Source organism: Euprymna scolopes, chromosome 38, assembly GCF_053919585.1.
Source record: "Euprymna scolopes isolate OS-2025 chromosome 38, ASM5391958v1, whole genome shotgun sequence".
Lineage (NCBI taxonomy): Eukaryota > Metazoa > Mollusca > Cephalopoda > Sepiida > Sepiolidae > Euprymna > Euprymna scolopes.
In genome coordinates, this window is record NC_136519.1 from 63,998,437 (window position 1) to 64,070,525 (window position 72,089).

A 72,089-nucleotide genomic window follows, 5' to 3' on the forward strand; every position below is an offset into this window, starting at 1 on the left:
AGTATTAATAAAATTAATATAAAGCAACGTCAGTATTAATAAAATTAATACAAAGCTACGTCAGTATTAATAAAATTAATATAAAGCTACGTTAGTATTAATAAAATCAGGATAAAGCTACGTTAGTATTAATAAAAATAATATAAAGCTACGTCAGTATTAATTAAATTAATATAAAGCTACGTCAGTATTAATAAAATTAATATAAAGCTCTGTAAGTATAAATAAAATTAATATAAAGCTCTGTCAGTATAAATAAAATTAATATAAAGCTACGTCAGTATTTATAAAATTAATATAAAGCTACGTTAGTCTTAATTAAAATAACATAAAGCTACGTTAGTATTAATAAAAATAATATAAAGCTACGTCAGTATTAATAAAAATAATATAAAGCTACGTCAGAATTAATAAAATTAATATAAGGCTATGTCAGTATTAATAAAAATAATATAAAGCTACGTAAGTATTAATTAAATTAATATAAAGCTACGTCAGTATTAATAAAAATAATATAAAGCTACGTCAGAATTAATAAAATTAATATAAAGCTACGTCAGTATTAATAAAATTAATATAAAGCTACGTCAGTATTAATAAAATTAATATAGAGCTACGTTAGCATTAATAAAAATAATATAAAGCTACGTCAGTATTAATAAAATTAATATAAAGCTACGTCAGTATTAATATACATAATATAAAGCTACGTTAGTATTAATAAAATTAATATAAAGCTACGTTAGTATTAATAATAATAATATAAAGCTACGTCAGTATAAATTAAAATAATATAAAACTACGTCAGTATTAATAAAAATAATATAACACTACGTCTGTATTAATAAAAATAATATAAATCTACGTCAGTATTAATAAAATTAATATAAAGCTACGTCAGTATTAATAAAATTAATATAAAGCTACGTCAGTATTAATTAAATTAATATAAAGCTACGTCAGTATTAATTAAATTAATATAAAGCTACGTCAGTATTAATAAAAATAATATAAATCTACGTCAGTATTAATAAAATTAATATAAAGCTACCTCAGTATTAATTAAAATAACATAAAGCTACGTTAGTATTTATAAAAATAATATAAAGCTACGTCAGTATTAATAAAAACATTATAAAGCTACGTCAGTATTAATTAAATTAATATAAAGCTACGTCAGCATTAATAAAATTAATATAAAGCTACGTTAGTATGATTAAATATAATATAAAGCTACGTCAGTATTAATAAAATTAATATAAAGCTACGTCAGTATTAATAAAATTAATATAAAGCTTCGTCAGTATTACTAAAAATAATATAAAGCTACGTCAGCATTAATAAAAATAATATAAAGCTACGTCAGTATTAATAAAATTAATATAAAGCTACGTCAGTATAAATATAAATAATATAAAGCTACGTCAGTATTAATAAAATTAATATAAAGCTACGTCAGCATTAATAAAAATAATATAAAGCTACGTCAGTATTAATAAAAATAATATAAAACTACGTAAGTATTAATTAAATTAATATAAAGCTACGTCAGTATTAATAAAAATAATAAAAAGCTACGTCTGTATTAATTAAATTAATATAAAGCTACGTCAGTATTCATTAAATTAATATAAAGCTACGTCAGTATTAATAAAAATAATATAAAGCTACGTCTGTATTAATAAAAATAATATAAAGCTACGTCAGTATTAATAAAAATAATATAAAGCTACGTCAGTATTAATAAAATTAATATAAAGCTACGTCAGTATTAATAAAATTAATATAAAGCTACGTCAGTATTAATAAAGTTAATACAAAGCTACGTTAGTATTAATAAAAATAATATAAAGCTACCTCAGTAAAGATAAAATTAATATAAAGCTACGTTAGTATTAATAAAAATAATATAAAGCTACGTTAGTATTAATAAAAATAATATAAAGCTACGTCAGTAATAATAAAAGTAATATAAAGCTACGTCAGTATTAATCAAATTAATATAAAGCTGAGTCAGTATTAATAAAATTAATATAAAGCTTCGTTATTATTAATAAAATTAATAAAAAGCTACGTTAGTATTAATAAAAACATATAAAGCTACGTCAGTATTAATAAAATCAATATAAAGCTACGTCAGTATTAATTAAATTAGTATAAAGCTACGTCAGTATTAATTAAATCTATATAAAGCTACGTTAGTATTAATGAAATTAATAAAAAGTTACGTTAGTATTAATAAAAATAATATAAAGCTACATCAGTATTAATAAACTTAATATATAGCTACGTCAGTATTAATAAAATTAATATAAAGCTACGTCAGTATTAATAAAATTAATATAAAGCTACGTTAGTATTAATAAAATCAGGAAAAATCTACGTTAGTATTAATAAAAATAATATAAAGCTACGTCAGTATTAATTAAATTAATATAAAGCTCTGTCAGTATTAATAAAATTAATATAAAGCTCTGTCAGTATTAATAAAATTAATATAGAGCTACGTCAGTATTAATAAAATTAATATAAAACTACGTCAGTATTAATTAAAATAACATAACGTTACGTTACTATTAATAAAAATAATATAAAGCTACGTCAGTATTAATAAAAATAATATAAAGCTACGTCAGTATTAATTTAATTAATATAAAGCTACGTCAGTATTCATAAAAATAATATAAAGCTACGTTAATATTAATAAAATAATGTAAAACTACGTCAGCATTAATAAAAATAATATAAAGTAACGTCAGTATTAATAAAAATAATATAAAGCTACGTCAGTATTAATAAAATTAATATAAAGTAACGTCAGTATTAATAAAAATAATATAAAGCTACGTCAGTATTAATAAAATGAATATAAAGCTACGTCAGGTTTAATAAAATTAATAAAAAGTTACGTCAGTATTAATAAAAATAATATAAAACTACGTCAGTATTAATAAAATTAATATAAAGCTACGTCAGTATTAATAAAAATAATATCAAGCTACGTCAGTATTAATAAAATTAATATAAAGCAACGTCAGTATTAATAAAAATAATATAAAGCTACGTCTGTATTAACAAAATTAATATAAAGCTACTTCAGTATAAATAAAATTAATATAAAGCTACGTCAGTATTAATAAAATTAATATAAAGCTACGTCAGTATTAATTAAATTAATATAAAGCTACGTCAGTATTAATATAAATAATATAAAGCTACGTCAGTATTAATAAAATTAATATAGAGCTACGTTAGTATTAATAAAAATAATATAAAGCTACGTCAGTATTAATAAAATTAATATAAAGCTACGTCAGTATTAATATAAATAATATAAAGCTACGTCAGTATTAATAACATTAATATAAAGCTACGTCAGTATTTATAAAAATAATATAAAGCTACGTCAGTATTAATAAAAATAATATAAAGCTACGTCAGTATTAATTAAATTAATATAAAGCTACGTCAGCATTAATAAAATTAATATAAAGCTACGTTAGTATTAATAAATATAATATAAAGCTACGTCAGTATTAATTAAATTAATATAAAGCTACGTCAGTATTAATAAAATTAATATAAAGCTCTGTCAGTATTAATAAAATTAATATAGAACTACGTCAGTATTAATAATATTAATATAAAGCTACGTCAGTATTAATTAAAATAACATAACGTTACGTTACTATTAATAAAAATAATATAAAGCTACGTCAGTATTAATAAAAATAATATAAAGCTACGTCAGAATTAATAAAATTAATATAAGGCTATGTCAGTATTAATAAAAATAATATAAAGCTACGTCAGTAATTATAAAATTAATATAAAGCTACGTCAGTATTCATAAAAATAATATAAAGCTACGTTAGTATTAATAAAAATAATGTAAAGTTACGTTAGTATTAATAAAAATAATATAAAGCTACGTCAGCATTAATAAAAATAATATAAAGCTACGTCAGTATTAATAAAACTAATATAAAGCTACGTCAGCATTAATAAAATTAATATAAAGCTACGTTAGTATTAATAAATATAATATAAAGCTACGTCAGTATTAATAAAATTAATATAAAGTTACGTCAGTATTAATAAAATTAATATAAAGCTTCGTCAGTATTAATAAAAATAATATAAAGCTACGTCAGCATTAATAAAAATAATATAAAGCTACGTCAGTATTAATAAAATTAATATAAAGCTACGTCAGTATTAATAAAATTAATATAAAGCTACGTCAGTATTAATAAAATGAATATAAAGTTACGTTAGTATTAATAAAATCAGGATAAAGCTACGTTAGTATTAATAAAAATAATATAAAGCTACGTCAGTATTAATAAAATTAATATAAAGCTACGTCAGTATTAATAAAATTAATATAAAGCTCTGTCAGTATTAATAAAATTAATATAAGGCTACGTCAGTATTAATAAAATTAATATAAAGCTACGTCAGTTTTAATTAAAATAACATAACGTTACGTTACTATTAATAAAAATAATATAAAGCTACGTCAGTATTAATAAAAATAATATAAAGCTACGTCAGAATTAATAAAATTAATATAAGACTATGTCAGTATTAATAAAAATAATATAAAGCTACGTCAGTATTAATTAAATTAATATAAAGCTACGTCAGCATTAATAAAAATAATATAAAGTAACGTCAGTATTACTAAAAATAATATAAAGCTACGTTAGTATTAATAAAAATAATATAAAGCTACGTCAGTATTAATAAAACTAATATAAAGCTACGTCAGTATTAATAAAATTAATATAAAGTAACGTCAGTATTAATAAAAATAATATAAAGCTACGTCAGTATTAATAAAATTAATATAAAACTACGTCAGGTTTAATAAAATTAATAAAAAGCTACGTCAGTATTTATAAAAATAATATAAAACTATGTCACTATTAATAAAATTAATATAAAGCTACGTCTGTATTAATAAAAATAATATCAAGCTACGTCAGTATTAATAAAATTATATAAAGCAACGTCAGTATTAATAAAAATAATATAAAGCTACGTCTGTATTAACAAAATTAATATAAAGCTACGTCAGTATAAATAAAATTAATATAAAGCTACGTCAGTATTAATAAAATTAATATAAAGCTACGTCAGTATTAATTAAATTAATATAAAGCTACGTCAGTATTAATATAAATAATATAAAGCTACGTCAGCATTAATAAAATTAATATAGAGCTACGTAGTATTAATAAAAATAATATAAAGCTACGTCAGTATTAATAAAATTAATATAAAGCTAAGTCAGTATTAATATAAATAATATAAAGCTACGTCAGTATTAATAAAAATAATATAAAGCTACGTCAGCATTAATAAAAATAATATAAAGCTACGTCAGTATTAATAACATTAATATAAAGCTACGTCAGTATTTATAAAAATAATATAAAGCTACGTCAGTATTAATAAAAATAATATAAAGCTACGTCAGTATTAATAAAATGAATATAAAGCTACGTCAGCATTAATAAAATTAATATAAAGCTACGTTAGTATTAATAAATATAATATAAAGCTACGTCAGTATTAATAAAATTAATATAAAGTTACGTCAGTATTAATAAAATTAATATAAAGCTTCGTCAGTATTAATAAAGATAATATAAAGCTACGTCAGCATTAATAAAAATAATATAAAGCTACGTCAGTATTAATAAAATTAATATAAAGCTACGTCAGTATTAATAAAAATAATATAAACTACGTCAGTATTAATAAAATTAATATAAAGCTACGTCAGCATTAATAAAATTAATATAAAGCTACGTCAGTATTAATAAAATTAATATAAAGCTACGTCAGTATTTATAAATTAATATAAAGCTACGTTAGTATTAATAAAAATAATATAAAGCTACGTCAGTATTAATTAAATTAATATAAAGCTACGTCAGTATTAATAAAATTAATATAAAGCTACGTCTGTATTAATAAAATTAATATAAAGCTACGTCAGTATTCATTAAATTAACATAAAGCTACGTCAGTATTAATAAAAATAATATAAAGCTACGTCTGTATTAATAAAATTAATATAAAGCTACGTCAGTATTAATAAAAATAATATAAAGCTACGTCAGTATTAATAAAATAAATATAAAGCTACGTCAGTATTAATAAAATAAATATAAAGCTACGTCAGTATTAATAAAAATAATATAAAGCTACGTCAGTATTAATAAAGTTAATATAAAGCTACGTTAGTATTAATAAAAATAATATAAAGCTACGTCAGTAATGATAAAATTAATATAAAGCTACGTTAGTATTAATAAAAATAATATAAAGCTACGTTAGTATTAATAAAAATAATATAAAGCTACGTCAGTATTAATAAAAATAATATAAAGCTACGTCAGTATTAATAAAATTAATATAAAGCTACGTCTGTATTAATAAAATTAATATAAAGCTACGTCAGTATTCATTAAATTAACATAAAGCTACGTCAGTATTAATAAAAATAATATAAAGCTACGTCTGTATTAATAAAATTAATATAAAGCTACGTCAGTATTAATAAAAATAATATAAAGCTACGTCAGTATTAATAAAATAAATATAAAGCTACGTCAGTATTAATAAAATAAATATAAAGCTACGTCAGTATTAATAAAAATAATATAAAGCTACGTCAGTATTAATAAAGTTAATATAAAGCTACGTTAGTATTAATAAAAATAATATAAAGCTACGTCAGTAATGATAAAATTAATATAAAGCTACGTTAGTATTAATAAAAATAATATAAAGCTACGTTAGTATTAATAAAAATAATATAAAGCTACGTCAGTATTAATAAAAATAATATAAAGCTACGTCAGTATTAATAAAATTAATATAAAGCTACGTCAGTATCGTTAAAAATAATATAAAGCTACGTCAGTATTAATTAAAATAATATAAAGCTACGTCAGTATTAATTAAATTAATATAAAGCTACGTCAGTATAAATAAAATTAATATAAAGCTACGTACGTATTGATTAAATTAATATAAAGCTTCGTCAGTATTAATAATTAATATAAAGCTACGTTAGTATTAATAAAATGTATATAGCACTACGTTAGGCCACGCCAAAAATGGCGGACAAATCAAGTTGTTGTTGTTTTTTAACACGAAATTACATTTATTAAAATCCGTTATTTCTGAGTAATTTTTTTTCCAGAAAGATAAAACCCTGAATTTTATCATATAGAAAACAGAATAATGTAAAACTTTTTCTACTATTTTTAATTAAATTTTAAATGTTAAATTTTCCCCAAAAGTTAACAATTGACATTTTTTGTCTTGCACAAAAAACGTACATAAATATTTAAGAAAAAAATGTATTTGAATTAATTCATTTAGTTATTTGTTGTCTAACTAAGATTTAGGATGATTTTCTAAGAGAATATGCAAAAATATTGTAATATAAGTACCTCGATTTCAAATAATTCCATATATTCATATACGCAACCAGTTACTTCGCGTCGATCTAGAGTCTAGATCCACACTGTTTACGTTTGCACTTGATAAAAAGCAAACTATGGAAGACAAAACAGGCCAAAAAAACATTTTTCAGTGATGAAAATTTCAATGTATTATTAAGGCCAGTACCAGATGGGTGACCATTTGTATGAGTTTGGTTTTTAATGTGTATGTGTGTGGGGGCCATGCTCCCCAGAATGGGGGGGCAATTTAAAGCAGAATAAAAAAAAAATTATTTCCACCGTAGTCGAAAGGCGGCAAACGTTTTCAAACGGGATCGAAAAAATGATGCTATTTTTAACACAAAGGGCACAATTTTTATCGAATGCTTTTTGTATCGATTCTTCAAAGCATGCCTTGTTTAATAATGGTCATGCATTATTCGACTCGCTAAAAAAAATTGTTAATTTATTTATCAAAGATTTTAAAATGGCTTTTTTCGTATAAATATTAATTTTTTTTTTGTTTTGCTTAACTTAAATCAATTATTTTACTTAACATATTCACCGAATTTCACACTTAAAAACTCAAAAGCGGGATAATTAAACACAATCGAAGTTCTGATATTCAGACGTCAAAATAAGGTATGCAAACAATTTTTTTTGAATCTATAATTCTGTCCCTTACTACAACACAATATGTTGTGTTCGGTTTCAGATGATTATTTTAAGCATATTTGTACCCCCTCAAAACAAGGGGGGTTGTAAGCAAAAAGGAATATATATAAATATCGTTTATGAAAAATAAGCACATTGTTATAAAGTTCATTCTTCTCTTAATAATCGCTGAAAATTTCGTATTGATCGGATAATTTACCTGATTTTTGGTAGATTTTTAAAAAGACGGACCGTCAAAAAGTACTGACCTGCCCCCCCCCCAGTTTTGGCGGTGCCTACACCACGTCAGTATCGTGGAATTATGTGCATGGTGTTAAGAAAAATACAATCTATAGTAAAACAATAATTTCTGGAATAAAGCAAGAAACATCAGAAAAATAACGCATTTCTAATCAAAGTTTTCTTAGTTTCTGATACTTCGTATAATTTTGCTGCGAAAAATCTATGACAGAACATATTCTTACTATAACACATTTTCTGGTATCCAACACTGTCTTTCTTAAGAAAAACTTCATGCGATAATTAACGGACATGTCCAGAATCATATTATGGCTATAATGAAACGGGATAGCAATAATTTACTCGAGAAATTTAATCTTTTCAAAAACAAAATAAAAACATTTTTTATCATAAAAAATGGAAAAAAAAACAATATTTTTAATTATTAAACATGTAAAATTAAAATATTCTTATCAAAAGCAGGTAAAGTGAAAATATTCTTTATTATAAAAAATGTCAAATAAAAATATTCTTTATTATAAAACATGTAAAATAATCATATTTTATTTAAAAAAATGTAAAATAAAAATAATCTTTATCATAAAACATGTAAAAGAAAATATTCTTATCATAAAACATGTAAAATAAAAATATTGTTATCATAAAACATGTAAAATAAAAATATTCTTTATCATAAAACATGTAAAAGAAAATATTCTTATCATAAAACATGTAAAATAAAAATATTCTTATCATAAAACATGTAAAATAAAAATATTCTTATCATAAAACATGTAAAATAAAAATATTCTTATCATAAAACATGTAAAATAAAAATATTCTTATCATAAAACATGTAAAATAAAAATATTCTTTATTATTAAACATGTAAAACAAAAAAATCTTTATAATAAAACATGTAAAGTAAAAATATTTTTTTTAAAGAAAATGTAAAACAAAAATATTCTTTATTATTAAACATGTAATAAAAATATTCTGTATACTGAAACATCTAAAATAAAAATATATTTATCATAAAATATGTAAAATAAAAAATACTTTATGTAAAAAATATTTTTATTATCAAACATGTAAAATTAAAATATTTTTATCATAAAACGCGTAAAATATAAATATTCTGTATTATTAAAAATGTAAATAAAATTATTCTTTATTATAAAACGTGTAAAATAAAAACATTTTCTATAATAAAATATGTAAAATAAAAATAGTCTTTATTATTACACGCGTAAGATAAAGTAGTCTTTATTATTAAACATGTAAAATAAAAGATATTCTTTATTATAAAACATGTAAAATAAAAAATATTCTTTATTATAAAACATGTAAAATAAAAGATATTCTTTATTATTAAACATGTAAAATAAAAGATATTCTTTATTATTAAACATGTAAAATAAAAGATATTCTTTATTATTAAACATGTAAAATAAAAGATATTCTTTATTATCAAACATGTAAAATAAAATATTCTTTATTATAAAACATGTAAAATAAAAGTATTGTGAAGTTAAAATATTCTTTATTATTAAACATGTAAAATAAAAGATATTCTTTATTATTAAACATGTAAAATAAAAGATATTCTTTATTATTAAACATGTAAAATAAAATATTCTTTATTATAAAACATGTAAAATAAAAGTATTCTTTATTATTAAACATGTGAAATTAAAATATTTTTTATTATTAAACATGTAACCTAAATATATTATTTATTATCAAACGCGTAAAATAAAAATATTATTTATTATTAAACATGTAAAATAAAATATTTTTATTATAAAATGTGTAAAATAAAAATATTCTTTATAAACAAACGTGTAAAATAAAAATATTCTTTATTATTACACGTGTAAAATAAAACTATTCTTTATTATTAAACGTTTAAAATAAAAAAAAACATTTTTATTATTAAACATGTAAAATAAAAATATTATTTATTATAAAAATATGTAAAATAAAATATTCTTTATTATTAAACGTGTAAAATAAATATAATATTTATTATTACACATGAAAAGAAAAATATTCTTAATTATTAAACATGTAAATAAAAATATTCTTTATCATAAACATGCAAAATAAAAATATTTTTATAAATAAACATGCAAAATAAAAATATTCTTTATCATAAAACATGTCACATAAAAATATTCTTTATTATCAAAGATGTAAAATAAAAATATTTTGATTACTAACCATTTGAAATAAAAATATATTTATTATAAAACATGCAAAATAAAAATATTCTTTATTATAAACATGTGAAATAAAATATTCTTTTAATTAAACATGTAAAAATATTCTTTATCATAACACATGTAAAATAAAAATACTCTTTATTATTAAACGTGTAAAATTAAAATATTCTTTATTATTAACGTGCAAAATAAAAATATTCTTTATTATTAAACATGTAAAATAAAAATATTCTTTATCATTAAAAAATATTCTTTATAATAAAACATATACATTAAATATATTTTTTTTATAAAACATAAAAAATAAAAATATTCTTTATTAGATAACGTGTAAAATATAAATAATCTTTATTATTTAACATACAAAATAAAAAGTTTTTATTTTTAAAAGTGTAAAATAAAAATATACTTTAGTATTAAACATGTGAAATAAAAATATTCTCTTTTATTAAACGTGTACAATAAAATATTCTTTATTATTAAACATGAACAAAAAATTGTTTATTATTAAACGTGTAAAATAAACAGATTTTTTATTATTAAACATGCAAAATAAAAATATTCTTCATCATTAAACATGTAAAATAAAAATATGCTTTATTATTTTACATATAAAATAAAAATATTTTTATTATAAAACATGTAAACTAAAATTATTCTTGTTTATAAAACATGTAAAATGCAAATATTCTTTATTATTAAGAATTTACAATAAAAATATACTTTATTATTAAACATCTTTTTTTTACATAGTGGCCTCAACTTATCAAGGCTCAGGAGCCACTCGGGTATAAGGGTTATTGTGTGTACTGTAATCACTTGGATAGAATCGTAGTAATAGTAAGTATTGTGGATTTGATAAGGTGTCATTACTTAAGGGGGCTGATCAGCGGGAATTTGTTTGTGTTGGACTCGAAGACATCCAAGTTGAATTCGGGGGGGGAGACAGGCAAGCGGCAGAGAGTTCCACAGCTCTGCAGTTCTAAGGGGAAGAAGCATTGTTCATAGAATCTACGTTTTGATTTAGGCACTGATAAAGAGTGGGGAATATTTTTTTTATTATTAAACGTGTAAAATAAAAATATCCTTTATTATTAAACATGAATAATTAAATATTTTTATCATTAAAGATGATGAATAAAAATATTTTTTATTATGAAACATGTAAAATCTAAATATTTTTTTATTATTAAACATGTAAAATAAACATAATTCTTAATCATAAAACATGTCAAAAAAGATATTATTCTTTATTATTAAACGTGTAAAAAATATTCTTTTTTATTAAAGATGTAAAATAAATAAAAAAATTGTTATAATACGCGAAAAATAAAAAAAATATTCATATTGTTAAACGTGTAAAATAAAAATATTCTTAATTATTAAAAATGTAAAAAAAACTTTTTTATAATAAAAGATGTAAAATAAAAATATTTTTATTATTAAACATGCAAAATAAAAACATTCTTTATTATAAAACATGTCAAATAAAAATATTGTTTATTATTAAACATGTAAATTAAAAATATTCTTTTTCATAAAACATGTAAAATAAAAATATTCTTTATAATTAAGCATGTAAAATAAATAAATTCTTTTATAAAACATGTTAAATAAAATTATTTTTTATAAATAAAAATGCAAAATAGAAATATTCTGTATCATAAAACATGCCAACTAAAATATTCTTTATGCTTAAACGTGTATAATATTATTAATCTTTGTTATTAAACATGTAAAATAAAAATATTTGTATTATGAACATCTAAAATACAAATGTTCTTTATAATTAAACATGTGAAATAAAAATATTTATCATTATCAAACGTGTAAAATAAAAATATTTTTATTATTAAACATGTAAAATAAAAATATTTTTCTTATTAAACATGCAAAATAAAAATATTTTTATTATTAAACACGTAAAATTAAAATATTCTTTATTATTAAACATGTACAATAAAAATATTCTTTATTATAAAACCTGTGAAATAAAAATATTTTTATTATAAAACAGGTAAAACAAAATATTCTTTATTATTAAACCTGCAAAATAAAAATATTCTTTATTATTAAGCCTGCAAAATAATAATATTCTTTATTATTAAACATGTAAAATACAAATATTTTTTATTATAAAGCATGCAAAGTAAAAATATTCTTTTTTGTAAAACATGTAACATAAAAATATTGTTTATAATAAAACATGTAAAACATATTTTTATTTTATAACTTGTAAAATAAAAATATTTTTATTATTAAACATGTATAATTATTTTTATTATCACACATGTAAAATTAAAATACTGTTTATTATAAACCATGTAAAACAAAAATATTTTTATTATTAAACAAACTATTCTGTATTATACACATGCAAAATAAAAAAAAATATTTTAATATGGAATCTTTAAATTGAACAAAATTATTAGTATAAAACATCTAAAATAAAAAAAAATTAATTTCAAACATGTAAAATGAAAATATTCTTTATTATTAAACTTGTAAAATAAAAATATTTCGTATTAAAAAACGTGTCCAATAAAAATAATTTTTATTTTTAAACATTTAAAATAAAAAACTCATTATTAAACATGTAAAATAAAGATATTCTTTATCATGACACATGTAAAATAAAAATATTCTTTATTATTAAACGTGTATAATATAATTAATCCTTATTATTAAGCATGTAAAATTAAAATATATGTATTATTAAACATGTAAAATAAAAATATTTTTTCTTTTTAAACTTGTTTATTATAACATATGTAGAATGAAAATATTCTTTATTATTAAACATGTAAAATAAAAATATACTTTATTCTGACACATGTGAAACAAAAATATTCTTTATTATAAAACGTGTAAAATAAAAATATTCTGTATTATTAAACATATAAAATAAAATATTTTTATTATTAAATATGCAAAATAAAAATATTTTTATTATAAAAGATGAAAAATAAAAATATTCTTTTTTATAACATATGTAAAATAAAAATATTGTGTATTATTGAACATATCAAAGAAAAATATTATTTATTATAAAACCTGCAAAATTAAAATATTCTTTTTAATAAAACATGTAATATAAAATATTCCTTATTATAAAACATATAAAATATTTTTATTCTTGCACATGTAAAATATTTTTTTATAATTGAACATGTGAAATATAAATATTTTTATTCTTGCACATGTAAAATATTTTTTATAATTGAACATGTGAAATATAAATATTTTTATTCTTGCGCATGTAAAATAAAAATATTCTTCATTATTAAACGTGTAAAATAAAAATATTTTTATCATAAAACATGTCAAACAAAAATATTCTTTATTATTTGACATGTAAAATCAAAATATTGTATATAATTAAACATGTAAAAAAATATTTTTTATCATAACACCTGTAAAATATAAATATTTTTTATTTACAAAGATGTAAAATAATAATATCCTTTATTATTAAATATGTAAAATAAATATAATATTTATTATCAAACATGTAATATACAAACATTTCTCATTATTACACATGTAAAATACACATATTTTTTATTTACTAATATTACTTTATCATTAAACATGCAAAATAAAAATATTCTTTATTATTAAACGTGTAAAATAAAATTGAGAATATCCTTTATTATTAAACTTGCGAAATAAAATATTCTTTATTATTAAACGTGTAAAATAAATGTATGTTTATTATTTTTCATGTAAAATAAAAATGTTCTTTATTATAACCCATGTAAAATAGAAATATTCTTTATAATTAAATCATGTAAAATATAAATATTCTTTATTTTAAAACATATAAAATAAAAATATTTTTATTATCAAACATGTAAAATCAAAATATTTCTTATTATTACACACGTAAAACATATATTCTTTATTAGTAAACAGGTAAAATAAAAAAATATTTATTATATAACATTTAAAACAAAATATCTTTATTACTAAACATATAAAATAAAAATATCTTTAGTGCTAAACATGTAAAATAAAAATATTTTTATTATAAAATATGTAAAATAAATTTTTTATTATTACACATGTAAAATTAAAATATCATTTATTATAAAACATGTAAAATAAAAACATGTCTTATTAGAAAACATGTAAAATAAAAATATTTTTTGTTATTAAACATAAAATAAATATATTTTTTATTATTGAACATGTAAAATTAAAATATCATTTATTATAAAACATGTAAAATAAAAACATGTCTTATTAGAAAACATGTAAAATAAAAATATTTTTTGTTATTAAACATAAAATAAAATATTCTTTATTATTAGACATGTTAAATAAAAATATTCTTTATTATTAAACATGTCAAATAAACATTATCTTTATTATCAAACATACAAAAGAAAAATACTTTTATTAGTAAACATGTAAAATAAAAGTATTCTTTATTATTGAACATGTGAAAAACAATATTCTTTATGATTAAACATGTCAAATAAAAAATATTCTTTATTATTAAACATGTAAAATAAAAATATTTTTTATCATTAAACATGTAAAATAAAAATATTCTTTAATATTAAACGTATAAATAAAAATATTCTTTATTATTAAACATGTAAATAAAATATTTTTTATTTTAAACCATGTAAAATATAAATATTCTTTATTATTAAGCATGTAAAATACAAATATTCTTTTTATTGAAATGTAAAATAAAATATTCTTTAATATGAAACATGTAAAATAAAAATAATTTTGATATTAAACATGCAAAATAAAAATATGTTTTTATTATAAAACATGCGAAATTAAAATATTATTTACCATTAAACATGTAAAGGACGGGAAGAAAATATCCTACATGTTACTTAGTAGGATGATGCGGATCTTCCGAGATTTAACTCGTGGACTAATTAATTAAAGAGGAAATGGTAAAACTCGAGAATATTTTTGGCAGGATTTGAGAACAGATGAATTTAATTTCAAGGTCACAAGATTTATAATAAATTTATTCTTCCAAACAAATGAGTGAAAGCTTTGATGACTCTGCACTTACATGAATTCAAGACTTCCAGAAAGAACTTTTGAACTAAGCTAAAAGATAGTTAAAGTTGAGTTGCAACGAAAACTAATCCCACACAAGCACATCTAGAGAATTAAAGGAGTGTCTGGATTACGGATTTAAATTTTAAAACCGAAGAAACAGTGTCAAGTGAGTGAAAAACAGGGACAATGGAAGAATGTGTATATCATTTTAGAATATTCTAAATAAAATGAAAAGTCTATATATATCAGCACGAACCTAGTATTGAAATTAAAGTTTTCCTTTTAACTGCCGAATACTGTTAAATGTTCATGCAAAAAAGAGGCTTTTCTTCTTCAGCTTGCAACGCTCTCGGCAGAAAAAAAAACAAAAAACGACAATTCTTTTTCTCTTCCAGTTTCGACGTTCGTAGAAAATCCGTCTTTTTTTCTTCCCACTGACACGCAAATTAACCGTACGTTCGAACAACCTCGAGTGAACAATTTTCCCAGCTTTTATATCCTATCTAGAAAAAAAGGAGGAGACAGGAAAAGTTGCTTCTCCCAACATGCACTGCCTTCCCAAGATGCCCTTTGTGTATATAAATTAGCTAGCCGTCCTTTCCTTTTTCTTTCCCAAAGAGTGATGCAGATACGCCCGGTACGTTTTTTTTGTTGTTTTTTTTTCGTTCTAACCATATACCCCACACGCCTCCCATATCTTCGAGATCAATAAGACATTTCATAATTCTTCATCTAAGCAGGCCTCCTTCTCTCACGTTGAGGCCTCTGGAGGACAACTTCTTCCGGGTTGACATTTTCAGGTTCACTACAGTCATTCTCGTCCGGGTGTAAAGAACCAGAATGTGGGGCTAAGTCGAATTGGGGTGCATCGTTACCTTCTTGACGGATCTCGACTTCCTCTTCTTTACTGCCATCAGTGCGCACCGGCAGGGTTACACGACGAAGGCCTAGGATATGCCGGGGAACGCCATTCACCATCACGTTGTTCTTCGACTGCGTTCCTGTTACGACCCTCCTCCCCCAGCGAGTGGTACATTTTGCATTAGGGGGGGCTTCACCCACACCTCCTCGTCCTCTTAAATCGTAGCTTCTTCACCCTCAATTCCTACCGTTTTATTGCACAGATGTCGCCACTTATATGCAAAGATGGCTATATGAGGCACAGTTGTCTCATCTTGTCTGGTTTTCGGTGAGATGTTGTACCAAAATACCGCCTCCATGGGTGAAATGTTGCTTTTTTCCGCAGCAGCCTTGATGGTGCGATGGTTCCTCTCCACTATCTCATTGCCACTCAGCCGATACGCTGCCCTAAAAATTGCCTTACTCCCCACCTATCACACACCTCTTTAAAGGCTTCTGATCGGAATGCGGGCCCATTGTCCATTAACAGTTCCTCAACCGGCCCTCTCTCTAAAAATATTTCCTCGATGACCCCTCCGATCGCCCATGCAGCTTCTACCCTGATCTCTCTCCATATGGCAAACTTCCCCGGTCCACAGCCGACCATCGACAGATACAGCTTTTTTGCACAGGCATCACCACATTATCAAGGCTAAGAGACCACTCAAGGATAAGGGTTAAATCATGTACAGTAGAAATTGGACAATATAGTAATCATTAGTAATGGAAATTCGGTAAATTTGTTAACATATGAAACGGCTCATCAAGAACTTATTTACGTTAAGACAACCATATTGTAGTCAGCCGGAAAGCGGGAAAACGGAACACAATTCCACAGGTGTGCAGGTCTAAGAAAGAAGCTTTGTTCATGGAATCTACGTTTAGGTGTAGAGTGGGAGGAATTATTGATAGTGTTTTCAGCTAGACGAGTGTTTCTTGTGAAAGTTTGGCGAGGGGGGACCATAGATTGAAGCTCAGTTGAACACTTTCCATGAAAATAACGATACATCAGAGACAAACTCGCCACATCTTTTCTGTGAGATAGAGGTTGCAGAGAAGAGAAAAGGATGTCCTACCAGGCTACGACGTCTATTTTGTACTCTATCAAGGCAGGACAAGTCCTTTCTAGCAGCTCCTGCCTAGATATGGCAACAGTATTCCATCCTTGGACGCACCTGGCTCTTATATAGATAGAGAATTGAATCAGCAGTGAGAGTTGAATCAGCAGTGAGATATCTACTGGATCGATAGAAAGATCCGACCATTTTTCCAGGGGCTTTGGCAACAGATTTAATGTACGTGTTCCATTTAAGATCAGAAGTAACGGTCAAGCCCAGAAGCTTGTCAAAACTTGAGGCCTCCTGAAGACGAGCGCCATTCATTTCAATTGATGCCAGATGTGGATCAGAATGTTGATGATGTAAAGAGAGAAGCTTGGTTTTAGATGCATTAAAAGTAATCAGCCACTCCTTTCCCCATTGTACCATGTGCTCAAGATCAGAGGAGAGAGAATGGTCGTTTACTGTCTTAGATGTGCTACCATAAATGGTAGTGTCATCAGCATAAATGTCTACAAATGATGTAAGGATGTGATTTGGAAGATCATTAATGTAGATCAGGAAAAGAGTTGGGCCCAGGATGGAGCCCTGAAGACTCCAGCATTAATACTGTGAGCTTCTTATTTCTGCCCATCAACTACTACTCTTATGAACCTATCAGAAAGAAATGATTTAATAATTGAGAAGACAGTTCCAGCTATACCATAGCTAGAGATCTTGTGAAGTAAACCTTTATGCCAAACCCTATCAAAGGCCTTAGATATGTCAAGAGCAATTGCCCTAGAAAGGTTGCCTCCGTCGAGAGATTTGCTAATCCTATGAAATATAACTGTAAGCACACATCTGCTGTAGATCTAGCAGAACGGAAACCATATTGAATGTCAATAAGAAGGTTATTTTTGTTGAGATGGTTGATTACTTTTGTATTTAACACAGATTCCAGCAACTTTACCCGGATCATCGAATCCGCCTTGTTCTTTTCTTATGGGACCAGCACTGCAGATACATTCAACTAGAATTCCGCTATCAAATCTGCAAGTGCTCCAAGCCTGCGCCTGATCAGCATTTCTGCAGCACCTCTGGTCCTAACTCTCTTATCGCCAGTCACTGTCGACCTGATCCATGAAACTACCGTTTCCGAATCGGATTTGATTTCAATCGTTTTCAATCCCCACTTCAGTGTCAGATTGATTTCTTTCATAGCGGCCTCAAGTTCGGCTACGTTGATAGGGGAATAGTCGTTTTTCTTTCTTAGCCACGCCGCATTTTCCGCAGTTACATCTCCCATCTCTAATACGACGCCCAATGCCAGACTGCTTGCATCGCACCAAATCACCCCCGCGTCTCCGCCGCTGACGTACCATTCCCCCTTTACTGGGTCTTCTTTCGTCACTCTCGCGATGATTTCTTGTAGCATGTTCGTGACCTCCTTCGTCACACGGCCATCCCAGCCATCGATGCCCGTTTGTCGTTTAATAAAGCTGCACGCTCTCCTGAGCCAGCCAGAGATTGGATAGTGTCCCACCAGTCTCCCGCAGACCGAGAAGAGTTCTCGTTTTGTCAGGTCGGTTCCGATTTCGGGTATTGCATTCCCTCGTCTAAAGACAAGGCTTCCTTGTCATTTCAGCATAGTTTCAACCCCAACTCTGCTCCTCCATCCAGGGACTCCGCCGGTTTAGCAGTCAACCAATACCTTGCGACAAGGCCTCTCACTTTCTCTGCTGTCACCTCTGCTTCCCTCAAGTGAATGTTGTCAATGTAAGAAATAGGGCCTTGTCCACTGTACAGTCTTTACTCAGCACCATCTTCAGCACGGCAGTCATAATTTTGGGGGCTGAGCTCAGCCCAAAGCCTAACCTCGTCAGGCAATACATCTTCCCCTTGTACCGGACCAACTGATTTTGTCAGAGTTTTTCATCTACATGGACCTGGAGATAAGCCGACTTCAGGTCGACAATCTTAGTAGGCCGCTCCATCTTCATCCATTTCCTCATAACCTCTTCGCATACGTCAATCCCCTTTCCAGTGTGGCAGGCAACGTATCTGTTTAATTCTCTGAAATCCAGTACCGATCTAACTTTGTTCTTTGTGGGTTGAACAACCGCCAGTAATGATAGCACTCCTTTTTCTTCCCTTGTCCACGGTTTCAGAATTCCCTCCTCTATCCACCTCCCTACTTCTTCCTCAAATCCTTTTCTTATGTCTCCTCGCAGTGTTTTTTCGTATCAGCTTACTTTGTTTTGTAGTACCGGAGGCCTGGAGATCCATTTCCATTCCACTGTCTGCTTCTCGCCATCGAACCTCGCCAAGAAATCCTCGTCCTCGATGCAGCAAGCCTCCGGTTTTTGCGTTCTGATATTTCTAGCACCTTCCACTCCTGCCATTCCTACTACGCCGAGGCGTCCGAAAGTTACTTGGCCCCTTCTAAACGTAGTGCCCTCCAGTTGGTTGATCGCACTTACACCTAAAACCACATCAACATCACCAACCAGATGATCCAACACCAGGGCTCGTAATCCAATAGGCACACCTTGCACCAGTACTTCCGCTGTTTTCTCTCCTAGACATTTCACCTCCCTGCCATCCACGATCTTAATACTCCTGGCTCCGCTTCATGATTTAGCGACATTTTTCATTGCCAATGTCGTGGTGCAGCCTGAGTCAACAAGGGCCATGACTCTCTTCCCATTGACTACAACCGGTAATTAAGGCAACGTTTCGTTGTGCGTCATTTCCACATAGAAGGGTGAATCTCTGGCACAATGGCTCCCATTTACCTATTTCCCTGGCCCCGTGTAGCAATGCAATAGCAGCTAATGTGCGCGACTCGTCCACATCGGTAGCAGATGACCCCCGGTCTCGGCTCTTTGTAGACCTTGAGCAGGTGAGGAGCCTGGCACCACAGCACTTGATGGCAAGTCTCCCCTCCTGTCGCCTCGCCGCCTGTCTCTCGTCATTCAAGTGGGGCCTCATGTACTTATTTCCACTCATAGCTGCAACCACAATTGGGCCCTTGGCATTCTTGACAAGGACTCTGGCGTGGACAAAGAGATCGTCCACTTCCATCGTATTGATCTCAGTGATTCTCTGCATGTTCGTGGAGATATTTTCTGGGAAGCCGTTCACTAGGTATAGCTTTACCGTCGTCTCCAGGGTGCTCCCCACGTAACGAGCCAATGCTGCCATTCTTCTGATCTCTGCAGCAAAGACGTCAACAGACACGCCAGTCCACCTCAATCTTGCAAGCTTGCCGAGTGCTTCAAATGGACTCTCGGCGAAAGCTCCACTGAGGAAAGGTCTCCCTTATCTTCATCGCGCATCTGCTGGTAAATAGTGAGGGCTTCCCTCTCTAAGTAGAGCGGCAGTAGGGTGACCACGTCTTCGATTTTTTGCAACCTTGCCACCATATTTAATTTTTCCAGCCATTTAATTAGGTCACCCTCCCCAGTGAAGGGTCTCAACATCTGAGTTGAGTCTCCAGTCAGCCATGTTAACCTGTTTGATACGCCGAAATAGGTTCTAGTATTGAAATTAAAGTTTTCCTTTTAATTGCCGAACACTGTTAAATGTTCATGCAAAAAAAGAGGTTTTTCTTCTTCAGCTTGCAACGCTGTCGGCACACACAAAAAAAACGACAATCCGTTTTCTCGTCCAGTTTCGACGTTCGTAGAGCATCCGTCTTTCTTTCTTCCTACTGACACGCAAATTAACCGTACGTTCGAACAACCTCGAGTGAACAATTTTCCCTGCTTTTATATCCTATCTAGAAAAAAAAGGAAGAGACAGGAAAAAAAATAATAGCTTCTCCCAACATGCCCTGCCTTCTCAAGATGCCCGTCGTGTATATAAATGAGCTAGCCATCTTTCCTTCTGTTTTCCCAAAGAGCGATGCAGATACGCCCGGTACGTTTTTTTTCTTTCTAACCATATATCCCACAAGTCCATTTACAAGAAAACAAAGCCGAGGACGAAGTTCCAGGAAACCGAGAATCTATTATAAAGTCTAGCACATAATTCCGAATAAATTATAATTTCGTGTTTAGCCCTTGACGAAGAGGGACGATAGAGAGATATATCACACACAGTTTCGACCAGATAAACCAAAAAGGCCCAAAATGCAACCTGAAAATAAAGGTTGACACACGTGCTCAAAATAACATTCAACCGGTTAGAATATTTCACTAGATGGTTCCAGACCATTTAAATTCAAAGGGATCTCCAGACTTGAACAAGAGCAAATCAGGACGACTCGGAGCTTATCGCTTATGATAAAACTCCTATAAAATCCTTTGGATCAGTCGATATACCATGCTGATACTAATCTAATTTTTGATGACCAACCAGGTTTTATGTCGTGCGTGGATCAATCATCATATGTGTTAAGGAAGTTAAGATCTATGAACTGCGACAATACATTGTCTTATAACACCGAACAACGAAGCATGGCAATCAAAACGGTAAGACTAGACATCACAACAATCAATGGTGTCGATGATTTGAACAGGTTATTCTCAGGATAATTTGACAGAGTTTGCAACTTTGTGGGGGCAATAAAACTTCACATAATAAAAAAGATGCGGTATCATACATTGATCCACCAGGAAAGTTTCTCATTGAAAGACGAGATAAAACTCAATAGAACTAAACAGGATGGAAACAGTGTAATAAAAAAGTCACACAAATATCAACAAAAGTAGATGGCAATTTGCATGTCTGGACCATGTAAAACTGAATAAAGCACTCAACTATTCACAAAATTCCATACATTTAAAGATGCAAAATTATTTTCAAAACTTGATTCCAAAAATAGTTATTGGAGTCTAAAATTGGATCCGGCAAAATCAGTACTGACAGCATTCAGAACGCCATTTGGGAGATTTCCATTTGATCTGTCTAACATAGAATGGATTCCATCTTAGATCATTCCGTTGGAGCTGATGAAATCACAGATGATGTTCTGAACAGGAACATGGACAAAATCTAATACAATTACATTGCAATACAATTACATTGCAATAGAATTACATTGCAATACAATTACATTGCAATACAATTACATTGCAATACAATTACATTGCAATACAGTTACATTGCAATACAATTACATTGCAAAAGGGGTCGCAGAAAGAAATAATCTCATGTGCGATTCCCCCAAAATGTTTCATCAAACAGAAGCAAATCCCTTTCTTGGACATTATACAGTGTGAGCAGGGCATCCACGTAACCCAAAGAAACTTGTTGACAAACATACAATGCCAACCGAAGGAAGAAAACAGCTCCAGGAATTTCTTGATGCAATCCAATACATTTCACCATATATACAAAACCTGGCAGCAAAATCTGACAACAACTTATGCAGAAAGTGTCATTCGTATGGGATGAGAACTACTAGAACAACTTGGAAAGAATGAAAGCTTTGATTGATGACACAACACTACAGTATTAGAATACAACTGCACCGCTTATCTTGCAAGTCGACGCCAGTAAGGAGCGTCCAGGTACAGCACCCCCATCGAATAAGAAAGGGAAAGGCGTGGCCAGAAACATATGCTTCCAAGTCATTGACAAAGATGGAAACCAGATGGTTAAATATTAAAAGGAAAATGCCAGCTGTATGTTGTGAAATTGGTAAGTTCAATACATACTTATACGGCAGAAGTTTCTACGTTATTGCAGATAACAACCCACTGACAATGATCTTTTATAAGAATATTACTTCTGCAACAATAAGACTTTAGATAATGATGCTAAAGTATCAAGGATACAACTTCACCATCAAATACAGACACGAAAGAAAACTCAATTTACCAGATTCTTTGAGCCATTTCCCTAATCCCCGGAACTAGAACATTTTTGACTTGTAGGTCTATTTATCCACGCAGAAGAGCTGCGATGTACGTGTCTACGAGAGCAGACAAAACTCATTGAAAAGATGATTCCGAGATCGCCCTGAGAGCGGTACACACAGGTCTACGCGAGTACTGAAGGTTCAGAGACAAGCTACAAATAGACAACGGTGTACTGCTTAAAAGAGGACGTGTCACTATCTCAAGATCCCCTATAAGGAAACCCTTAAAGGGAGGATCTTCGTCATGACAAAATAATCTTGAGTCAGACAGTCAATGTACTGGTATAATATCAACAGATACATAAGTGATATGTGCAAATAATGCAGCATATGTAAGATTTTCCAAACAAGCCAGTAGCACGAAAGTCTACGACAGCATAAGGCGCCAATCAAACCATGTGATTATCTACGGACAAATATATTCTCATTACTTGCTAAAAACTATCTTAGCATTGCTAATAGCTACAGAACACTGTTTGAATTCAAAAGTAACTAATAAAAACATTTGGGGAATATGGTATATCGTTCACGATGGTGCCTGACACTAGTCCTTACTAAGGAAGTGCTGAATATCGGAAATTCGCATTAGACTGGAGTTTCATACATGCAACATCGAAAAAATCATTGAGGATATTGAATTGGTTTCGTTAGCGCTAAAAAACTCTAATTGACCAGAAACTGCCTAATCCTACTGAACTACTCTTCAACAAAAGGGTAAAGGACACATTGGTTATGCCCACAAGCAACAAGAACCAAAGTCGAGACGATGTCATTAGTCAGTTGAATGAAAGACAGGAATTACATAAACCTCAACATGATATAACTGCTAGAGATCTACATCCATAATACAAAGGACAGCAGATCCTCATACAAGACCAGAGTACTAATAGGTGGAAGCCGAGCCAAGTAAAAAATGTCTGCGAGGAACTCAGAGCATACATGGTGAAATTGGACGAAGACGGTGTGGTTAACTGGCACCAGCTCCGTGGGAAATCAGTATTTTTTTAAACTGATAACTTATGATAAAAAGAGAATCATGCTTGTCGACCGCATACAACGTCAGCAAACAACCCATACATGAATAGATCTGGAATGAAACCGAGACATCTTGACCGGAACAGACATGGTTGATAATAACTCAACTCTATTAATTTAATCAACCCGATTAATTCTATTAATATTTAAAGAAAAAATATCACTAGCCGTAAAACTGGGATAACGAACATTCTTCTGAAGGAAGGGATTTAATAGGTTCCAGTAAAGATATATAAGTAACACTTGTTCTTCTCAGTGGCTCGTTTGAACGAAAATATACAACATATTTTGGAATCTTATTATAGAGTTGAATGTAATAATCAAAGAGGAAAGCGCCCCCGTGTGTGTGTCGTGCGGTCATACAATTTACCTTCGGATGCGATCTGAGAGAGACGTGCTGGAAGTGTGGTTTGAGTTGTCCCCCTTTGCAGATTGGCTGTTCGGAGAAATGGAAAACTAGATGGCTCTGGTTGATAGTCAATTTGCATAAGTGGAGAAATGGGCAGCATATAAACGGTACTTTTTTTTGAGCAGGGGAAGAGCGCAGAGAGTGAAACGACGGTTGGAAGAAGTGACGGCGAATTCTTTTTGTGACGGTGAATTATTTTTGGACGTTGAAGAGCTCGACCTTTTGGAAGGAACAGCTGTGTCTTATATATATATATTTTTTTTAAATATTCTTTTTTTTTCTACTTCACTACAAGCTATTTCGGCGGGAACTATGAAAGCAAAGAGGATCAGCAGTGAAATGCTTAAGACGTTCTCTGGAGAGGGAGATGTTATAACCTGGCTGACCAAGGTTAAACTTGTCGCTAAGTTGCGGGACATCGCGGATGTAGCCAGCTTGATACCGCTGTATCTTGATGGTGATGCTCTGGCCCTATATCTGAAGATGCGGGAGGAGGATCGGCTGTCTGTTGACGCTATTGAGGAAAAGTTGAAGGAAGCATTTACCGAAGGACCGTTTGTGGCATATGACAAACTAAGCCATATGGTGTGGACCGGAGAGCCTGTCGATGTTTACGCCAACAATATCAGGAGGTTGACGGGACTAGCAGGATTCAATGGAGGATGCCGTCGACAGATGGTTAAGATGACCTTTATCAATGGCTTCCCGGACCATATTTCTTTAGCTCTGCAGCAACTGCCCGGTGTAAATCCTATGGAGGTGTCGGAGTTGATTACACAGGCTAAGGTGCTGGCTAGGAAAAAAGAGAGTGAGCAGGGAATCGTAGCTGTCGCTCAACGAAGCAAACTGCAGCAGGAAATTGTGAAGGAAGAAAAGCAGAGCGGACTGTGGCAAAGACCCAGGTTCTCTGGCAGATGCTACCGATGCCAAGGCCCCCATATGGCGAGGGAGTGCAGGGAGCCAAAGCCAGAAGTCACGTGTTACCGCTGTGGGGAAGTCGGCCACATCAGCAGATTCTGTCCAGGGAAACGAACAGGGGGAAGCCACTGCGCCGGTGGCTACCCCACTTATTCGATGAAGACGCTTCAGGGTATGTCACCACAAGTAGAGGTGACCCTAAATGGACGAAGTGCAAAAGCCCTTGTCGACACGGGCTGTACTTTAACAATTGTCACCAAAGACATGGTTGACACATGCAATGGAACCAGCAGCATTACGGCAGTTGACGGCAGAGAGGTGAAGTGCAATGGCACAAGTATCGTTCGGTTGATGGTACGTGGGATGTCACTAACAATCCAGGCGATTGTTATTAACAAAATTGTCACGGGTGTCGATGTGGTGCTAAGGATGGACGCAATTGCTCGACTAGGGGGCGTTACGGTATATAGGAACTCCGTGAGATTTGGAGGACATCAAGGGGCTGCAGGTTTGCAATTCGAAAAAGGTGTCACAGGAACGGCCGGGTTAGACAAAAGTTGCACGATAGAGGACCAAGATTTCTCTGCACACTTTGATGGTGAGAAATGGACAGTCAAGTGGGCATGGAACGGAGAACCTCCCATACTGAACAACAGAGTGGAATGCTACGAGCATACGTTGCGAGGAGGCACAAGAGTTGAATTTGAGGAGGTGGACCGATGGATCTCAGAGGGGATTTTAAGACCATGGACAGAGAAGGGGGAAGGTGTGCTGCCGTTAATGGCGGTTGTTCAGCCCACAAAACAAAAAGTTCGGCCAGTACTGGACTTCAGGGAGCTGAACGTACACGTTGCGTGTCACACGGGAGGCGATGTGATGAACGTGTGCGGAGAGACCATGCGAGAGTGGAGGCAGATTCACAAGGCTGCGACCATTGTGGATTTAAAATCTGCATACCTACAGATCCACATTTCACAGGAATTCTGGAAATACCAGCTGGTCAGATACAAGCGCCGAACGTACTGCCTGACTAGGTTGGGTTTTGGCCTGAATTCTGCACCAAAAATCATGGCAGCGATCCTCAAAACGGTGCTAAGCAACGAGGACGCAGTCAGAAGAGCCACCAGTTCCTACATTGATGATATTTTGGTGGACGAGATGGTAACAACTGCGGAGGACGTAGTAAAACACCTCAACAGCTTTGGGCTAATTGCAAAACGCCCGGAATCGTTGGAGGGAAGAGCTGTGTTAGGGCTCCAACTAAGAAACGACCAGATAGGACAGTTAGTGTTCCTGAGGGGAAATGAGATCCCGGAGGTGTCGGAAAAATTGAGCAGGCGAGAACTCTTCTCAATATGCGGAAGACTGGTGGGCCATTACCCTATTGCAGGATGGCTACGGACTGCATGTAGTTATATCAAAAGGCGAGCTAGTGGAGCGAAGTGGGAGGATGGAGTTGATAAAGGACTGTGGACATTATGAGAGAGATTATTGAAGAGGTGAAGAGGGAGGATCCAGTGAGAGGTGTTTGGTATGTACCCAACAGTGCAGAAGGTGTTGTGTGGTGTGATGCAAGCTATATAGCAGTGGGGGTCACCTTGGAGATAGGTGGTGTTACTGCAGAAGATGCTGCTTGGTTGCGGAAGAAGGACGACGTGGCTCACATAAATGTGGCGGAACTGGATGCGGTTATGAAGGGCATCAACTTAGCCTTGAAATGGGGGCTAGAGAATGTTGAGGTGAGGACCGACTCAGCCACTGTGTTCTCTTGGATCCAGTCCGAAGCTACAGGAGAAAGGAGGGTGAAGACGAAAGGCCCTGCCGAGATGCTAGTAAAGCGTCGATTGATGATGTTAAGGGAGCTGATTAGGGAATTTTATCTTCAACTTAGGGTCACCATCGTTCCTTCAGCGAAGAACAGAGCAGATGTGATGACGAGGGTGCGAAAGACCTGGCTAAAGGCGCCAAATGAGGCGGCTGTTGCAATATGTTGTTTGAATGAAGACACTCTGAAGGATTTGCATGACAGGCACCATTTTGGCGTGGATAGAACCTTGTTCTTGGCCAGGAAGGTGGACCCCAGAATCACAAAGGAGGCCGTTAGGACAGTGGTTGAGAGATGCAGCCGGTGTCAATCAATCGACCCTCCGCCGAGTAGACACGAAGCTGGTGAGATTCAGGTGGCAGAGAACTGGAGCAGGTTGGCGATAGACGTAACGCACTATCGACAGAGGCCGTATCTGTCAATGGTCGACTGTGGACCAGGAAAAGTAGCCATTTGGAGGGAAATCAAGGCTGAAAATGCAGGTGAAATTGCAAAGGTCTTGGAAGAGGTGTTTTTGGAGAGGGGTCCAGTGACGGAAGTGCTAATCGACAATGGAACTGCCTTTCGCTCAGCTGCCATGAAGAATGTGTTGGATAAGTGGGGAGTTCGGCGCTATTTCAGGGCTGCATATAGACCAGGCGGAAACGGAATTGTGGAACGGCATCACAGGACCATTAAGGCTATAGCTGAAAGGGGCCAGATTTCGCCGCCAGAAGCTGTCTTCTGGTATAATATGGCTCCAAAGTCAGGGCAAAAAGTGGAGTCAGTGCCGCAGAGGGCAGTCTTCAAGTACGAGTGGCGGCATCCCCGAACTGCACAGGTACCCGCGGAGGAAGGCGAGAAGCGAGCGACTGTGCGGATCAAACCGCCTGATGATCGCTGTACCACACGCTGTAAGTGTGGATCAAACCGCCTGATGCTCGCTGTACCACACGCTGGGGGAGGGGCATTGTGACAAGTGTCCAGTCCCCGAACAATGTATCTATCGACGGCATCCCTCGACATATCCTTGACGTGCGGCCGGTAGTGGTGTTATCAGAGGAAGACAGCGAGGTCGAGCCAAGTAGCGACGTTCACGAAGAGGCTCCGCAGAGATCGCAACGAGAGAGACGGCCGGCATGTTGGTCGAGCGACTACGTGATGGGTTGACATGTGATGATCATGTAGATCAAGGGGGCGTGTGGTTTGAGTTGTCCCCCTTTGCAAATTGGCTGTTTGGAGAAATGGAAAACTAGATGGCTCTGGTTGATAGTCAATTTGCATAAGTGGAGAAATGGGCAGCATATAAACGGTACTTTTTTTAAGCAGGGGAAGAGCGCAGAGAATGAAACGACGGTTGGAAGAAATGACGGCGAATTCTTTTTGTGACGGTGAATTATTTTTGGACGTTGAAGAGCTCGACCTTTTGGAAGGAACAGCTGTGTGTCTTATATATATATTTTTTTAAATATTCTTTTTTTTTTCTACTTCACTACAGGAGGTTGAGAGAGAAAGTTGTCAGTGATTAATTCTAGCTGGACTTTTGCGTATTGTATTTGGTTTATTTTGTTTTGCTGTTTAATTTAATGTCACTTATTTAATCTGTTGACCGGCTAGTATGACTTTGCTTAGTTTAGCAATTTTCATCTCGTCATATTGTCCGGATTAATAATAATGTCAGACGATTATTTACAAAACAAATGGCTGTTGCGCTTGTATTTATATTAATTGAAAAATACTGATGCTTAACAGACCGACAGAAATCGTTGTGTAGACGCATATAGAAATTTTATTTCAAATTATAACCCAACGGACATATCCACTTAAAAGAACTAAGTAGGGATTAAGGAACCTGGTCGGCATCACTTGGAAAAGGACAGATTTCGGTTGACACCTGTGTAACCTTTACCTTGGTACTTTTAAGCGGATTTTCGCAACAAAGAGAGCGTTGTTTTTTTTTAAGTACATTTACACAACTTAATGTTTGGATTGATAGTTTTATTAAATAAAAAAAATAAATAAAGACATAAAAAGAAATAATAATAAAGAGTTACGTTATTTATTCACGATTGAAATTGATTTTTTTGGCAAGTGCGTTTATTTACCAAACTTTTTACTAAAACCATTTCAACTAAAATTTAGATTTTTTTTTTACTAAATGAAGACTTACAACTAAAAAGTTGACTTCTAGGATATTCGGGTGTATTTAGATTTTCGTGACACACTTGTAGGCAGTCGACCCTGGCATTTGCGAGCGGATTTCGCGGCCAATATTGCATTTTTTAAAAAATATATTTGTACAACTAATAATAATAACAACGAATTCTATTATTTATTCGCTGCTAAGATTGATTTTTTACGTAGTGTGTTTATTTTCAAATTTTTTTAATAAAAATATTTAAACCAAATAAAATCTATTATTTAAAATTAAAATTGTAAGTCTAAATTTGGTAAAAATATCAATTCCGAATTTTGGTTTAGATATTTAGTACTTTTGCTGAATTTGACCTGGCTTCTCGGGATTTCCCGTCAATCATACATCGGACGCGACCGGCAATCATCGGATTAAGCCGGGCGTAGTAACAGACGCAGACTAATTTCAAAGCAAACAAACTGGAAAAAATAGAAATACACTAAATAAAAATAACAAAAACCTACCGGAAAGTGATAATAAAAATATTTTTTTTTTTTCAAGATTATTTTGCAAATTATTTATCAACAAGTTTTTTTTCTTTAAAAAAAGATGAATATTATATTTTTAACAGTAAATTGTTAGATGTACGTGCAGTTTAAAAAAAAAAAATCAGTAATTTCTTTTTTATTTTGCCAACAGATTTTTGTTTTGTTTTAGAAAAGCTGAGAAAATATTTGGGGCGGCATCTATTGATTGACACTGAACACAGTTCTTAATCACCTTCTGAATTTCTTCCCGTTTTATATGGGGGTCAAATTTCCGCACTAAATATAATGTTCTTTATACTTCCACGTTGTGCATACCATGCAACTGGTTCAGTTCACCAATTCCTAGGCAGCATATAGGGGCTTCTTCTTTCTCAATTAAACACGCTGTTTCTCCGTGTTAGCACATCTGACTTATTTTTCTCTGAAGGCACAAACACTGATTTTATTATCAGTTCAAATTTAGATATTAACTCTCCAAGCATCCATGATCTCCGCTTTACAATCATTTTTCCAGCACCTTTTGTTCGTATTCTTCCACTCTCCATTGGAGGCTCTTCCTCCGTTTCCATTTTGATGTCCATTTCTCTCCTCCGAAATTTGCTTCAAAGTCTTTATCCTCAATTTTGTAAACATTAAGCTGATGAGCAGCTACGACACAGTATACATTTCCAAACTTTACCTCAGGTTTTTTATAGCTACACCTCACGTCTCATTGATTACGTCCATTCCAATTATGACGTCGATCCTGTCAATGATGTGATCCATCAAGATCACCCCCACTTTTACTCGTACTCCACATACTTTTATCTACACTTCCCTGGTTCCTGCCCCTCCTACCATATCCACTCATGAGTTTTGAATTGATTAAAGTGATGGGGCACCCAGTATCAACAAGTAAGGTCATTACTGAATCATCTACCACAAACTTCTATTATAGGATGAGACCTGTATCGTGCCCTCATTCTGTTGTCGAGGTAGCTTGTGGCACAGGAGCCCCCCTGCCCGTTTCCCTGATCTGAGGACAATGCCTAGCAATATGGTTAAACTTTCCACAATTGTAACACGTTCTCTGACTTACGTCTGCCAAAGAAACACCGTCGAATTCAACAGTAGACCTGCAGCTACATGTGACGGAACACGATCCCGAGCAACGCCTTCGCATTGATAGAACATAATCCCAAGTAACACCGTCAAATTGATAAAACACAAGATCGAGCACGTACGCAGCAATATGCAACCAGAGCAATCCTCTTTAACTGACGCCGAATGACTTATCGGCCCGTTTTCTATAGCCGTCGGGCGAAACCCAACTGTCGATATGGGCAGGATGGATGTGACCCATTGGCAGACTCTCGGTCGGCAACCGAAAGGTCTCGGGTTCACTCCTCGCTGTTGGTTTGTATTAATTTTTTCAATTACATTTTTAAATACATATTTTAAACATGTTTGATATTATATTCGGATACTGGCAATTAAAATGAAATAATTAGTAAGAAAAATCGGAACAAAGCTTGATAGACAAGAGAAAATGCTATCTTGATCTTACCACCGGCCTATTAACTCTGCGTGAAGTTGGATACCGCAGTTTTTTAAAAGAAACTAAAACGTGACAAGCCAACCGACCAACAAAGAAGGTCTCCAACAGTTACGTCTTTAAAAAAGAAATAAAAACGCTTCAGAGTTAATTTCGTATTCGCCCTTAAAAGTTGCTTATCAAATGTATTTAATAGGGTTTTATCTTTGTCAGTAACTTTTATTTTTTTTAATCGTTGCTTTTCCGTCTTTCAATCGACCAACCGATTGGCTTTCGAAAGAAAAATGGCGAACGTGGATCTGTGTGAATTGGTGTTAATCTCATTAGAATATTTTCATAAAAAGACTTTAAAGGAAGAAAAGGTTTGAATGGAAAAATTGCAAGGATTGGGAATTGAAAGAATCAAAGGAAGGTCGATTAGGGTGGGAGTTGGCATGTATGATGGCGGTTAATACGAACGAAAGTTAAATAAGGGAAGAGAGTAGAAGAGAGATAGAGGAGTAGGAAAGGAAGAGACAAAGGTAGACATGAATATACTAAAATCAAGATTAGATTGCACACACACATGATATATATATATATATATATATATATATATATATATATATATATATATATATATAATGATGGGCTCTCCCGTCGATCTCGACGTATGGGCGTTTCAGAATTGATTTCATTTTCGGTGTTTCTGTCTTTCATTGGACTTGAGCCACGCCAGTGACTTGCAGATGTGGTCACAAGCCGTGCACGAAAATGTATTCAAAGAAATGTCACTTGGTCTGGCAACCAATTCTTTCTCATTTTCTCTTGATTTTCTGAGTTTTTGCACTAATTTAAGACATTGTGACATGTCAGTCTCCATTGTTTCCTGTCAGAAGCAGTTTGTTACAAAATTTGTTAGTTGGATGTTATTTGTTGTTAGATTGTGCTTGAGCTTATTGTACCTCAACAGTGGGCGGTCAACCTTTTTCCTGACTGAAACAAAAGTGTTTTAGGAATTCTATAATCACTTATTTTTTATTTATTCGGTCCAACGTAACTGACACTGTACAAGAAAAGTTTCAATTTCACTGATATCATACTTTTCAAAGAGATCAGCATTGGTCACCTTGACCTTTAGTGTAAATTCACATATTGTGCTGTGGGTCACATCTCGTAGAGATTTCCACGAAGATACAATGTATCGGACATTGAGACCGAATCAAGAGATAGGTCCATTTTACTTGACAGTTGATTACGCTTTGCTACGTTTCTCAAAGGTAAATGTGGTTCAGATACGTTGATGACACCTTCATACTCTGGCCCAACTAGGAAGTCATCCAGGCTTTCCTAGACCAGGCGAACTCAATAAGACCATCGATACAGTTCACAATGGAGAAAGAAAAAAGATAACCAACTGGCCTTCCTTGATATACTCATATCACGCACAGAGTATGGATTTAAGACATCTGTATATCACAAGCCTACCTTCACAGGACAATACCTTAACTTAAACTCCCATCACCCATACACTATCAAACATTGAATCGCACGCTACTTACAACATCGAGCAGAGACAATAAGTAGTGACAGCATTACATACCACCAAGAAATGGTCAGGTTGAAGAATACCCTCCGTCGTAACAACTACCCGGATAGTATACTATCCACCAGGCGTGTTAATAGTATAAGAGAGGAGAATGAAACCCAGAAACCTCCAACGGTTTGCCTACCATACATATGAGGCATCTCCGAAAAGATTCAGAGAATATATGCCCCCTACAACATCAGTACGGTATTCAAGAGCGAGTCAACACTCAGACGACACCTAGTATGAGTCAAGCCCCGCATGGAGGAGAACATGACGAAGAACTGCATATACTCTATCCCATGCAGTTGCAGAAAGGTTTACAAGGGTGAAACATGCCGCCCCCTTAAAGTAAGGGTGGAAGAACACCGAAAGCGGCAACTAAAGGGGAGACGGAAAAATCGGGTATAGCCAACCATGTCTGGATGGAAAGGGGGGGCATCGCCCCCTATGGGATGAAGTAAAACTAATAAACAGAGAGATCCACTGGAAAGTGAGAAAACTTAAAGAAACAGCTCACATGCTCGGACATAACAACCTACTGAGCAAACCAAGCATAGAGCTGAATGCAATTTGGACACCTCTGATAGAAAGAGTAAACCTTGAATAACAGCAGGTTTAACATTAACAAAAACCAACAAAGAATTGTCCTAGTGACATATGGCCGAGTGGTCCTGGACGCTGTATCAAAGTTTACAGTAACCCAAAAGTGCTGAGTTCAATCCTGAACAAAGGCAGTGAAAAGTAACATTCAAAACAGATAATCAGCAACTATGTCCCAAAACCTAGCTGGAGTCCAGACACGATACCCCCGTAATAAAAATAAAGGGTTGGGTTCGAGACTCCTAACAAAACCTTAACATGAATCATCTCAAAAACAAAAACTCGAATAAACCTAGAACCTCCTTCCAACGTAGACCCCTACTACCTTGTCTCTTTCTCCAACATCAGAGGGTCTACGTTCCAACCTTCCAGAGGTTGAAACCCAATTACAGGAGACGAAACCGGACATATTCTTTCTAAGCGAAACTGGAATAGGGCCGACCACTTCCCTAGATGAATTCATAATTAACGGATACCCTAACAACATCGAAATCTGACCACCAAAATCGCCATGGGCATAGAATATGTGCCTACATTAAAGATGGCTTCCCGTGTGGCAGGGATATCTCCAGAGAAGACCCTAATTTACCTTATATGTGCTTCCGGGTTGAACTAGCTTACACCACTGCATTTGTATTTGCCCTCTATCGCCCCCACAACAACGGAGTTACTATCTTTAAGAGTATATCTGAGAAAATAGACCACATCCTGTTGCACATACCTCGGCTAACATTCACATTTGTGGTGACTTCAATGTCCATAACGTGGAATAGCTGACCCACTCAAATAAGACAGATGATGAGGGGAGGTTCTGTCATGACTTTGCCATTGCCTATGACCTCACCCAGATTGTTTGCGAGCCCACCCGACTACCGGTCAGTTTGCAAGCCTTCTAGACCTTTTTCTCTCAACCTCCCCTGAGCTATGTTCATGCACTGTTCTTTCTTCTCTAGGATCCTCCGACCATTCCATTGTATCAGTTAAGATAAAAATGAAATGTAATGAGTCCCCAGACGTACCCCTCTACCGTACTGTATACCGATACTCCATGGCTGACTGGGATATCTTCCGTACATTCATATCTGATCTACCGCTGGTTTAAAAAGGATGTGTCCTCTATAGTATCAGACCTAACCGAATGGTTAATTGTAGGCATAGACCCATTCATACCATCTAAAAAATTCCAACAAAAACCTAACAGCCAGCCATGGTTCTCCTCAGAATGTGCTGCTGCTATCGCGCACAGAAATCACTTTTTCCATGACTACCAATGTAATAGATTCACTTAGACTAAATCTGCTTTCAGGAACGCCAGCAACCACTGTAAAAGAGTAATAAAACATGCAAGAGAGCTATATGCCCAGTCTGTAAAATCAAAATAGCTGATCAGTGGCTTGGTTCCCACCAGTTTTGGCAAATAACAAATAGGATCCTGAACAGAAGTGTGCGTTCTATCCCAACCATTATCAATGGAACAGAGGTCATCTCGTCAGCATCAGACAAGGCCAAACTATTTGCCGAGAACTTTGCAGCTAATTCTGCCCTATGCGACGAAGGCCATCAACTCCCCATATTTCCTCCTATAACACCAAACACGCTAGGTAATATACAAATATCTGTGCACCCACAGATATTTGTCGCCAAGCTAATCAAGAACCTTGATTTCAGTAAAGCAACTGGCCCTGACGGCATCCCAATTATAGTGTTAAAAAAGCTTCAACCTGAACTTGTTCCCATACTTACAAAACTTTTTAAGGGTTGCCTTAAGGAGAAGTACTTTCCAACACCATGGAAAACCTCATCAGTATGGCCTGTATTTAAGAATTCAGGTGACAAATCCTCTCTCTATCAGTGCAGACCCATAAGTCTCCTATGTGTCATGAGTAAGTTGCTGAAATCCATACTAAAATAGAGAAATAGTCAATCGATCAACAAGGTTTTGCCACACGAAGAAGTTCCATTTAGTTGCTGACGACCAAGTATCAACTCTTACGTCCAGGATAACCATTTTTTATAAAGAATGAGAGCGGCCCCTAAAACAATTGGGCATGAGTACAAACGGGAATGGGGGGGGAGTGGAGGTCGAGAGTCATTCATTTTGTCTATTCCTTAAGCAAGTTTATTGCTCACCATAATACCTTATTCACTCTGTGGGCCTAAGCTATTGATATATCCCATATGAATGATTTTTTCAAAATTTTATTTACAAAAACGTAAGAAACGTCTTATATTTACAAACAAAAAATATAATTTTTCATTGAAAAACCATCAAACATGTATGTAAAACATAGAAGAAAAACAAAAATAAAACATGAAAAGACAAATAAAAAATATCGAATTATGTCAAGTGATAGAGTTTGGGATATTACTAAGCCTTCAAAGCATCCCCAAAATAAAGAAAAATAAATACATCAAGCAAAGGAGGACCCTCTCAACTTATTCTAGTGTATGAAGTACCCGCTGTTTTCCGACTGTTGGCAAAAACAAGACAGAGCACTTTCTAAGAGGAAGCGGGCAGTCTATGGGCAAAAGAAAACTAGGGGGGTTCTTAGGGTGTGCGGTGACCTCCAGAATAAATACCATCCGAGAGGGCCGAGAAATGAAAATAACTTTGTTGGAGACAGGGCATTCTGGAGGTATTCTATCACCTAAAATAAATAGGGGACTTGACTGATTTACGCAACAAACTAAGGGACGTTTCTTTTTGTCTTTTTGCTTTCAGGATCTGGCGAGTGCCAGGCTCAGGCAGGGAACATATGCTCAAACTTCTCTCTTACAAATATGCATTAACTAACAGTGTCGATCCACCTACGTTAGAATACCGAGAGAGGCAACTTTCTTCTATCCTATCCGATTTTGATTTAAAGTTGGTATTTAAAATACGAAATTAGCTGAGACGGTGGCGACCCCCCCTCACGCCCTATCTCTATGTGTGAAGACCACACTTACGTTACGCTTACGTTATGCCTGAGATCGCTAAGGACACCATTCGTTCATACCTGAGCCACAATAGATCCCTGTTGTAGACTACTGGCTGCAAATCCAGGCATGCCACCGCTTGGAGACGAGCCGTTACCCCACTCATATACGTCCAGAGAATATTCAGAATTATTTAGGTAACTCCAGCCTGGCGTCTAATTCCAATGAGAGCGAGTCCCCTCATCTGACAACTGCAGCCGCTCCCCTAGTGAGCCCGAAGTCGTCCCCACCACCGAAATAGTGCCTTCCTAGATTGGGCGAGGTCACTAAACTCCGGCAACACTCGAAGCGCAGCTCAGCATTCGTTAAAGAACTGCAATTGATCTCTTGGTTTACGATGGAATTCGGTTAAGTGATCAGGAATGAAGTCAGGAAAAGCTGCTCTGACCGCAGGGCCCCCATACAGACTCCCCTTGTTCTATTAAGGAATACTAATCTCTAAGCATGTTTATTACCTGTCAAGTCGGGCATTCCCAATCTCTCATCAAGCAGACTTTGAGTGCAGCCCTGTTTACGAACAGACGGCTTCCCCTCGTTCCCTAGAAGCGAGAATAGGGAATGCGTTAACACCATCATCGGTTCGTAGGCAGGGAGAGTACAGACAAGCGGTAAAGGATTAGCGGGAAGACATAAGTGGAGCACGTCTCCGCCTTACCTTTAAGGGAACGATCTCTTCGAAGCCAAATCCTCACATACACCTTTGTCTATACTTCCGACCAATTCATGTCCAACTGGAGACCTGGTCCGAACCATACGCCAAGAATCGGAACCGAGCCGTTAGTCCAATTGAAACGGCCTGGTAACTCAGGCGCGCCCCTTCAGGCAGCCAGTCTTAGGCTATTGGATTTGCTAAGGTTGACTACGCCCCTATAACCTCTTCGTACTGCTCGAGTGCTTTTATAACAGTGCAAATATATCTCACGCTCAACGCAAACAGTCACATCATCGGCATACGTGGAAACCTTTGCGCACACACCGCCAGGAAAAGCAATCTCACATAGTTCTCCCATCCTCAGTTTGCGCAAGAAGGGTTCCAACCTAAGGACGTAAAGCAGGGGAAACAACGGAGAAGCTTGACCAAAAGATAATGAAGGGCTCCGAAGCATTTCATTCACCTCTACAACTGCCGTCGACACGTATACAAAATGGAGATTCATCTGCGAAAACCCGGATTGAATCCTGCGGCGTCGAGAACACATCCTAAGAACCCATGGTCGACCCTATGGAACGCTTTGGACTGATCTGAATTGATCAGCACGGCTCCGGTGTCGTCCTCTAAATTTTCAAAAATCGTGCGGACCATATTCAAATTGTTTTTAATTGATATCACAGCGTAATTCTGATCACGTTCGACCAAGTCGACCGGCAACCGATTTGCAAGAACGCGTGCCAAAATCTTTAACTCGGTGTTTAGTATGTAGCCCCCCCCCCAATATATTCGACCTTCTTCAGAAGTGTGACCACTCCTTTGATAACCCAATCCGGGATAGAGCCCGTGTTAAACCAGTGGTTAAACACACCTGTCAGAATCGGAACGAATATGTGTGACAAACTCAAGTATAGTTCATAGGGCAAACCATCAAGTCCCGAAGATTTGTTGTAGCCGACCTACTTCAGCGCAGCAACTACCTTTCCCTTTGCAACTCGACCGTCACAACTAGCCGCTCGAGCCGCCTTCAGCTGGGCGAGCCAGGAAAATAGTTGTCAAACTCCTGCCCGCGGGGTCTGGACAGCTCAACAATATGTTTCTGGAACCTCCTCAAAGATCTCCCGAGCCGATACGAGATCGTGTGCTTCCGGGCTCTGAATTTTCCGAATATAACAAATACGTTATCTGATCTGCGCCGGAGCAAAGATCTACGTTCTGATACATTAACATTCACGGCTTCGTTAGACACTCTATCTAACCTAGCCCTGACTACTACTACTTGACCCTCATACCGCTCGCTAGCCACACATTTCAGGCTCCCTTGGCTAGACCTATTGCCCGGGCCTTATTTAAGGTGAGGCGCTGACTATATTGGACAGAAAAGCGCCTAATACTAGACTTAGTGTTTACCCACCACTTACTCCCTGTAACCGCCCCAACACTCTGCCTTTACTATGTATTGTTCTAGCTTTTCCCGGAAGTCAGATAACATCAGTAAGGAGATTTCACAACGTTTCGGCCAACTATTCCTCTGGCCTTCGCGACGTATAGGGACTCTGAACTTCCTGACTGCATTCACTGCAATTACTGCCGTTAGTTGTTGTTGTCTAATAAAAGATGAGGATAATAGTGCGCAATAAATAAAATTAATAAATAATACTCATCTCAATGAATTCCAATTAAATAACGTATCCAGTAAGGAGGTATTGAACTCCCAGTACCCAGCCAGGCTAGTGTTCTTGTCTAGCTTTAATCTGGCCATAAGTAATTTATGGTCAGAATGCCCTAGCCAGTGGAGCGTTGGACAGGAGATGTAATCTTGCCTCTTCTTGTACCGACGGCCGGTGAAGTTCATGTCCACATCTCCCGCCCGGGTTGATCAATGCGAAATCTGTCGACCAAATCGAACGAGGCTATTATTCATTAGTCAGACAGATTGTTCATTAATAAGAAAGACTGTTTTCACACCCTCCTGATCTTTAACACCTCTATCCCTATTAATTTGACTAAAATTTATTGCACTGAACCACCGAGAAACACCCCCAGGCGCAGAAAAAGAAGACTCTCTGCCGAGCTGATTTAGGCGCATAAACCGTGACGAGTCTACCATCGAAATCTGTGTTCAACATTCACCGTTACAGGCAGGGTGCTTTTAACAAACAAAGAGCCCCCCCCATCCTGCCAGCTTGCCTATTTTTATAATAAAACCAGGAAGATATTATAAACGAAAAAAAAGTAAACCGGCTGATGGTTGGCATTGTTTCCAAACCAATCATTATGAATTTCACATAGTTTTATATGTATAGACATTTGAAAGAATACGATTCACGTCAATATTAAGTAACCGATCATTATGAATTCTTTTGTGTGTGTATATGTATATATATTTCGTGCCTAAAGTAATAATGTTACATGATAAGGGCTGTCCCCTTTTCATGTAAGTATAAAAATAGAGAGATTTAGTTAGAATGAAAATGAATTAGAATAGACGAAATTCGAACCTCGTAATTTAGGTTTAGAAATAGATTACGAGAGAGAATTAGCAAATGAAATGTAAAAACAAACCATTGTTTAGCTTAGAGATAAAATAGTTTTAAGAAAAGGAATGCAATTATAGGATAATTTAATAAACATGTTTTTAACATATTGGAAATATAGGTTACTAGAAATATAGGTTAACATTCCTTTTATAAACAAAGGAAAAAGTTTTGGACACGCATTTTCAGAACACGTGAAAGAAGACACATGTTTTAACATGTGCATGACGTCATGGAAAATAGGAAGTTCTCGATATAGTTAGAAACTTTAGAGTTAAGCAGAGAGAGTCGGAGAAAGAGTCGAAGGACGAGAGACGACAGTCTGGAGTCAAGAGATGGGAGTCGAACGTCTGGAAGCGAGACAGTCACCTTTGAAACATAGAATGTAACACTTTGAATTCCTGACGAAGAAAACCACGACCGGTCGAAGAAGAAATAAACCCATCATGTGTTTTTATAAACATCGTCTTTGTGTTGTAATTCTACCAAAAAGGTTAAGTGAAATTGTAATTATATGTCTTATATATCATGTGTTTTAAAATGTCTTTACATACACAATGTCTCGACATCTCATGTCTACAATGTGAACATTAAGACTGTCTCACCACTGTCTCCTCACTACGCTTCTAAGTATGAACATTTTTTATATATGAATCTCTTCATAACACGAACACAGAACGCAATATTCCTCTTAATAAGACTCTCTAAGACTCACTTTTAATAAGTCCTAACAACGAACAATAACAAAAAAAAAAATAATAATAATAATAATAACTATATAACAAGCACAATTTGGAGCCGTAAGCGACCAGACTACCCAGCAAGGGTGGGTTAAAAAAAAAAAGAATTTCGATTACCACGGAAAAATAAAAGAAAGAAACAACGTTTTAAAAGGGTCCAAGATAATTAAATAAATAAATAAATAATACCACGAAAAAAAAAAACATTACACGATCACAGATATGCGAACAAAAAGAAAAAAAAAATTGAACACACACGCACACAGAAATCTAAAGTTTACAAGAAAATATTAAAAAAAGAAAAAAAAAGGCCGATATGACGTAATGAATGATAAAAGAGATACGGTCAGTTCCAAAAACACCCCACAAATATTTCATTCATAAATAAAATGAAAACAAGAGAAAAATTGTTGAATTCGGATAATATGTTTTGAAATATACGGCCGCACACAAATAGAAAATAGGACAGTGTGTCATTCATAAGAATGTGTGTTAATGTCTGAATTGTTTAGAGTTAAACTGTCAATCATAATAAATAACAATTTAGTGTCAAAAGTCAAAAGTACTTTTAAAATTCTCGAGTATTAAAAAAAATGAAATAAATAAATAGATAAAATAAAATACACTATAGCAAAAAAAGAAGGATGCCGAAATGAAAATCAAATTTATGCATTGTGAATATTTTCGGCTTTTTAGTGTGTTTTAATTGTTCTGGTCTTTGAAAAAAGGACACTTTTTTGTTTTGTGTTAACGGACTTTTGAAATGTATAATGTAACGAATTTTTATTGTTTTTTGTTTTGTTGCAAAATGTTTAAATGTATTAAGGTATTTTCTTTTGAAAATGTGTTGATGTTGAACCATATTGTAAATTGTACTTGATGTAAACGTTATTGTTTTCACAGCAGGAATTCAAAGTCATCAGTAAATATACATACGATTTAAACAGTCTAGGAGAAAATAAAACTAGTTAAGACATATGGTTGGCTTACAGAGTCAGGTAGAATTTTAGAAGGGGGACAAGAATTAAAATTACGTAAACGGGTATTTAGAGAGTTTTTAGATGTGATAAGCCGTAAGAAAGATGTTTTTTTTAGCATTTGTTTTTTTTAGAGATCCTATAATTTTTTTCCAAGAAAAGTGACTTGGTAAGGATTGATAAGTACGAGATGTGCCCCTATTCGAAAAATTTGGGAACCTGTGTTAATTAAGTGCTTAAAATAAGCTGGTCGCACGTGACGACTCCAAGCAAGTGATAAGACTTGGCTTAATTAATAAACAGGCGTTGGAAAGAATACGAAAATTTTTAAGGGGACCAGTAAACCGATGATAGGTAGTCCCGAGCTACATATAGCTTAATTGGGTGAGAGACAGGCAGAAATATACCGTAGATTACGTAAGAAAGATATAACCTTGTATTTTTTTTAGAGAGGCATAAATGTGGGATATATCTGCTGGATCTTGGAAGCTCTGGTGAGAGAAAAGAAAAATCACAAAAAAATCGGGCTATTAGATAGAATTTAGTGCGCAGTTGGGTTGTTGTGGCGCAAAAGGTTTTAGTTAGTTAGGGGTGATTTTTCTAAATCCTCGTCGAAGTTTAAAGAATCCAAGCGAGGAAATCCGTGCAAATCCGTATGATAGAAAAAAAGGAATATCTTGATAGTTAAATCCAACCAAGTAGATTGGTTATGAGCTTTGGTATGTCCCGTATAAGATAGTTATAGAATAAAAAACAAAGCCATACTTGATAAGACTAACCATGCGGAAATGGACGATCAGGACACTTTTGGGACGAATGGAGTCGTCCATTTCGAGGGAGGTGGAAACCTCTAGTCTGCGGCATATGGGTGGCTGGTAAGAGTCGCTGATGTGAATCATAGGTAAAGACCCTACACCTAAAAAGTAAATGCCAAGAAGATCAGAAAGGTTCTGATCTTATAAAAATATAATAATTGTGAAGTCGGCCGAGGAGGGCTGACTGAAAAATATTTTTTTTTAGCCTGATCTTTCCTAGCCGTGTGGTTGTGTAGATGTAGAAAAAAATGTACTAAATTTAAAAATGCATACATTTTTTTTTGCGAAATATGGAAGGGAAGGATTATACATGATAAGGGCTGTCCCCTTTTCATGTAAGTATAAAAATAGAGAGATTTAGTTTAAATGAAAATGAATTAGAATAGACGAAATTCGAACCTCGTAATTTAGGTTTAGAAATAGATTACGAGAGAGAATTAGCAAATGAAATGTAAAAACAAACCATTGTTTAGCTTAGAGATAAAATAGTTTTAAGAAAAGGAATGCAATTATAGGATAATTTAATAAACATGTTTTTAACATATTGGAAATATAGGTTACTAGAAATATAGGTTAACATTCCTTTTATAAACAAAGGAAAAGGTTTTGACACGCATTTCCAGAACACGTGAAAGAAGACACATGTTTTAACATGTGTATGCCGTCATGGAAAATAGGAAGTTCTCGATATAGTTAGAAACTTTAGAGTTAAGCAGAGAGAGTCGGAGAAAGAGTCGAAGGACGAGAGACGACAGTCTGGAGTCCAGAGATGGGAGTCGAACGTCTGGAAGCGAGACGGTCACCTTTGAAATATAGAATGCAACGCTTTGAATTCCTGACGAAGAAAACCACGACCGGTCGAAGAAGAAATAAACCCATCATGTGTTTTTATAAACATCGTCTTTATGTTGTAATTCTACCAAAAAGGTAAAATGAAATTGTAATTATATATCTTATATATCATGTGTTTTAAAATGTCTTTACATACACAATGTCTCGACATCTCATGTCTACAATGTGAACATTAAGACTGTCTCAACACTGTCTCCTCACTACACTTCGAAGTATGAACACAGAACGCAACATCCCTCTTAATAAGACTCACTTTTAATAAGACTTCCTAATAACGAACAATAATACGAACAAGAATAACAATAATAATAATGAAACTAAATAACAATAAACCAACCATTATTAATTGTTTGTAAGTTTATGTTTATGTATTTTTATGGGGAGGATTCATGTCTGAACTTATAAACCGACCATTATGAATGTTTTGTATATGTATATAATTTTTTATGGGTAGGATTAACGCTTAAACTAATGAACTGATTATTGTGGATTTTTGTATGTATATATGTTTACATACTTGTATGGATATAATTGTCGTCCGAACAAATTAACACATTATTACGAAATTTCATATGTGTATATAATTATAGATTTGTATGAATCAGCATCACTCCTAAACTAATTAGCCGATCATTATGTTTTTTGTATGTGTATATGCTGATGTATTTGTATGGATAGAATTCGCACCTGAACTCATTAACCGATCATTAATAAATTTCTGTATTTGTATATATTTGTAATATATTTGTAATCTCACTCCCATACTAAATAACCAATCATTATCGATTTTTGTAATTGTATATGTTGATGTATTTGTATGGATAGGATTCGCACCTGAACTAATTAATCGATCATTAATAAATTTATGTATGTGTATAAGCATACATATTCGTGTGAATACGATTCATACATAAACTATGGACTTACAAAATATTCATAATGATAGGTTAATACCTGTCATTATGAATATTTTGTATGTGAATATGTTTATATGAACATAATTCATGCCTAAACCGATCATTATATAATTGTTTGTATGTTTATATATCTATATGGGCAGAATTCATATATAATAAATTATAGATTATGAATTTTATGAATTTGTATATATTTATAAATTTTTATGGATATGATTCCCTCCTAATCTAATTAACCGTTCATTATTAATTGTTTCTATGTTTATATAATTGTATGGTATGGATTCACACCTAAACTAATCAACTAATCATTAAGATGTTTTGTATGTGTATCTGATTATATATATATATGTATGAACAACATCCTCGTCCAAACTAATTAACCAATCATCATGAATTTCATGCATTGTATATGTTTATATCCGTATATCTATATATTTGTTTTAAAAACAAAACCCTAAATTTGCTTGTCACGGTGTAACTATCTCAAAATTTAAAAGCATGATTTTAAATTTTAGCAACTTATCAAAGACGATATAGGCTAGGTGCGTATATTATTTGAGGACATATTTTAATATCAAATAAAACTAACAGGGATGGGCGTAAGAACCTGATACTATTTTTATTCTTACTTATCCTAACTTATATTTTAACTGCTCACATAAAAATGTTTTCATTTCTAGCGAGAGGGCTAAATATTTTAGTCGTACTCACGCGTGTACGTAGATTACTGTTTTAAAAATAATAACAATAAATTAAAAAAATAATGTTATATATCCGTCCAAACAAATTAACGTGCGACTTTCTAAAATAAATAAACAAAAAATCGAGCTTCGAGGCGAAGCAAATATTTACCGAATCTATCGTTTCCAAAAAACAAACAAACAAAAAAACAACAACAACAACGCATCTAAATTTATAAGCGATAAAAATAAACAGTAAATTCATCTAGGGTTCGTGGTCTAACGGTTAAGGAGCCGGACTATGGAAACATGGTCTGAAGTTCGATCCCTAGAAACAGTTGAGCTACGTTGAATAAAGTTAATTAACTTGAAACACTCGTGTACGTAGATAACTATTAAAAAAATGTTATATATACGTCCAAACAAATGTTGCGGACCAGGATATAAATACCCTAACTCGCTACAAAAGAAAATAATGAAACGAATGAAGAAAACAAAAACTCAATTGCTGGATGAAATAAACATGTCGTTTATTTTCTATCGAAAATAAAATGGTTTAGGTGTAACACGTGTTCATTCAGGCATTGACCACTGCATGCGTGGAAAAGAAAGGAATGAAGTCGAGGATGAGAAATGGCCGTCCCGCACGTAGAAAGGGAGTGTTGGCCTCAGCAAAAACGTGCGTTCATGATAGCACCCGTCCACGTGGAAAAGTCTTCAAGCCAAGAGCTATGGACGCCGAACTTGCCTGGCTGACGAAACCAGGCAAAAGGGAAAAAGAGGAAATTGAATAGTGTTTTGGACTTTTATATCGAGGTGAGTGTTCTGACACCGCATGTCTAAAATTCCTTTAAGGGGAAGTGACGTTTCTCATGTGTGCGTACTTGTGCGCGTATGTGTGCGTACATGTGTGCGTGTGAATGAGGATGTGTATGTGCGTGCGTGTGTGTGCGTATGTGCGTGCGTACATGTAGTTGTGTATATGTGAGGAAAAAATGTTCGAACACAAAAATAATAAAAATAATAAAAATAAATGAAAAACAAATGTTAGATATACGTCCAAACAAATTAACGTGCGACTTTCTAAAATAAATAAACAAAAAACTCGAGCTTCGAGGCGAAGCCAATATTAACCAAATTTATTGTTTGAAAAAAAAACAACAATAACAACACCTCTAAATTTATAAGCGATAAAAATAAACAGTAAATTAATCTAGGGTTCGTGGCCTAACGGTTAAGGCGGCGGACTGTGGAAACATGGTCTGAAGTTCGATCCCTAGAAACAGTTGAGCTACGCTGATGAAAGTTAATTAACTTGTGGGAGCCTTTCCTAGTCTCACACAAAAACACGCGTTCGCATTTCAAACCACATTTCTTGTCATATACATACGCGCACACAAACATGCGCGCGCACGTACACACACGTAAATATGTTCGCGTACATACACTCACATACACGTGCATATACACACTCGCTAACGTACACACATGTACGCACACATACGGGCACACGTACAGACACAGGGCCAACTTCACTTCCCTTTTGAAGGAAATCCACACATGCGCAAAAGACCACCGGAAACAATTATAAAAGCAAGAGCAATAAGCTGTTTCCACGTCTTTTCAACTCGCCTTCCGATCTGAGTGGTCTACAAACCATTCGCCCCTGATACTGTATGTGTGGGGGCAAGAGTTACAGACAGTACGTACACCTTACACGTTTTCTATCTCCATGGCCTGGATTGACTCATTTTCTCTCTATATATATACTACAATAGACTTTCCTTCTCACCAGCTAACAGCGAGAGACGCATACCAAACTGAATTGATTTCCCTCTTTCTCTCTCTACGACAATAGACTTTCCTTCTCACCAGTAAACAGCGAGAGACGCACGCCAAACTAAACGTGTTCTGTACCCTTTTATTTCATGTGTTTCTTCACGAAATAAATTCTAGTTTGTTTACTTACAATAAACGCGTTGTTCGTTTCTTCCTTAAAACAATTCATTTTTACTTTCTCAATTCAATTAATTTTCCCTATTTTGTCACTACGTCAACAAACGATGGTAACACCCGCGCGGACATGAACACGTGTTACACCTAAAACATTCATTTTTAAACAGTAAAGAAACGACACGTTTATTTTACCCAGCAATTGAGTTTTGTTTCCTTCTTTCCGTTCGTTTCATTATTTTCTTTTGTAACGGGGTTAGGATTTATATATCCTAGTCCGCAACAAACGACGGTGACCCCGTTATTTTGAAATGAAATGGATGCGTTTGAACGAAACACTCATACACTTTACACGTTTTCTCTCTTCATGAACTGGATTGACTTTCTCCCCTTTTGCTTGGGTCCATCAACCAGACAAGTTCGCGTAGCTGACTGCTAACATGGCGCGCAGCTTTACAGAGACGAACCCTCTCTCTTTCTCTTTCTACATGCCGGAATGCCATTTCTCGTTTCTCTACTCCATTTCCTTTCCTTGCCACGTGCGAACAAACGATAGTGACCTTAACGTGAGATGAACACGCATTTCCTCCTATGCCACAAGTCCCGCAACAAACTGGCGCCCGACTGACGTCAAACGAACACGCAGTGTGACCCTACTTTTTTTAAAAATTAATTGTTTTGAGCGAGACCCGCGTTTTATTTGATAAAAAACGAGTATTGCAACAAAAAAAAAGACAAATGAACTACTACGGGCAAGAATCTGAACGAACTACAATGACGAAACCCCTCGTCAGACTCGACTCACCCCCCCACCCCCCAAAAAATAAACACGAAGCTGTCGACTTCATACCGAATTAAAAAAAAAATCGAGCTCGACAAACATTTTTCACGGTTTCCTGATATTACCCTGCAACAAACGCGAGGAGCAAAATCACATAGGCCTATATATGTTCTCTCCCGCACAGCAGATGCAACAACAAACAAACAATTACAGGACATCTCTATCAACACATAGGAGGAAGCCGAATTAACAATGAGTTGAGATGCACCACTCACAACTGGAAGTTTCATTGACACCGGCAACTCGAAACCGTTCAACATAAACGAATGCACACAAAACGCCCGTACAGACAATGTACACACACTACCGCAGACTCATTTGCGAAGACACCGTCAACAGGTGAAACGACGTCAACACGAAACAAAAATTTTCGTTCCAAACGAACAATTCACTTCACTGTCCAAGCAACTCGTTGCACCTGTAAGCACACACAAAAAACAACCAAACAAATGTCACCCTAAAAAAAAGAGTAAGCGCCTTTTCCACGCGTAAGTAAGTACCTTTTTTACGAACACACTCCATTTTGACGTTTTTTAACAACCACACACAAAAAAAGAAAAGTCAACTGCCGAAACCATTACTTACAGAAATATATACATATATATATATATATATATATACATACATACATATATATACATATATATATACATATATATATACATACATATATATACATTTATATATATATATATGTATATATATATATATATATATATATATGTATATTTACCAGTGGTGAAAAAACCGGACTAGAGTGCTCAATGTTTAGTCAGAGCAGTATATAGGAAATTTATTACTGTGAGTCTAGAATGAATTCTGGACTCACAGTAATAAATTTCATATATATATATATATATATATATATATATATATATATATATATATATATATATATACTCACCGCATATGTTTTTCCTGGGAAGGGGAGTATTGTGGGAGCCTTTCCTAGTCTCACACAAAAACACGCGTTCGCATTTCAAACCACATTTCTTGTCATATACATACGTACACACCATGGCCTGGACTGACTTTTTCTCATTTTCTCTCTCTATATATACTACAATAGACTTTTCTTCTCACCAGATAACAGTGAGAGACGCATACCAAACTGGATTGACTTTCTCTCTTTCTCTCTCTACGACAATAGACTTTCCTTCTCAACAGTAAACAGCGAGAGAGGCACGCCAAACTACACGCGTGCTGTACTCCTTTCTTTCGTGTGTTTCTTCACGAAATAAATTCTAGTTCGTTTACTTAAAAAAACGCGTTGTTCGTTTCTTCCTCAAAGCAATTCATTTTTCCTTTCTCAATTCAATTCATTTTACATATTTTGTACGACTGGGGGATATATATAATATATCCACCAGTCCACTACAAACTTGAAACACGCGTATAAATCGATTACTGTTTTAAAAGTAAAATGTTGTATATATACGTCCAAACAAATTATGGGCGACTTTCTAAAATAAATAAACAAAAAATCCAGCTTCGAGGCGGAGCCAATATTAACGGAATCTATCGTTTGAGAATCAAACAACAACAACAGATCTAAATTTATAATCGATAAAAATAAACATTAAATTCATCTAGGGTTCGTTGTCTAACGGTTAAGGCGCCGGACTATGGAAAAATGGTCTGAAGTTCGATCCCTAGAAACAGTTGGGCTACTATGATAATAGTTAATCAACTCGGAACACGCGTGTACGTAGACTATTGGTTTAAAAATAATAATTAAAAACAAAAATGTTATATATACGTCCAAAAGAATTATGGGCGACTTTCTAAAATAAAATTTAAAAAATCGAACTTCGAGGCGAAGCGAATATTAACCGAATCTATCGTTTCAAAACAAAACAAAAAACAACAACACATATAAATTTATAGGCGACAAAAAAAAAACAGTAAATTAATCTAGGGTCCGTGGCCTAACGGTTAAGGCGGCGGACTGGGGAAACATGTAAAACCAACACAAAGTCAAGTATCTGCAGAATGTCTTCTTGGTTCCTCCTCTTCTCTTTTCTCTCTCCCAACAATCGAACACAGCATATAATAACAAAACTCTAAAGCACGTCTGACAGCACTGACTTCTGCCAACAGTCTGCCCCTCCTCTTAACAACACAGGCTTTTTATATCGCAAAATCGTTCACCTCTATTTGCATATTCTTCTAACTCACGTGATCACTACTCTATAAATAAGAGTCTTGACCGTTTCTTTTCTTTCTTTTTATTTATTTTCGGTGACCGACCCGCACGTGGTCTATCCAGGTAAGTCACGCATTTCTCCACACTCCCCCCTGATCTCATGATCACAAACAGGACATGCGGGCAATCGTCGTTGGCGGGTACTCCTTCGAAGAAGCACTTCCTCATTGCTGTTTTCTTCATTACCACCATCATTACTACCAGTCTGTTCCATTATCCCGTCTCGTGGTTCCATAGGCGGTGTCTCACAATCAGGGCAGGGGGGCAGTATCCGTCTTTGTCGGGTACTTCTCCGAAGAATCGGAGGCGTCATCTCCTCGGTATGCTCCATCATCCCTTCTCGCTGGGTTTCGCAATCACGGGGGGTGGGCAGTATTCGTCTCTGTCGAGTATTTCGATGAGGCATTACTTCCTTGTGTCCATCGCTCTCCTCACTATTGTCATCAGTATGTCCCATCATTCCCTCATCTGGTTCTGTTGGTGGTGTTTCTATGCTCACCTGAAGGGGCAGTAAGTGATCAGGATCATCTCTGAACGGTGTGTGATCCTCCTCATCGTCCTCAGAATCAGAAGAGGTATAACAAGGGCGGATATCTTTTACGTGACGTGGTATGCCACCAATCAACATGGTCTGAGGACTTATGATTTCATCTATTTTTCCCCGGAAAAAATTCGTAGTGCACCCAGCATTTGGGGGTTTTATCCAAACAAGGTCTCCCACCTGATATGGTGTATTGACAACACTCACCACTGATGGTATGGCATCAACTCCTTTCACACGCTTTTCATATTGGTAAATCCCATTGGCTGGTGCAGTTGCTGGTGTTGCATTGTCCTTGGGTGTTATATTATACCAGTACACAGCTTCTGGAATAGAGCACTGCGTCCTGCCTGCAATTCTTTTGATGGTGCGGTGACACCGTTCTGCTATACCATTACCCTCGGGATAATATGCACACCGATAATGCATTTTAATCCCCCATTCGTGCACGAATTTCTGAAATTCTTGACATCGAAATGTGGCGGCATTATCAGTCAGAATTTCAATCGGGGCACCACGTTCAAAAAAGACGGCTCTCAACTGTTGTATAATGCTGGCTGCATCCTGTCGTGTCAACAGGCGCCATATTGTGAAACGCGTCGGGCCACAATCCGTCATGGTCAAAAAATGTTTGCCCCCATAATGTGTTATGTCCATCCCTACTCGCTGCCAGTTGCCCTCCACCTCGAGCTTCCCTTTTTGCCATTGGGATGGTGCCGGATCAATTCTCTGACACTCTTCACACGAACGTATGGCTGCTTTCACTGATGCTTTTGTAGTTGCAGGGCATACTCTTCAGACAAAATATGCAGTCCTCTGAATTCCAGGATGTCCAATCTGCTGGTGTATCATACGGATCTGGTCAGGTGTTAATTGATCCGTTACAGTCGCGCATGTTTGTTGTTGAAGATCGGATCCCTGCCTCATTGCATCGATCCACCTCTTTGGTACTCGAGTCAAGCTATCAGCCAAATTCTGCATCGACGAGACTAACGTAATGTCTACCTGCAAGCTGTATTCGTCAACTAGACGCTTAATTATTGCTAGTCTCCTTCGTACTAGCATTTCACTTGCAGCTCTAGTCTTAACTCGAGCCTTTCCAGTCAAGGTGTCGGTTAACCAATGGTAAACACACAATGAGTCAGTGTGGAGATGCACAACATTAGTCTGCCATTGCAATGCGAGATTAAGACCTTTTAACGTGGCATCAAGTTCTGCCAAATTTATATGTTGGGCATCATTTTTCGGACGAAGCCAGCATGCATCTTCCACAACAACACCTAGTTGCTCCAACACGACACCTGTAGCCAACGAACTTGCGTCAACCCATGCATTTAGTTCGTTTCCAGACACTTGCCACTCACCCCGGGCAGGGTCATTCCTATGCACTCTGGACAACATTTCAGCCATCATTTGTTGGAGAGAATCATCATCCGCAACATCGTCCCATCCTTTTGTTACTGTAGTCACTCGTCTTTTCACCACTCCTGTTGCCGATCGGAGCCATCCACAGACAGGTAGATGTCCTACCAATTTACCACAGATAGAAAACACAGTACGTCTTGTTAATACATTGGGTAACTTTGGAAGTGGGCTCCCTCGTTTCCATCGCAACGTATTGCCCTCCTCCCAGACCTCGAGGCCTAGCACGGGCACTCCATCCTTTAGGCGCTTAGGGTCTTTGCTTATTAACCCAAACGCTTTCAGTTTTATTCGAACTGCATCCGCAGACATTATGTCCTCATTAACATAGATGTCATCTATGTAGGCTGAAGCAGCTTTTGCTGTGGTCTCATCCTGCATCAAAACAGTTTTAATAATGGTTGTCATAATCAAGGGTGCTACGTTTAGGCCAAAACCCAAACGTGTCAAACAATATAGTTTTCCCTTGAGTAGTACTGTCTGAAACGGCCATAATGACTCATGGACACGTATCTGCAGGTAGGCCCTCTTTAGATCCAGAAGTGCTACATTGCTCCCTTTTTGACGCCACTCTCTCAGTTTAGCAGCGCACACATCTGCGTTTCCGGTAAACGCATCAACATGCCGATTCAACTCTCGGTAATCCATTACGGGACGAATTTTTTCTTTGGTATGTTGTTCAACAGCCATGAGCGGAATTAATCCCTTGGGTGGTCCCAGACGTTCCTGTGGGTATGGTATTAACCAACCGTTGTCAATCCACATCTGAAGTTCTTCTTCATATGCGGCCCTATTCTTGGTAGAAACTGCATACTCTGGAATCGTGTTGCACAGCCGATCTGGTTCCTGGCCCATGGCCCATTTCCACTTTGCAGTCCACACCCTTTCGTTGTCATCAAATGTAGCACAGAAGTCCTTTTCTTCAATCGACATGGCTGCACAGACGTCTTTCCCTTCTCCAAGCCTGATACCTCTAGCTGCTGTGATTGTAACGCCTCCTAGTGCTTGTATTGCATCAATTCCAAGCAACATGTCGTAGCCAAGGGGTTTCTCCTGCATCACCAGAACGTCAACTTTAGCTGTGTCACCCTTCTCAGTGCAGATTGTGACTGTCCCTTCACCACAACATACCCGTGATAAGCCATTAATGGTCATAACGCCAACTGGGTTCCTCCGCCACACCGGACAGCAATGGGCACTAACTATAGACCGGGAACACCCCGTGTCTATAAGTGCTGAACACTGCACATCATCAAGTTTAACGCTAATGACAGGCAATCCTGTGTTTATTGGTTGGCAGGGGGCAAGGGTAGCGATAGTACCTTGCCCCCAACTTCGTTTCCCGAACAGTTGCGAGATATGTGCCCAAACTTATTGCAGCGATAGCATTGCACTGGTCTCTTTGATTGTGGATATACACCTCTCCTATCACCCCGGCACTCTTTAGCAAAATGATTGGCCTCCCCACATGTATAGCACACTGGGGTGGCATGCTTATTACTATCTGGAAGAGAGTCCACATTGCCTCCATGTCGAAAACGAGCTGCTGCTGCAATTGGTTCCTGTTCCTTACAGATGTTTCGAGCTCGGGCCAATAACTCATCAGTTGACAATTCATCGATTCTTGATGATGCCCGCAACAGTTTACTGACCTCCTCGGGTAGGCCTACCAAAAAAGCACAGCTTAATATTTTATCGTTGACCCCACCAAACGGTACAGATAATTTTCGCAGGTCGGCTAGGTACACGTCGACTGTTTCCTTGGGTTGAAGTGTCCGGCTCATGAACTGTTGCCACGCAACAAATGGATCTGTACCAAACGCTGTATACAGGCTCTGCTTGATTTCATCCCAGTCTGGTTCATCCCCGAGTTGTTGGTAGACTGCATAGGCCCCTCCGGTTAGCCTCAAAGGGATAACTGTGGCTGGTTCTTTAATTTTGCACAGTTTACAGATTTTCTCTGCCTTTTCAATCCATTCAACGACAGCCGGTCCAGTGGTAGATCCGTCGAACTCGGGTATTAAGCGAATGTCGAATCTGTCCATTGTTAGTAACCGCACACCAAGCGCCGAAATAGCTTAAAACCAACACAAAGTCAAGTATCTGCAGAATGTCTTCTTGGTTCCTCCTCTTCTCTTTTCTCTCTCCCAACAATCGAACACAGCATATAATAACAAAACTCTAAAGCACGTCTGACAGCACTGACTTCTGCCAACAGTCTGCCCCTCCTCTTAACAACACAGGCTTTTTATATCGCAAAATCGTTCACCTCTATTTGCATATTCTTCTAACTCACGTGATCACTACTCTATAAATAAGAGTCTTGACCGTTTCTTTTCTTTCTTTTTATTTATTTTCGGTGACCGACCCGCACGTGGTCTATCCAGGTAAGTCACGCATTTCTCCACAACATGGTCTGAAGTTCGATCCCTAGAAACAGTTGAGCTACTTAACTAGACTCTTTCATCAAAATACCAGAATCACTCCGTGGACATCCTACTTAAAACCCGAAAATTACAAATATATATACATGATGTGGGGGTTTGGGGATAAAAATCTTATTTACAATAATCGAATGAGTTGTATACAATGACAAAAAGTGGTTAGTAAAAAGAACCCCCTCACTAATAATTGTGGCAGATAGAAAGTTTTTCAGCCGAAAAGATGTAGGTCCCACGAAACTTTATTAAAAACACCACAAAAATGGCCTACATCCCTGACAAAACAGTCTATCCGTCACCTAATGGGGCCGGGAGTGGGGATTATCGAACCAAAAAGCGGGGGGGGGACGGGAGGCGATGGTGTAGGGGCGACCTAAAAAAGGGGGATTGGGATGATGACAACATGCATACTCTAGCTCAGCTAAAAATCGAACAAAAATACCTAACTAGCCTATTCTAGGTGGTCCGATGTATGTCTACGTTAGTTCAGAACACCCAAAATTCTTAACGTCTAAGAAAATTAAAAAAAAAGATCTTAAGATCAGCTCCATTCATTCCACACAGTCGCGAAACTTTCACCCACCTGTCGTTGAAATTTGCCGGAGCGAGTTTCACCTTCTCCAGCTTAATTCACATTTTCAATCGATATTTGAAAATGAGAACAAGCTGGGGAGCAGTGAAGATCTCATCTCCGTAAACCTCCTTCTGTCGTGTCGTCCAAATCGCGCCTCTCATAACTGCTATCAAACACAGAAAAACATAGCGTTCTTCTTTCTTCATGGTTAGTGCCCAGTTGCAGCACGGGGAAACCGAATCCAGCACAAAAAACCGCCCGCTCAGCATGCGAACCGTGAAGCTTCAACTAACTCACACAACGGTCGAACGATAGCGCAGTGGAAGAAAGCATGATCAAGGTCTTCCTCCCAATCTCCGCATCGGACACAATTAGGTGTCTCCGTAAAACCTTTTGCCGACCCAGAGGACATTTCGTATTACCAGCCAGGTGAGTGATGCCTCGTAATTATCGAAGCAACTCGACCCAGGCGCCCAAGGCCATATTAAGCGGCGCTCCTCCTTCGTAAAATCGAACTCCTCAATCTTTTCGTCTCGAACGGATCCCCTCACTAAGGCCCGATATAGCGCCTTGCGAGACAACAACTGGGTGTCAGAGAGGCTTTCTTTGACCCGTAGAAGAAATCTTAAGGCTTGCCGACACTCGCGATAGAAAGGGCACTCGTTTCGGGGAAACGTGTGTGCCTCCCCCTCAGCCGAATGCACGCTCTCCAAAGCCTGAAAGGCTTTCTTAGTGTCTTCTATCCAGAAGACACCGTTTCCCTCACTAGGTGTACACATTCGATCCAGGTGTATTAGCCTAAGCGTGTGTCTACGTATTTCCACACTAGGCATACCCAGACCACCTTCAGACGGATGCAGGTAACAGACCTCCCGGGTAACCATGGCTTGCTTCCACCGTCACAAGAACACGAAAAGAGCACGCACCAGATAAACTAGTGTGGTCTCCGAGAGTGGAAGTACTGATAGACGGTAAAGGATCAGGGGGTATATATGAGAATTGCATAACTATGCCCGACCCTTCAAAGACAGGTTTCTCAAGGTCCACAAATGAGATGCGACCTTGACCGCTTCCAATACCTCCGACCAATTTTTCTCCAGCTGGACCGGGGCCAAACCAGACGCCGAGTAGCTTGCATGGCCCATCAGCCCAATCAAAATGTCCCTGAAGGGGCATACCCCTTCAGGGACCGATACGTAAGCCAATAGACAACGTAGTTAATTATGGCCCCTGTGACCTTGGCATATCGACTTGTTTCTATGTCGACGACTCTAATCTCGGCACTACTCGTTACAAGCACAGTCACGTCGTCGGCATAGGCGGTATACTTTATCGGGTTAGAGCCACCTGGCAAAGTAATCCCGATAAGGACCGAATTCACCCGAAGCTGGCGCAAATATGGCTCAAGCGCTAGCATATACAGCATTGGAGATAACGTAAAACCTTGACAGATCGATCTTGTTTACATGAAGGGTTTCGACCTCACCCCATTCACTTCTACCATAGCACCGGGGTTGGCATACACGAACCGAATCCAAGAGCGAAACTGGGGACCAAACCCAGCCGAGCGAAGAACAGCCTCTAGGTAACGATGGTCTACTCTGTCGAATGCTTTGGACTGATCTAAATTGATCAGCGCGGCTTCTGTGTCGACTTTTTCTACGATCAAGCGTCGGTCGCCTCAAGGCCAGAAAAGTCGGCCAAATAGGGGTCAAACTGTTCAATAGTCAGACCGGGCTACTTCGTAAAAAGTTCCTGAAAATAAGTTCGAAAACCCTCCAAGATTCCATCGTTTGAAGTTACGGTTCGTCCGTCCGGCAATGTAACACTGGCGATGTGTCGATCTGCAGAACGTTGAAACTCCTCCGCACGCAGTGACGCGGCCGTATTTGTTGCCTCGTTTGGCGCTCTTTTTAATCTAGCCCTAACTAGTAATCCCTGATCCTCCCTGTTATCCAAGGAGTCCAGTTCAGCCTTAACTATAGTATAGCTAGCAATACCCCCTCCTCCACCGCCCTTTCTAATCTATCTTCTAGTGCCCCTTTCGCTCCTCTAGAACTACGGTTGGGCCGGCGACTAAAATCAACAGCGAAGGACCTAATGACTTTTTTTAAGGTTACCCCACGACTTATTCCCGATGATAGCCCCCGTCAATTCCCTCTGTTTGTTAGTAGAAGCTGTTCCCGGAAGTCCTTCACATCGAACAACGACGTGTTGAACTTCCAGTAACTAGCCATCCTAGGTTTAACACTATCTAAGTTTACTCGAACCCGGACAAGCCTATGGTCCGAATAAACTATGCTATGAAAACTTGGACAGGCTAAAAGCCCTAGGTCGACTCTGCTAAGAATCGATCGATGTAACTCGAAGGTTGCACCAGATCGGAGCCGCGTCTACCTGTCCAAGTCCATGCTAAATCCCCGGGTTTTTCGTTTCGAAATTTATCGACAAGATCAAACTTGTCGACAAAGTCTCGAAACGCTTTAGCATCCCGGTTCTTGTGGTCGTACTCGATCTAACTCGAGATCCAGGACCGCGTTCTCGTCTCCCGCTAAAACTAACCGAAGGGCTCGGTTTGCCGAAAAAAGGAAACTAGCTCAATATTCGGCGCATAAACCCCAATAAAATGAAATGCCACATCCTTTACGGTAAACTCCTGAACGAGCAATCTTCCCTCCCGATTTGCATAAATAGGATCACACGACGCATCAAGAGTGCGCTTAACTAGCCAGGTACCCCCCCTTGCGTGGGTATCAAAATGTGCTGAGTAGAGCTGAAAGTGTCTAAGGAGCACATCCTGATAGTCACTTGGAATAAAGTGAGTTTCCTGTAAGCAACATATATCCACACCGAGGCGTTGAAGGTCGCGTGCAACTGGAAGTTTACGAGAGGGGTCCCTCAACCCTTGGACATTCATGGGAATCTTGACCAAACATAGGCGGTGTCAAGATACCGACAGCTGTCCCCATGGATCCAGTGGTCACCTCAGTAGTGATTGACCCGCCAGGGGACAGACCGCCGATGTCAAGAGGAAAGGTTAGTTTAATGGCCCTATATAGTGATGCGTGCATCTTTATAGGGACCCGACCAACACATGATTTTTTAATTTCTGCTATTTCTCTGTCGTTGAAAAAAGCGACTGGGGGAATAGATGGTTGAAGGCGCTATTCGCCTCTTCCATACTTTTCCAAACCCCGTTTGCTTCCCCTCTAGGTATAACTACTGTTAAAATCCTATTGGCTTTGGGGAAGTTTTCGAAGTTCGAGGTATCTTTCTTTTGAACTAATTTAAAAGCCAATAGGTTTTTGTAGTCTTTAGATTTGTGAGTCTTCATTATTAGTTCCCTCTCTGGGGTTATGTTGCATACACCGTTGCCAGAAAAAAAAGGGGGGATTTTTTTCCGAGATTCGGATTCGGTGGATGGGCTTTTTTGCCTCTTTTTGTCAGAGGGGGTGGGAGGGGCCATGTCAGTTTTCATGGGTGAAGGGGGAGAAGTGTTCTGGGATGTGTTGGCAGGGGTGGAAAAAGGGGAGGGTCTTGTACTTATTTTTTTCTGAGGGGGGCGTAATGAAGTCATTCTTTTTTACACTCCAAAGCGAGCTTCTGCAACTTTAGCTGTTCTCTCCCCGAATCCGACTTTTCTCTTCTACAAATACAACTTCTCTGCTCGCAATCTAACTTCAGATTGCCTTCCTTCCCCAAATCACCCCTCTTTTATCTCCAATCAGGAGCATCTCATTTGCATACCTCGTGGTCACCCTGTAGGCATATAAAGAAAAAGGGCAGCCATTTTTGTTTCTTTCTTCTTCATTATGGACACGAGGTAAGCCACACAAAAACGCGGTCGGTCGTTCTTGTTTCTTTTTTCTTCATTTACACCACACGCCCCCCTGACCTTCGAGATCAATAGGATACTTCGTAATCCTCCATCCAAGCAGGCCGCCTCCTCTCACGTCGAGGCCTCTGGGGGACAACCTCTCGGGGGTTAACGTTTTCAGGTTCACTACAACGCGGGCCTAAGTCAGGTCGAGCAGCATCATTTGCTTCTCGGTGGCCCTCGATTTCCCCTTCTTCACTGCCATATCCTATGTACAAACATTTTATTTTAGCAAAAAAAAAAACTCAAGCCGTTTGAAACGCGGTTCTGTTCATTTGGATTTTGCGTCTGATTCTATGTATATTTAGTTGTAAATAATGTGTGAAGTTCGTCATCATTGTCTGCCTTCGGGACGTGAGTTTTTGTATACAAACATTTTATTAAAAAAAAAAACTCCAGCCGTTTGAAACGCTGTTCTATTAATTTGAATTTTTCGTTCGATTCTATGTATATTTAATTTGTTTTGGATTTTCTTTCGTCAAACTCATTGAATTGTACCCATCACCTTCATCCTGATCATTGAGGATATATTACTTTTGTAACGCTCCTTCATGTGTATTTTACATGTATGTGCATGTGTTAAGTTTTGAGACATTGTGTTGAACAAAGATGGCGGCGTAGTTCAGATAAGTAACCAAGATGGTGGCGTAGTTCAGATCAGTAACCAAGATGGCGGCCAAAAATTAAATGCGGTCCGTGACGTAGTAAACGGCGAACTGATTGAATCCAAAATTCGACAATTTTTATAATAATTTTGGGACGTTTTCATTGGTTCTTTAGCACAGCCGTTGGTTATAAAATTGATTGGTGAATTTATTCGTCTCATACTCCCATTAGTTCATCTCTTGGTCGTATACGTCTATTTACTGCGCCTATTGTTATACATTTCTGTTATTATTATTGTTATTATTATTGTTATTGCTGCTTTGTTAAATTTGTTATTCCTTTTCCTTCTTTTCTCCCGACGCTAGTTTTTAGCACCGAATTTTTTAACGTTCTTTTTCCGACGGCCATAGCATCTGCCAGCTGTGCGCCGCCGATTCCTATTAAGGAGACATCCGTCCCCGAAAACGAAGGATGGAAAAAGCCACCTGCTGTCAAAATTAATCTAGACTCTTTTCTGACCAAAGCCAAGAAATGCGTCGAATACGTAACCGTAACGGGGATAACTGTGGAACGACCAAGGTTGCCAGAGTTCGCAAAGAGAACAATTTCTCTCTTTCTGATTGACCGGAAAACGAAGAAACTCATCCGATCGACAAAGGACACGGTGACCAAACTTATTGCAACAACTGCTATGAGAGCATAGCGCATTACTAAAGCGCATGGATATAATACATGGGCAGCCCTCTTCAAAAATGAGGATGACTGTGTCAAATTGTCACAGAATGAAATCATAACTAATGATTTTCTTCTTAAAATGGAATACCTAAGGCGCAGGAGGACTACTATCTCCATTTTCACCGGTTGGATCCTAGATACCTGATCCAGAACAAAAAGAAAAGGGCACGCATACAAATATATCACCTGAGAAGTGTGGTGTAAATGAAGAAAAAAGAAACAAGAACGACCGACCGCGTTTTTGTGTGGCTTACCTGTTCATAATGAAGAAGAAAGAAACAAAAATGGCTGCCCTGTTTCTTTATATGCCTACAGGGTGACCACGAGGTATGCAAATGAGATGCTCCTGATTGGAGATAAAAGAGGAGTGATTTGGGGAAGGAACGCAATCTGAAGTTAGATTGCGAGCAGAGAAGTTGTATTTGTAGAAGAGAAAAGTCGGATTCGGGGAGAGAACAGCTAAAGTTGCAGAAGTTCGTTTTGGAGTGGAGAGAAGACGCGTCAAGTGGTAACCAGAAAGTGAATGTTCGGACAGCAGTGTCACGCAACCGACAAGCTATTTCGGCGCATCAAGCAAATTAACATGGCTGAGTGGAGACTGCACTTTACTGGGGAGGGTGACCTGATTAAGTGGCTGGAGAAATTAAAAATGGTGGCGAAGCTGCAAAAGATAGAAGATGTGGTCACCCTGCTGCCGCTATACTTAGAGGGGGAAGCCCTCACGATTTACCAGCAGATGCGATATTAAGACAAGGAAGACCTTGCCTTAGTGGAGCAAAGGCTGAATTTGGCCTTCGCTGAGCGCCCATTTGAAGCACTTGGCAAGCTGTCAAGTTTGAGGTGGACCGGCGAGTCCGTTGACGTCTTTACCAACTTTAACCAACTTACCGGCAATGTCACACGACGCAGGTCTAAGATATGCCGGGGAACGCCATTCACCATCACATTGTTCTTCGACTGCAATCCTGTTACGACCCCTCTTTTCCAACGAGTGGTACACTGTGCATTGGGGGGTTTCACCCACACCTCTTCACCTACTTTGATAGTGGCTTCTTCACTCTCAATTCCTGCTGTTTTGTTGCACGGATGCCGCCACTTATATGTGAAAACGGCCCTATGAGGCACAGTTGTCTCATCTTGTTTGGTCTTCGGCGAGATGTTATACCAAAACACCGCCTCTATGAGTGGTACGTTGCTTTTTTCCGCAGCGGCTTTAATGGTGCGACGATTCCTCTCCACTATTCCGTTGCCACTCGGCCGATACGCTGCTCTGAAAAATTGCCTTACTCCCCACTTATCGCACACCCCTTTAAAGGCTTCTGATCGGAAAGCGGGGCCATTGTCCATTAAGAGTTCCTCAACCGGCCCTCTCTCCAAAAATATCTCCTCGATGACCCCCTCCGATCGCCCATGCAGCTTCTGCCCTGATCTCTCTCCAGATGGCAAACCTTCCCGGTCCACAGTCGACCATCGACAGATACAATTTGTGGCGATAGTGTGTCACATCAATGGCCAATCGCTTCCAGTCCTCCGCAACGTGTAGCTCTCCTGCTTCGTGTCTGGACGGTCCAGGGTCAATTGATTGGCACTCTCGACAGTTCTCCACCACCTCCCTAACCTCCTCCTCGGTGGTCTCCGGGTAAACCTCTCTGGCTAGGAATAACGTTCGTTCTCGACCAAAGTGGTGCATTTCGTGTGACTCTTTGACTTCTTCCCCTGCACAGCATACCGAGGAGACCTCCTTTCCCTCCTGCAGCCAGGCCTTCTTCACGCGTGTCATCGAATCCGCCTTGTTTTTTTCTGACGAGACCAACACAACAGATACTCTCAACTGGAATTCCGCTATCAGGTCAGTGAGCGCTCCGAGTCTGCGCTTGATCAGCATTTCCGCAGCACCCCTGGTCTTAACTCTCTTATCGCCAGTAACTGCCGACCGAATCCACGACGCTACCGTTGCCGAATCGGTTTTGACTTCAATTATTTTCAATCCCCATTTCAGGGCCAGATTGATTCCTTTTATAGCGGCATCTAGTTCTGCTACGTTGATATGGGAGAAGTCGTTGTTTTTTCTTAGCCACGCCGCATCCGCCACAGTTACACCTCCTATCTGTAGTACGACGCCCGACGCCAGGTTACTGGCATCGCACCAAACCACACCCGCGTCTTCGCCGCTGACATACCATTTCCCTTTCACTGGGTCCCCATTCCTCACTCTCGCAATGACTTCTTGCAGCATGTTCATGACCTCCTTCGTCACACGGCCCTCCCAGCCATCAGTGCCTGTTTGTCGTTTAATAAAGCTGCATGCTATCCTGAGCCAGCCAGCGATAGGATAGTGCCCGACCAGCCTCCCGCAGACTGAGAAGAGTTCTCGCCTCGTCAGCTCAGATCCGACTTCGAGTATTGCATTCCCTCGTTCGAAGACAAGGCTTTCTTTTCCATCTCGCCTTAGTTTCAACCCCAGCACCCTCCTCCATCAAGGGCCTCCGCCAGTTTTGCAGTCAACCCATACTTCTCGACATGGCTTCTTACTTTCTCTGCTGTCACCTCTGCCTCCTCCACCAGGATGTCGTCAATGTACGAACTAGTGGCCTCCTCCACTGTACAGTCTTTGCTCAGCACTGTCTTCAGCACGGCAGTCATAATTTTGGGGGCTGAACTCAGCCCAAAGCCTAACCTCGTCAGACAATACACCCGCCCCTTGTACCGGACCAGTTGGTACTGCCAGAGTTTTTCATCTACATGGATCTGCAGATATGCCGATTTCAGATCGACAATCTTAGTGGCCCGCCCCATTCTTCTCCATTTCCTCATGACCTCCTCACATACGTCGATCCCCGTTCCAGTGTGGCAGGCTACGTGTCTGTTCAATTCCCTAAAATCCAGCACGGGCCTAATCTTGTTTTTGGTAGGCTGAACAACCGCCAGTAGTGGCAACACTCCTTTTTCTTCCCCTGTCAACGGTTTCAGAATTCCTTCTTTTATCCACCTATCCACTTCTTCCTCGAATCCTTTTCTTATTTCTCCTCGCAGGGTGTTTTCGTAGCAGCCCATCTTATTCTGTAGTTCTGGGGGCTCGGAGATCCATTTCCATTCCACCGTCCACCTTACACCATCAAACTTCGCCAGGAAATCTTTGTCCTCAATGCAGCAAACCTCCGGTTTTGGGGTTCTGACGGTTCTATCACCTTCCACTCCTGCCATCGCCACTGCGCCGAGACGTCCAAACGTCACTTGGCCCCCTCTTAACGTAGCGCCCCCCAGTCGGTTAATTGCACTCATACCTATAATCACGTCGACACCACCGACCAGATGATTCAACACTAGGGCTTGCAGTCCAATGGGCACCCTTGCACCATTACTTCCGCTGTCGTCTCTCCTAGGCATTTCACATCCCTGCCATCCATGGTCCTAATAATCCTGGTTCCGCTCCATGACCTCGCGACATTCCTCGCAAACAACGTTGTAGTGCAGCCTGTGTCGACAAGGGCTATGGCTCTCTTCCCATTGACTACCACCGGTAACCGAGGCAATGTTCCATCATGCGCCATTTCCACACAGAAGGGGTAACTACTGGCGAAATAGCTCCCCTTCACTCGTTTCCCTGGTCCCGTGCAGCAACACAATAGCGGCTAATATGCCCCACTTGTCCACATCGGTAGCACGTGATTCCCGGTCTCGGCTCTTTGCAGTCCTTGATCAGATGAGGACCCTGGCACTGGAAACACTTGATGGCAGGCCTCCCCTCCTGTCGCCTCGCCGGCTGCCTCTCATTCAAGTGAGGCTTCATGCACATATTTCCACTCACAGCTGCAGCCACGATTGGGCTTTTAACATTTTTCACTAGGACTCTGGCGTGGACCAAGAGATCGTCCACTTCCATAGAATGGATCCCCGTGATTCTCTGCATGTTCGCAGAGATTTCCTCTGGGAAGCCGTTCAATAGGTACAGCTTTACCGTCATCTCCAGGCTCCTCCCCACGTAACCAGCCAACCCTGCCAGTCTCCTGATCTTTTCCGTAAAGACGTCAACGGACTCGCCGGTCCACCTCAAACTTGACAGCTTGCCAAGTGCTTCAAATGGGCGCTCAGCGAAGGCCAAATTCAGCCTTTGCTCCACTAAGGCAAGGTCTTCCTTGTCTTAATATCGCATCTGCTGGTAAATCGTGAGGGCTTCCCCCTCTAAGTATAGCGGCAGCAGGGTGACCACATCTTCTATCTTTTGCAGCTTCGCCACCATTTTTAATTTCTCCAGCCACTTAATCAGGTCACCCTCCCCAGTAAAGTGCAGTCTCCACTCAGCCATGTTAATTTGCTTGATGCGCCGAAATAGCTTGTCGGTTGCGTGACACTGCTGTCCGAACATTCACTTTCTGGTTACCACTTGACGCGTCTTCTCTCCACTCCAAAACGAACTTCTGCAACTTTAGCTGTTCTCTCCCCGAATCCGACTTTTCTCTTCTACAAATACAACTTCTCTGCTCGCAATCTAACTTCAGATTGCGTTCCTTCCCCAAATCACTCCTCTTTTATCTCCAATCAGGAGCATCTCATTTGCATACCTCGTGGTCACCCTGTAGGCATATAAAGAAACAGGGCAGCCATTTTTGTTTCTTTCTTCTTCATTATGAACAGGTAAGCCACACAAAAACGCGGTCGGTCGTTCTTGTTTCTTTTTTCTTCATTTACACCACACTTCTCAGGTGATATATTTGTATGCGTGCCCTTTTCTTTTTGTTCTGGATCAGGTATCTAGGATCCAACCGGTGAAAATGGAGATAGTAGTCCTCCTGCGCCTTAGGTATTCCATTTTAAGAAGAAAATCATTAGTTATGATTTCATTCTGTGACAATTTGACACAGTCATCCTCATTTTTGAAGAGGGCTGCCCATGTATTATATCCATGCGCTTTAGTAATGCGCTATGCTCTCATAGCAGTTGTTGCAATAAGTTTGGTCACCGTGTCCTTTGTCGATCGGATGAGTTTCTTCGTTTTCCGGTCAATCAGAAAGAGAGAAATTGTTCTCTTTGCGAACTCTGGCAACCTTGGTCGTTCCACAGTTATCCCCGTTACGGTTACGTATTCGACGCATTTCTTGGCTTTGGTCAGAAAAGAGTCTAGATTAATTTTGACAGCAGGTGGCTTTTTCCATCCTTCGTTTTCGGGGACGGATGTCTCCTTAATAGGAATCGGCGGCGCACAGCTGGCAGATGCTATGGCCGTCGGAAAAAGAACGTTAAAAAATTCGGTGCTAAAAACTAGCGTCGGGAGAAAAGAAGGAAAAGGAATAACACATTTAACAAAGCAGCAATAACAATAATAATAACAATAATAATAACAGAAATGTATAACAATAGGCGCAGTAAATAGACGTATACGACCAAGAGATGAACTAATGGGAGTATGAGACGAATAAATTCACCAATCAATTTTATAACCAACGGCTGTGCTAAAGAACCAATGAAAACGTCCCAAAATTATTATAAAAATTGTCGAATTTTGGATTCAATCAGTTCGCCGTTTACTACGTCACGGACCGCATTTAATTTTTGGCCGCCATCTTGGTTACTGATCTGAACTACGCCACCATCTTGGTTACTTATCTGAACTACGCCGCCATCTTTGTTCAACACAATGTCTCAAAACTTAACACATGCACATACATGTAAAATACACATGAAGGAGCGTTACAAAAGTAATATATCCTCAATGATCAGGATGAAGGTGATGGGTACAATTCAATGAGTTTGACGAAAAAAAATCCAAAACAAATTAAATATACATAGAATCGAACGAAAAATTCAAATTAATAGAACAGCGTTTCAAACGGCTGGAGTTTTTTTTTTAATAAAATGTTTGTATACAAAAACTCACGTCCCGAAGGCAGACAATGATGACGAACTTCACACATTATTTATAACTGTATATATATGTTTTCACCGAGTGAGTTAATCAGCAGTTCCTACACGATAGATGGTGCTACACGAGCCTTCACCACTTAAGTCAAGTCATTTGTGTGGGTTTCTGACAGCGTATCGTAATTTCATTATGAAAGCCTCACACTGTCATGCAAGAAGTCCACTGGCGATGGAGTGAAAGCAACGGGGACAGGAAAAAGATGTTACTGGAAGTCCTCAGCCGGATCTCTGCACAGTGGTGGCTGATGGTAAATGGCCGTTCTAGCACAAACCTCTGAGCAATTGTGCTGTTCGTGTCCTCCATCAGGGATAAAGCAGCAATATTTAGGGATAGCACTACTTTCCCTGTGTCGGAGAGGGGGCGATAAAAGGAGCCCTAAAAATTGCTTGCTCACCAATTAACTTGGCAGCCCGCTGCAGCTATCTGGTTATCCAGTTGCGCAGTCAGAACAATAGAATACGACAAAAAACCTCAACAAAGAATCTCTCAATAGGGTGTTGGAATGTCCGTACCCTCCAGGATAATGATGCTGCACCCGAGCTCAAGACAGCCCTTGTTTCTCTTGAGTTACAGAGGTATGATGTTGACATTGCTGTCTTATGTGAAACTCGCTTGCCTGGGAATTCTCAACTTCAAGAGGAAAAGGGTGGATATGACTTCTTTTGGTCAGAAAAGGCAGAAAATGAACCCCGCCAATCAGGCGTTGGTTTTTGCCATTAAGTCCAAGATGGTAAAGTCCTTATCGTCTTTGCCCAAAGGCATATCTGATCGTGTGGCAACTCTTTCCCTAGAGTTAGAAGGAAAAGCCAGGGTGACGCTAATTAGTTGCTACGCTCTAACGTTAGCCAGTTCAGATCAAGAGAAGAATGACTTCTACGATACCCTCCGTGATATCCTCTCCAGAGTTCGACACCATGATAAACTCGTTCTTGCTGGCGATGTCAATGCTCGTGTTGGTAGTGACCATCTGTCGTGGACCGGTGTACTTGGTAAGCATGGCATAGGCAAGGTAAATGCAAATGGTTTACGACTTCTTTCAATCTGTAGGGAGTTTGAGCTCTGCATTACCAATACCATATTCCAACAACCTGTGCATCGGAAGACGACATGGAGGCATCCTCGTTCAAAGGACTGGCATCTTATTGACTTCGTCATAACAAAGCGGAAGTACATGAGTGACTTGAAAATCACTCGCTCTTTCCACACTTCTCGCTATCTTTCGGATCACGCTCTTCTCAGAAGTAAACTGTCGTTGCATCTGCGAAGGCACAGAGTTATAAGATCAAGAGTCCCCAAACGCATTGATGTGCGGTCTCTTAAATCCAGGGAAAAGAGAACTGAGCTCTCCAATAAGCGTGATAAAAACCTTGAGGGTGTTGATGTAACTGATGATGTTGAATCTTCTTGTAAAGCATTGCGAGAAGCAACTCAAGCTGTAGCAGTAGAAGTCCTTGGAATACCGAAAAGAAAACACCAGGATTGGTTTGACGAAATTAACGATGAAGTTAAAGCACTGATTAACCAAATGCACTCATCTCACAAATGTTGGATTGAGGACAAAAACTCAACAGTGAAGCACACGGCCTACAAAAAGTGTAAAGGTAAGGTACAACGAGCTCTCCGAGCTATGAAAGAACAATGGTGGTACAATAAGGCAATTGCACTGCAGGGAGCTGCTGCCAGCAAGAACACGAAAGCCTTCTATGATGGTCTGAAAGAGGTATTTGGTCCTCAGAAAAGTGGTGCTTCCCCATTAAGCACAGCCGATGGAGGAGCATTGCTGACTGATAAATCAGATATTCTCAATCGTTGGAAGGACATTTTGAAACTGTCGTAAACACCTCATCTGTCATTGACGGCGATGTCGTGTCCTCTATTGCTCAGAATCCAGATATTCCAGAATTGTCATTGGAACCTGCTTATCAGGAGGTATGGGAATCCATCAAACAAATTACTTCTGACAAGTCCCCATCACCAAAGGATTCAATTCCGCCTGAAGTGTACAAGCATGATGGGCATGTGCTGGTAAAAAAAAAACCCATGCTGTCTTTGTAAAGATATGGAAAGCAGGCCGAGTTCCACAGGACTACAAAGATGCCTGCATCAAGCATCTCTACAAAAATAAGGGAGTCAAGAATGTCTGTGACAACCATCGGGGGATATCTCTGCTTTCAATTGCAGGAAAGATTCTGGCTAGGCTCATTCTAAACCGAATCATAAATCGTCTCGTTGATAAGGTGTATCCGGAGTCCCTATGTGGGTTTCGGTCGAGTCGCGGCACCATTGACATGATATTTTCCTTACGTCAGGTGGCAGAAAAGGTCCGTGAGAAAAATCAGGAATTGTATATGGTGTTTGTTGACCTGACTAAGGCCTTCGACACTGTAAATCGCGATGCTCTTTGGCAAGTTTTAAGAAGGTTTGGTATTGCAGAAAACATGCTGAACGTTCCTTTCACGAGGAGATGAAGGCTAATGTTGTCTCAGATGGTATGATGTCTGATACATTTGATGTTACGAATGGGACCAAACAGGGATGTGTAATTGCGACAGTCCTCTTTGCGCTCTTCTTTTCACTAATGCTGAAACATGCATTTGATGATTTGGACACTGGTGTCAAGTTTCAATTTCGGTCATCCGGTGGCTTATTTAACCATCAACGGTTTAAGGCCAAGACTCTTCTTTGCACCGAAATTATTCGCGACTTGCTCTTCGCTGACGATGCCGCACTGGTAGCCACATCCTTTGAAGAAGTCTGACAATTAGCATAAGGAGGACTGAGGTAGTGCATCAGCCACACCCTACTCCAAAACAAGTTGAAGGCGTAAAGCAAAAATCACCAGAGTATACATTTCCTGCGCGCAAGCTGAAAGTCGACGGTCATGATATCAATTATGTCAAGTCCTTTCCTTACCTTGGTAGCAAGGTGAACCAGGGCGGTTCTCTTGATGATGAAATTGTCAACAGGATTGCTAACGCCACTTCTGCCTTTGGAAATCTCCGCCATCGCTTGTGGAACGAAAGGGGTATTCGACTAGACACAAAAATCCTTGTCTACCGTGATGTTGTTCTTTCTATTCTTCTTTATGGATCTGAGTCATGGACCCCATACAGACATCACATTAATCAGCTGGACGTTTTTCCACAAAAGCTGTCTACGCTCCATATGTGGTCTTAGCATCCGCGACAAGGTATCAAATGCCGAATTATTCACAAAATGCAAAATATCTGGCATTGAATCATTCCTTATTCAATCGCAATTGCGGTGGGCTGATCATGTATTGAGGATGCCCAATGACAGAATTCCAAACATTGCGATGTACAGTCAATTTGAGGGTGTTAAATTGATTGTCGGACGTCCTTGTATAGGTACAAGGACAAGTTGAAGAGTAACTTGTCTGCAGTGAACATACCATACAGGAGTCTTGAAGATGAGGTGAATGACCGAAAAGGATGGAGATCAAGGTGTTTTGAAGGTCTCCAGAGGTTTCAATCTGAAAGCTTAAGGCAGCTGAAAGAAAACAGAGTAAGAGCAAAACGACTAGCAGCCGCACCAATATCTGCAGCGTTAAATCACATTCACAAGGGTGAGGTTTAAAATTTAATTTTGTACATTAAAATATGCATAAAAGATATTAAATAAAGTTAAATGCTATCATCCAGCCTATTTTTGGCACTTTTTACAGCCATCAATTTTTTCAATCCCAGTCATTTGTTTACTAATTTTTGCATATGAATTACAAAATATCTGATATTTTTCCAAAACATCTGATCCTGGTGGAGGGGAGATTAAAACTTGCTCCTATGGTTTTAAATTATCTGAAATAAGAGCAAGGGGAGACTTCATTCCAAATATTTCTCATATGTTAAATCTTCCCACTTTATTTTCGTACATAAAGTAAATTTCACACTTTATGAAACCAAAATTACTCGTAATGGACGAAATAAAGTTTATTTGACACTGAAGGCATCCGGTTATCAAATGAAAGAAATTAAATATATTTTTATTATTCATAAAGAAAATTTAAACATTAAAACGCTAAATTTAAATAACAATTTAGACTCAAAATAGGAGGCGATAGGGGGAAATAAAATGTCAAGCCATAACAGGATAAATTGTAGGAGTAGTAAGAGATAAAGAGGTAAGGAAGGATCAGTCTAAAATGCCCATCACTTAAATTTAGCGTTTTTTATATTTACTTTTTTTAAATAAAAACATATATTTTTATAACTTCTTTCATTTGAGAATCAGAGTTCGTCGATGGCAAATAAAATTTATTGCGTCGCCTGATCAGTGACTTTTGGTTTGTGTCAAACCAATTGTCCGAAACATTAGCATGTTTAGTGTAGCGACTATGTAATATTTGTCTATAATAATAAAGATATTATATTTTGCTTCTTTTTTTATTGAGCACCCTTTATAACCGAGTTTTTATTCATGAGTTTATATCTTGATATATATATATATATATATATATATACATCATACATATATAAATCATGCATATATATATATATACATACATACACATATATATATATACATGCATACATACATACATACATATATATATACATAAATATATATATATATACAAACATACATATATATACATACATATGTACACACACAGATGTATATACATGCATATATATATACATACATATATATGCATACATACATATATATATATGATATGATTATTGTCAGACGAGTGCCACTCCCTCGGACATTTAAAATCCATGAGCCCAAATGCCTGAGGGAGTATCTATACAAAGATGATGTTACAGAGTCTTAGCTTTGTACGACAGCTAAGTCTCTCCCTCGGTTCAAAAGGTTTAGATCCAGCAACAAGCAAGAGCAAGATAGCCAGAAACAAATTAAACTGCAGACAAGCTTAATGCGGGTACTGGTCTCCCGCTTTGTTTTTTAAATCAGAGATTTGCTTCTCCTAGAACGGTTGCCTTCACCACGGCTTACGGGAGCCCTCTCCACCCCAATACACATACACACACACACACACACACACACACAAATGTACACTGTGCTAGTTTGCCGTTTACCCAGAAAAAGAGTTCATTCGCCCTTTGGAAGGTCTTGTTTTTAATCCTTACGAGAGACTAGCCACCCTCCTCACCAAACAAGTCTGGTGGGGGAATCAGTTTAGTCGCCGGTGACCCGACCATGAGACAGGTAGTACTGGGTTACATGGTACCAGTAGCATATGGCATGACCTGACATATATATATATATATATATATATACATACATATATACATACATGATGATTTATCTGATGATTGCAACGTCTTGTCAGACTAGTGCCACTTCCTCTGACACTGAAAGTTCATGAGCCCGAAAATGACTTAGTCCTGCCGGCGAATTCACTTGCTCAAGTAGGCATGCCACTGAAGACGGTCATTGGTATATATATATATATATATGCGTACACATATGCCCATATATATATATATATATATATATATATATATATATATATATATATATATACATATATATACACACACCTACATATACATACACATACATATATTGCATTCATACACATACACGCATACATTCATATATGAAAATACACATATACATGCACATATACGATGATGATTGCAAACGTCTTGTCAGACGAGTGCCACTCCCTCATACACTTAATGTCCATGAGCCCAGAAATGACTTTTTTTCTTAGTCCTACTGATGAATTCACACGCTCACGTAGGCATGACACTGAAGACGGTCATTGAGATCAATTATTACATGTTTCCAGCATTTCAAGCCTCCATGCGTCATAATTTTTCCATCGCCACAGGACCATTTTTATAGACAAATGCC